Source organism: Ranitomeya imitator, chromosome 2 (genome assembly GCF_032444005.1).
Source record: "Ranitomeya imitator isolate aRanImi1 chromosome 2, aRanImi1.pri, whole genome shotgun sequence".
NCBI classification, from domain to species: domain Eukaryota; kingdom Metazoa; phylum Chordata; class Amphibia; order Anura; family Dendrobatidae; genus Ranitomeya; species Ranitomeya imitator.
The window spans coordinates 24,845,221-24,917,309 of NC_091283.1; the positions used below are offsets into that span (position 1 = coordinate 24,845,221).

Genomic DNA, 72,089 nt, shown 5'->3' on the forward strand with positions numbered 1-72,089 from the left:
CCATCCGTCACCCTCATCCCGGGGTCCCGTCCTCCGCCCACTTACCCTCATCCCGGGGTCCCGTCCTCCGCCCACTCACCCTCATCCCGGGGTCCCGTCCTCCATCCGTCACCCTCATCCCGGGGTCCCATCCTCCATCCGTCACCCTCATCCCAGGGTCCGTCCTCCATCCGTCACCCTCATCCCGGGGTCCGTCCTCCGCCCACTCACCCTCATCCCGGGGTCCCGTCCTCCATCCGTCACCCTCATCCCGGGGTCCCGTCCTCCATCCGTCACCCTCATCCCGGGGTCCGTTCTCCGCCCACTCACCCTCATCCCGGGGTCCCGTCCTCCATCCGTCACCCTCATCCCGGGGTCCGTCCTCCGCCCACTCACCCTCATCCCGGGGTCCCGTCCTCCATCCGACACCCTCATCCCGGGGTCCGTCCTCCGCCCACTCACCCTCATCCCGGGGTCCCGTCCTCCGCCCACTCACCCTCATCCCGGGGTCCCGTCCTCCATCCGTCACCCTCATCCCGGGGTCCCGTCCTCCATCCGTCACCCTCATCCCAGGGTCCGTCCTCCATCCGTCACCCTCATCCCGGGGTCCGTCCTCCGCCCACTCACCCTCATCCCGGGGTCCCGTCCTCCATCCGTCACCCTCATCCCGGGGTCCCGTCCTCCATCCGTCACCCTCATCCCGGGGTCCGTCCTCCGCCCACTCACCCTCATCCCGGGGTCCCGTCCTCCATCCGTCACCCTCATCCCGGGGTCCGTCCTCCGCCCACTCACCCTCATCCCGGGGTCCCGTCCTCCATCCGTCACCCTCATCCCAGGGTCCGTCCTCCGCCCACTCACCCTCATCCCGGGGTCCGTCCTCCGCCCACTCACCCTCATCCCGGGGTCCCGTCCTCCATCCGTCACCCTCATCCCAGGGTCCCGTCCTCCGCCCACTCACCCTCATCCCGGGGTCCCATCCTCCATCCCGGGGTCCCGTCCTCCATCCCGGGCTCCCGTCCTCCATCCCGGGGTCCCGTCCTCCATCCGTCACCCTCATCCCGTCCTCCATCCGTCACCCTCATCCCGGGGTCCCGTCCTCCGCCCACTCACCCTCATCCCGGGGTCCCGTCCTCCATCCGTCACCCTCATCCCGGGGTCCCGTCCTCCGCCCACTCACCCTCATCCCGGGGTCCCGTCCTCCGCCCACTCACCCTCATCCCAGGGTGCCGTCCTCCGCCCACTCACCCTCATCCCGGGGTCCGTCCTCCGCCCACTCACCCTCATCCCAGGGTCCCGTCCTCCGCCCACTCACCCTCATCCCGGGGTCCCGTCCTCCATCCGTCACCCTCATCCTGGGGTCCCGTCCTCCATCCGTCACCCTCATCCCGGGGTCCCGTCCTCCGCCCACTCACCCTCATCCCGGGGTCCCGTCCTCCGCCCACTCACCCTCATCCCGGGGTCCTGTCCTCCATCCGTCACCCTCATCCCGGGGTCCCGTCCTCCGCCCACTCACCCTCATCCCAGGGACCCGTCCTCCGCCCACTCACCCTCATCCCAGGGTCCCGTACTCCATCCGTCACCCTCATCCCGGGGTCCCGTCCTCCATCCGTCACCCTCATCCCAAGGTCCGTCCTCCATCCGTCACCCTCATCCCGGGGTCCGTCCTCCGCCCACTCACCCTCATCCCGGGGTCCCGTCCTCCATCCGTCACCCTCATCCCGGGGTCCGTCCTCCGCCCACTCACCCTCATCCCGGGGTCCCGTCCTCCGCCCACTCACCCTCATCCCGGGGTCCCGTCCTCCATCCGTCACCCTCATCCCGGGGTCCGTCCTCCGCCCACTCACCCTCATCCCGGGGTCCCGTCCTCCATCCGTCACCCTCATCCCGGGGTCCGTCCTCCCCCCCACTCACCCTCATCCCGGGGTCCCGTCCTCCATCCGTCACCCTCATCCCAGGGTCCGTCCTCCGCCCACTCACCCTCATCCCAGGGTCCGTCCTCCGCCCACTCACCCTCATCCCAGGGTCCCATCCTCCACCCGTCACCCTCATCCCGGGGTCCCGTCCTCCATCCGTCACCCTCATCCCGGGGTCCGTCCTCCGCCCACTCACCCTCATCCCGGGGTCCCATCCTCCGCCCACTCACCCTCATCCCGGGGTCCCGTCCTCCATCCGTCATCCTCATCCCGGGGTCCTGTCCTCCATCCGTCACCCTCATCCCGGGGTCCTGTCCTCCATCCGTCACCCTCATCCCGGGGTCCCGTCCTCCATCCCGGGGTCCCGTCCTCCATCCGTCACCCTCATCCTCCGCCCCGTCCTATAATAATGCCATGCAGTGTCACAGCTGAGATCCGGCGCAGTGTGTCCGGCGCCCCAGCTCTCTATCCCGTACACTGTGCAGCAGCGTGCTGTGAGCCGAGTACAAACCGCATCTGGCAGGAGCCGCACACGTGGATATGACCGTGTACACACCGCCCCGTGAACATCGCTGGGGAATACATCGGCGATACAGAACGCACATCTGCTTGCAGAACTACAAGTCCCAGAAGTAACTCTGAGTCTATCCAGAAATACAGGGGGAAGAGAACCGACTGGAATTTGTAGTTCCCCACCAGGAGCGACGCTAAACCGCCTCCTCCTCACCTGCACCAACCCCGGGAGCAGCGACACAGGACCTGCGGTGACGTCATGGTCATGTGACAAGTCACAAGTGAGGGTGGAGTCAGAGCTGTGCGCGTCCCAGTGTAGCCGGGCCCAACACTTTTCTCCATAGAGCGATCGTTGTAACTTCCTGCAGTCACCACTAGGGGGAGATTTATTATTCCTGAGCTGTTATCGCCAAGCTTCTATCCAGCTCCCCCTGGTGGCCGCTCCGTAGCTGCGCACCTTACTGTAGCTGCTTCTATAAATGTGTAAGTATATAGCAATTGTCTGTCCTTATGCAGAAGAAAAAGTGGCTGCAGTGTAAAGCATGGAGGGCAGAACAGTGGTCTGAGCCTGTAGTGAAATTATTCATCTAAACTACCCCAGAAAAGCATCCATTTGCTCTTCATATGCACGACCAGCCTTATTTTCACCTTATGTTGTCCCTGGTGCTCACACAATCTGGTCTCCCTGTCCAATTCTGATGTATGGCCATTATAGGGGGAGAAAAAATGTCCGACATTCAGGACCCCATATATGAGCCAAGTGCACTGCAGTAAAGATGTCCAAACAGATTAGATCACTACTGGCGCACGCACGCACGCACGCACGCACACACTTCTCACTGGGGAGCTCCGGCTACTTCAGGTAAACGTTTTCTCACCTCAGTGCTGGTTTCACAGCTACCAAGCTCAGTACTGATGTATATTGTCCTCTATGCTGCTGCATTCTAGTGTTTTATCCCACACTAGTGCTGGATACAGAGCTACCCTGCTCAGGACTCCTGTATAATGTCCTCCATGCTGCTGGTTTTCTAATCAGTCTTTTATCTGATGCCGGAGCTGGATTCACTGCTACATTGGTCAGTATTGCTTTATAATGTCTTTCAGGCCTCTGCCTTCTAGCTAGTGTTTTCTCTCTTTCCACTAATGGATTCACAGCTACACTGCTCATTCCTGATGTATAACGTTCCTCATGCCGCTGTATCCTAGTATGTTTTATCTCACCCCAGTTATGGATGCACAGCTACCCTGCCCAGTACTACGGTATAATGTCCTACGTGCTGCTGCATTGTAGTCTTTTCTCTCACCACAATACTAGATTCCCAGCTACCCTGCTGAGTACTAGTGTATAATGTTCTCCATGCTGCTGCATTCTAGTGTTTTATTTCACATCAGTTCTGGGTTCACAGCTACACCGCTTAGTAATGTAGTGTAATGTTCTATATGTGCCAGTCACTACACTGGCTGCCCATCCGCTACAGAGTGCAATATAAACTCATCACTCTCACCCACAAACCGCTCCATGGTTCAGCACCACCGTATATCTCCATCATCTCAGTCTATCACCCCACCCGTGCCCTCCATTCTGCTAACAGCCCAAGACTAACATCCTCCATAATCCAAACCTTCCACTCCCATCTCCAAGGCTTCTCTCATGCTGCGACAATTCTCCGGAATGCACTACCCAGGACAATTCGATGAATTCCTAATATCCAATTTAAGTGTGGCCTAAAAACGCATTTCTTCAGACTGACTCACCACCTCACTCATATAACTATCCCCGTTTTGCCCATACAAAAAATCAGAACCCTCGTATCATCTGTTCTCACCCTCCCCTCACTTATTACCCTCAGTGTCTGTGCTGTGCACACACTGGCCGCTGACCGGTTCATGCAGTGTTCTGTGAACTCCCTATTTATTATATTATGGCCGGACCCTACAATACAAGCAGTTGTGACCATTTACCATTCACGCCCCCCTATTTCCTCATAGATTGTAGCTTGTGAGCAGCCGGACCCCCCACTGCTCCTGGTATCTGAGTTTTGTGGTACACTGTAATATCTTTATCGTCTGTACAAGTCTCCTCTAAAATGTAAAGTGCTGCGGAATATAGAAATACAATTATTATTACGTTCTGCACCTTTCTTGTGTTCTTTTTCTAAATCCAGTTGTGGGATTCACAGCTACACTGCTCAGTACTGCTCTAAAATGTCCTCCATGCTGCTACCACGACTAAACATAAGCTGCCTGGTATCCTTTCATGTCTGTGTGCGGTGTATAGGAGACGCCACCGCGGCTCGTCTCCACCCAGTAGCTCAGAGACACCTGAACGTTAGAGGAAAGGTGACATATTGCCCCGACGCGGCATTAGGGTCAGTCTATATTACCAGTAACGAGACTGAACAGGAAAGCTTTATGGAGGCTTTTACTTCACCCCCGTCTGCTGTCATACAGGGGGTCCCGGGAACACCGGGCGGGGGAGGGCGTAGAAGTGAAGTTTAGCTATAACGGGCGAGCAGAACAATCTGGAAGAAACGCTGGTGATATAAATAATGTAAAAAAAATAATATATATAAAAATATACACAGCTCAGCGGCTACAAGTCAAAGTAGTCCGGAGAGTGTCTGTGACTCCGGGGCGACGGGTCGATGGAGGAGGGGGATGACGATGGAGAAGAATTTGGCTGCAGACCATGGGTGAACTCCGGCTCCCGAGATCTCTGGGGGGCCGGGGGTTTGTGTGATGGGTCGCGTGCTGGCATCGAGTGTTGGGGGGACGTTGGCCGCTGGTGTCGTTGTCTCCGGGCGGGTTGTGGTGGGATCCGGATGGAGTTGTTGCCGTGCCGATGTGTGACCGGCGGCGCCCCCATGAACCGCTTCACCACGTGCATCATGCTCAACTGCATGTCGATTTTTCTCTCCTCGGGAACTTTTTTGACAAAAGGCAGGAGGCTCCTCAGGAAGGTCTCGTCCGGGTCGCTTCTCTCCTCGCTCTTCTCTCTCAGGGTGTTCATGACGTCCAGCAGGTGCGTTTCCCAGTCGCTCTCTGACGCTTTTGCAGCTTTTTTCCGGTTTCTTTTTGGTGCCGGGGGTGTAGGTGCTGGCGGCAGCGCTGGCGGAGGAGGAGGAGGAGTGCAGCTCGCTGACCCTTCTACGTCTATCGGCTGCAGAATTTCCACAGGTTCCCGGTTATTGCTGCTGGATGTGGGCGCAGCGCTGCCAGCGAAGGGGCTAAAGACAGAAACAGCAGTCACACACCAGAATACACAATGCGCCGTCCATTAAAGCTCCTCTTACTCTACAGTTTAGAAATCTTTCTCATACTTGGACGCATTATACTGTATCCCTCAGTGCATCTAGTCATAACGGTACAAACTGGTGATCCTCCTCAGGCAAGCAATTCCAGATTCTCACTGCCCTAACAGTAAAGAATCCTCTTCTATGTTGGTGGAAAAACCTTCTCTCCTCCAGACGCAAAGAATGCCCCCTTGTGCCCGTCACCTTCCTTGGTATAAACAGATGCTCAGAGAGATATTTGTATTGTCCCCTTATATACTTATACATGGTTATTAGATCGCCCCTCAGTCGTCTTTTTTCTAGACTAAATAATCCTAATTTCGCTAATCTATCTGGGTATTGTAGTTCTCCCATCCCCTTTATTAATTTTGTTGCCCTCCTTTGTACTCTCTCTAGTTCCATTATATCCTTCCTGAGCACCGGTGCCCAAAACTGGACACAGTACTCCATGTGCGGTCTAACTAGGGATTTGTACAGAGGCAGTATAATGCTCTCATCATGTGTATCCAGACCTCTTTTAATGCACCCCATGATCCTGTTTGCCTTGGCAGCTGCTGCCTGGCACTGGCTGCTCCAGGTAAGTTTATCATTAACTAGGATCCCCAAGTCCTTCTCCCTGTCAGATTTACCCAGTGGTTTCCCGTTCAGTGTGTAATGGTGATATTGATTCCCTCTTCCCATGTGTATAACCTTACATTTATCATTGTTAAGTAATGCTCTAAAATGCTTTATTGGAATGAACCAGCAGCGGCACTCAGCTGTACTTGTGGCTGCGCTCGGCTGTACATCTGGCTGCATTCAGCTGTACTTGGCAGTAAACTGGGCTGCGCTCGGCTGGATGTGCTGCTGTGCTTGGCGGTACTTCCACCTGCACTCGGCTGTGACTGTGCTCGGCTGTACATGTCTGCAGTCGGCTGTACTCAGCAGAACATGAAGCTGTACTCGGCGGTACATCTGGCTGCACTCGGCTCTGTGCACGGCTGCGCTGGGCTGTACTCGGCTGTATATCTGGCTGCACTCGGCTGTATGTGTGGCTGCGCTGGGCTGTACTCGGCTGTACATCTGGCTGCACTCGGCTGTATGTGCGGCTGCGCTGGGCTGTACTCGGCTGTACATCTGACTGCACTCAGCTGTATGTGCGGCTGCGCTGGGCTGTACATCTGGCTGCGCTGGGCTGTACTCGGCTGTACATCTGGCTGCACTCGGCTGTATGTGCGGCTGCGCTGGGCTGTACTCAGCAGTACATCTGGCTGCGCTTGTCTGGACGTGCAGCAGTACTCAGCAGAACGTGAGGCTGCGCTCGGCTGTATGTGCGGCTGCGCTGGGCTGTACTTGGCTGTACATCTGGCTGCGCTGGGCTGTACTCGGCTGTACATCTGGCTGCACTCGGCTGTATGTGCAGCTGCGCTGGGCTGTACTCAGCAGTACATCTTGCTGCGCTTGTCTGGACGTGCAGCTGTACTCAGCAGAACGTGCGGCTGCGCTCGGCTGTCTCCAGAAGTCTCAACAACAATAATAAATGGAAATCTGCATGATTCTAACAAGGAATGTAAGAGCAGTTCTCAGGACGGTCGGGGGTCCCAGTGATCAGACCACTACCGATCAGGTGGGGCATATGTGATACCTTTAAATGTTAGGAATATCCCTTTAGGCTGTGTGCACACGCTGCGGATTTTGTTGCGGATCCCCTGCAGTTTTGACGCTGAGGATTCACAGCAGTTTTCCCTGAGTTTACAGAACCATGTAAACCTATGGAAAACAAAATCCGCAGTGCACATGCTGCAGAAAAAAACATGTGGAAACGCTGCGTTGTTTATTCCGCAGCATGTCAATTCTTTGTGCGGATTCCGCTGCGGTTTACACCTGCTCCATAATAGGAATCCGCAGGTGTAAAACCGCAGGTGGAATACGCAAAAAAAAAAAAGCGGTAAAACGCAGTGCGGTTTGCCTGTGGATTTACCAAAATCCGCAGGACTTTCCGCAACGTTTGCACGTAGCCTCAAAGAGGTGACACTAAACAGCTTCTGATCTTGAGGCAGCCAGAGCAGAATTCACAGTTCTGCTGCATTTCCCTAAATTCAGGGTCTCCTTTGACTGCCTGTGTCACGCGCCGCCCCCAAGGCCGCGACCAGACACGTGATGGGGCCGCATTACTCGCTGCTCCTTTATAAGGCGCCATACTTCATCTCCTCCCTGGTGATAGTGTTGGTGTCCCAGAAGTAAAGCGTTCCTTCTGATTCACTGCTCCTCCAGCGTGGCATCTGTCCTAACAGGACAATCCCTTTAAGTGGGGCGGTCACATTACCAGCTTGTTCCTCCGGAGAGTCGCCCTTCAGGAGGAGAGCAGATTTTTTTCCCCGGGGGCATTGCCTGGCTTCTGAGACCCCTACAGTAGATGGGTGGTCTCCATGAGACGCAGCGGCACTCACTCTCTCAGCCTCATGGTGGGCTCCAGGAACAGCAGACCCTCGTAGTGAACGTATTTCCTCCTCCGAAGTGTCGGGAGCCCGCAGTTCTCCAGCTTCTTCTGCAGGGTCAGCTCCCGCCTGAAGCAATCCTTCAGCGACCTCCACCGCGTCTGGATTTCTTTGGCTGCGGACGGTATGTAATAAAGATGAGCAGCTGAATAACGGAGGACAGAGATAGGGTTAAACTTAGAAATTACACAAGTTATTACACTCTGGAGGGATATATTGGTACCGATCTGCCTGATCATCAACGTCTCTGGGGCCTCAAATAAAACCTATTAAAATTGTCTATCGAGCATATAAAGTAACGAAAAGTAGAGAGCGACCAATCACATCCATCCATCCAATGCTGGAATCTGCAGATTATGGGGACACGGACTAGCACGGTGTATGAGTGTTCTCTCTGTATCACACAGTGTATGCTGATACTTCGGCCGGCAATGTTTTATGGGTGTACTTTATTTCTAGCGCTGTGTTTGGAGATACCTAGGACGGCGCTGTGCACTGGTTATGGGCGGACGCTGTCCGGCACTGTGCATAGTGATACATGGGCTGGCACTGGGTGGGGGTGTACTCTCTTTTTAAAAAGCTTTTATTGAAAGATTCCACAAAATAAGATAACAAACATAATAAACAAATAATCCGTATATCAAAGTAAAGTAAACAAATAAATGAAACATAACCTTCAGTATAATATATTCTACCATTGCACTTCTTAACCAGCAGAGTCTTTATAAAAAAGCTCGTACCAGGTGAGGTTATAATAGACACATGATATTAATCCTACACAAATCATCACTCATGGTCCAGAATGGAGAGATATCAGGGAAGAGACCATGGCGCCAGGAGCCAAATGTGTCAATGGAGAGTTACACCACCTTTCCCAAATCTGAAATTTCTGGGGACATCCTCTGTTTGGGTGCACGCTGACTGGCACTGAGTATGGGGACACTAAGGTCTGTGGGTGCACGCTGACTGGCACGGAGTATGGGGACACTAAGGTCTGTGCTGCACGCTGACTGGCACCGAGTATGGGGACACTAAGGTCTGTGGGCGCACGCTGACTGGCACCGAGTATGGGGACACTAAGGTCTGTGGGTGCACGCTGACTGGCACGGAGTATGGGGACACTAAGGTCTGTGCTGCACGCTGACTGGCACCGAGTATGGGGACACTAAGGTCTGTGGGCGCACGCTGACTGGCACCGAGTATGGGGACACTAAGGTCTGTGGGCGCACGCTGACTGGCACTGTGTATGGGGACACTAAGGTCTGTGGGCGCACGCTGACTGGCACTGAGTATGGGGACACTAAGGTCTGTGGGCGCACGCTGACTGGCACTGAGTATGGGGACACTAAGGTCTGTGGGCGCACGCTGACTGGCACTGAGTATGGGGACACTAAGGTCTGTGGCGCACGCTGACTGGCACTGAGTATGGGGACACTAAGGTCTGTGGGCGCACGCTGACTGGCACCGAGTATGGGGACACTAAGGTCTGTGGGCGCACGCTGACTGGCACTGTGTATGGGGACACTAAGGTCTGTGGGCGCACGCTGACTGGCACTGTGTATGGGGACACTAAGGTCTGTGGGCGCACGCTGACTGGCACTGAGTATGGGGACACTAAGGTCTGTGGTGCACGCTGACTGGCACCGAGTATGGGGACACTAAGGTCTGTGGGCGCACGCTGACTGGCACTGAGTATGGGGACACTAAGGTCTGTGGGCGCACGCTGACTGGCACTGAGTATGGGGACACTAAGGTCTGTGGGCGCACGCTGACTGGCACTGAGTATGGGGACACTAAGGTCTGTGGGCGCACGCTGACTGGCACTGAGTATGGGGACACTAAGGTCTGTGGGCGCACGCTGACTGGCACTGAGTATGGGGACACTAAAGTCTGTGGGCGCACGCTGACTGGCACCGAGTATGGGGACACTAAGGTCTGTGGGTGCACGCTGACTGGCACCGAGTATGGGGACACTAAGGTCTGTGGGCGCACGCTGACTGGCACTGAGTATGGGGACACTAAGGTCTGTGGGCGCACGCTGACTGGCACTGAGTATGGGGACACTAAGGTCTGTGGGCGCACGCTGACTGGCACTGAGTATGGGGACACTAAGGTCTGTGGCGCACGCTGACTGGCACTGAGTATGGGGACACTAAGGTCTGTGGGCGCACGCTGACTGGCACTGAGTATGGGGACACTAAGGTCTGTGGGCGCACGCTGACTGGCACTGAGTATGGGGACACTAAGGTCTGTGGGCGCACGCTGACTGGCACTGAGTATGGGGACACTAAGGTCTGTGGTGCACGCTGACTGGCACTGAGTATGGGGACACTAAGGTCTGTGGGCACACGCTGACTGGCACGGAGTATGGATATTCTCATTATCCGGATTCTTATTCTCAAGCTTTTTTGTTTATCATTTTGTTTCCAATCTGTATATATAATTGCCTAAGGGTCATTTTATTATTATTATTATTTATTATTATAGCGCCATTTATTCCATGGCGCTTTACATGTGAGGAGGGGTATACATAATAAAACAAGTACAATAATCATTTCCATCTTTCCGTCTGTCCTTCTGTCACGGATATTCATTGGTCGCGGCCTCTGTCTGTCATGGAAATCCAAGTCGCTGATTGGTCGTGGCAAAACGCCCATGACCATAGCGACGGGCACAGTCCGCCGGCAAAATGGCCGCTCCTTCCTCCCCGCAGTCAGTGCCCGCACCATTATCCCCTCCAGTCAGCCCTCACACAGGGTTAATGCCAGCGTTAATGGACCGCGGTGTAACGCACTCCATTAACGCAGCTATCTGCGTATGCAGCATCAATAGTAAAAATATCTAATGTTACAAATAATAATAAAAAAAAACAAAACGTTATTCTCACCCTCCGACGTGCACGGTGTCCTCGGCAGTGCAAGCGGCAGGTTCCGGTGCCAAGGATGCTATGTGAAAAGGACCTTCCATGACGTCACGTTCATGTGACCGCGACGTCATCACAGGTCCAGGTAAAGAAGCTGCGGAGACACCATCACGTGTTTCTCGACGCAAGCAGTGAATAGCCAGGCCTTTCCCCGGGAAAGACGTCGAGAAACACGTGATGGTGTCTCCGCAGCTTCTTTACCTGCATCTGCATATTTCCCATAAGGGATGGGGGCAGTGTTCTGGAATCACTGCGTTGAGAAACACGTGATGGTGTCTCCGCGGTGTTGGATGTTTTGGTCTCCCCGAGGCCAATCATCTGTGCCTTTATAGTCATCACAGGTCCTGCACTCATACCAACCCTGGGACCGGAAGCTGCCGTGGACTACAAGCGACCCTCGGAAAGGTGAGTATATGTTTATTTTTTATTTTAAGTCTTTTTCAACTTGTTACATACGTGGCTGGGCAATATACTACGTGGCTGGGCAATATACTACGTCGCTGGGCAACATACTACGTGGCTGGGCAATATACTACGTGGCTGGGCAATATACTACGTGGCTGGGCAATATACTACGTGGCTGGGCAACTGGGCAATATACTACGTGACTGGGCAACTGGGCAATATACTACGTGGCTGGGCAATATACTACGTGGCTGGGCAATATACTACGTGGCTGGGCAACATACTACGTGGCGGGGCAATATACTACGTGGCGGGGCAATATACTACGTGGCGGGGCAATATACTACGTGGCGGGGCAATATACTACGTGGCGGGGCAATATACTACGTGGCGGGGCAATATACTACGTGGCGGGGCAATATACTACGTGGCGGGGCAATATACTACGTGGCGGGGCAATATACTACGTGGCTGGGCAATATACAACGTGGCGGGGCAATATACTACGTGGCGGGGCAATATACTACGTGGCGGGGCAATATACTACGTGGCGGGGCAATATACTACGTGGCGGGGCAATATACTACGTGGCGGGGCAATATACTACGTGGCGGGGCAATATACTACGTGGCGGGGCAATATACTACGTGGCGGGGCAATATACTACGTGGCTGGGCAATATACTACGTGGCTGGGCAATATACTACGTGGCTGGGCAATATACTACGTGGCGGGGCAATATACTACGTGGCGGGGCAATATACTACGTGGCAGGGCAATATACTACGTGGCTGGGCAACATACTACGTGGCGGGGCAATATACTACGTGACTGGGCAATATACTACGTGGACATGCATATTCTAGAATACCCGATGCGTTAGAATCAGGCCACCATCTAGTATTTACATAGCCACCATAAAGCCCAGTCTCACCTTTGAGATTTTTCTCTCTTTCGCTGCATAGATCCCAATCTGGAACAACGACAGCGCAGATCTCATCCCACGCTTTCTTCTTCTTGTAGCGGTCCGCGTAGGAAGGCACTTTGGGGTCATAGAGCTCAGGACGATCGTGCACCATCTGAATCAGCAGATCGATGTCGATGACCATTTTGGAAGACATCCGGTGGACCCTGCTGTATTTCTCTCTTCCTGGCTCGTCATACAAAGAGGGAGGAGAAACCTTGCTACATAAATGTCACCATATCAAATTTCTAAACTGCAAATAAAATAAATGACATTGGTACAGATAGTACTGCATCCCTGCCTCTTCCTGTATATTGCGTAGGCACAGATAGTACGGCTTCCTGCAATAAATAGTAAAGGCACAGACAGTACTGCTTCCTGCGATAGTATAGGCACAGATAGTACTGCTTCCTGTAATAAATATTAAAAGGCACAGATAGTACTGCTTTCTGTAATAAAAAGTATAGGCACAGATAGTACTGCTTTCTGCAATAAGTTAGTATAGGCACAGATAGTACTGCTTTCTGTAATAAATATTAAAGGCACAGATAGTACGGCTTCCTGCAATAAATGGTATAGGCACAGATAGTACTGCTTTCTGTAATAAATGGTATAGGCACAGATAGTACTTCTAGCTGCAATAAATGGTATAGGCACAGATAGTACTGCTTCCTGCAATAAATGGTATAGGCACAGATAGTACTGCTTCCTGCAATAAATGGTATAGGCACAGATAGTACGGCTTCCTGCAATAAATGGTATAGGCACAGATCGCACTGTAGCCTAGTCCCTTCCTGCTTTATCCCTCACTCTAAGACCCCTTCACACGTACGTGACCGCAAATACGAACACACGCACACCCATTGTGTTCAATGGTATTGCGCACAGGTCAGGTTTTTACACAGACCATGTGAAAAACCCGCAGACATGTCAATTTTTTTTATCAGCAACACAGACAAAATGGGTGATGCGTGTGTCATCAGTGTGACGCGCGTGTCATCAGTGTGACACGTACCAGGGCCTGGGAAGAAGCGATACAGTTCACGCTGTTCCCAAGAAATTACTGCTGAAGACAATTCATCATTGTCTCTTGGTTTCCCTGTGATCAGCGCCACCCGGTGACTATGATGGAAGTTGAATTCGGCACCCGCTGTGTACATCCTGTGTAAAATAAAGAATTAAAGTAAACGGCGTTGGCTTCATAACCAGAAGAGGGAAAGTTAACGGATGGGGGTTGATGTTGATAATCTTGGACAATATCCTATAAGGTTCCCATGCTATTAATAACAGCTCACAGCTGTGTGCTTAGCCTTTGCTTGTGAATTTATGGGGGACCCCAGAAAAAAAATGACATAGGGTCCCTCTATAAATTCAAACCAGCAAAGGCTGTGGGTTGATATTAATAGCCTGGGAAGGAGCCAGAGATATTTTTCCCTCTCCCAGGCTATCAACATCAGCTCTCAGCCGCCCCAGAAACGGTACACCCATAAGATGACCAAATCTGGCACTTAGCCTCGCTCTTCCTACTTGCCATGCGTGCGCTGACAAGAGGGGTAAAAGGGTTGGGGTTGATGTCAGCTTTGTATTGGCAGCTGACAACAAGCCCATGGGTTAGTAATGAAGAGGCGTCTTTAAGACCCTCCGCAACAAGAATAAAATCCTTTATTTGAAATAAAACTCAACACCGTACTTTACACATTCATTTAAAAATAACAAACAACCATTACACTTACCTTACGCCTTAAGACTTTAAAGGTCCAGTAGAAAAGCGTGGTGTCTTAAGAAAACTAGAAGGAAACCGTAAAGTAAAACAGAAAACGAATGCTTAACTCCAAATCAAATCGCAGCACACATTGTTAACACCTCAAGAACCCCTAAAGACCGAGCTCATACCACAGAAGTTATAAATAAATTTAAGCTTCTAAAATCATCTGTGGCATCAACTGAAGAATATTCCCGTCCTTTCACAACTTGTGACATTGAAATTGCCCTTGTTGATACAAAAAGTAACAAAGCTCCTGGATTTGATGGGATTCATCCCGAATTTCTCAAAAATTGTGGGCCTTTTGCGAAAAAATGGCTGGCAAAGTTCTTCTCAGATATCATGGAGAATGCTCAAGTCCCCAGTTAATTAAAATAGGCAAAGATCATTGATTTGTTAAAACCTGGGAAGCCTGAAGATAATCCATGCTTTATTGAGTTGCCTATATTCGCTTTTAGAACGCTTAATCTATAACAAGATCAATTTAAAGATTTTCGACTCAATACCTGTAGAGCAAGCCGGCTTTAGACGTGATCGAAACTGCGGTGAACAAGTTTTAGCCTTGATGACTTTAATCGAAGCTGAATTTCAAAAGAACAAGAAGGTCTCAGCGGCGTTCATCGATCTTTCTGCCGCATATAACACTGTGTGGAGGGAAGGACTTCTATACAAGTTTCCGAAGGTGATTCAATGTAAGAAAATGATGTACCTCTTGAATAATATGATTGCAAATCGAACCTTTCAACTTATCATGGGTGATTCAACCAGTTGTAAGAAAACCTTAAACAATGGTTTGGCCCCAGGATCAGTGCTGGCACCTCTCCTGTTTGCCTTGTACCTAGCTGACATTCCTGACTCAATATCACAGAAATTTGGATACGCCGATGACTGGGCACTTGCTACAGAGAGCAAAACAATGGAGGAAGCAGAGGAGGTTCTAACAGAAGATCTCAGTGTAATGGGAAAGTATTTTCGACAATGGAGGCTAAAGCCCAATCCATCAAAAACGGAAGTATGTTGCTTTCATTTCCACAACGCAAGTGCAAGACTGAACTCAAAGTACATTTTGGAAGTCAACTTGTCAAAACACAACTACAATCCCAAGTATTTAGGCGTAATCCTTGATAGAAGCCTAACCATCAAATCTCACTTGGAAAAGACAGCACAGAAACTGAAAACACGCAATAATATTATTTAGAAACTCTGCGGATCCTCCTGGGGTTCTTCAACACCTGTCTTGAGAACATCTACCCTTGCCTTGGTGTACTCTGCTGCAGAATATTGTGCTCCAGTATGGCTGAATAGTTGTCACGTGAATGCAATCGACAATCAGCCGAACAACTCTATGTGCATAATATCTGGTGCTATCAGACCTACGCCCGTCCACTGGTTACCTGTCTTGAGCCACATCGCACCTGCAAATCTGAGAAGACAAAAGCTCCTACTTAAAGAATACACCAAAGTAGTGAATAAGGAAAATCTCCAAATATCCAAGATGTTCTAATACAGCGACTGAAATCAAGACATCCACCCCTCCGAACCGCAATTACCCTGTATGAACAGGATTTCAATTTAGAAGAGAAATGGCGTGAACTTTGGTTCAGTGCAGTAGACGGTGAGCCTCAAACGTTTCCTCACTTTCAATATCCACCACCAGGCTTCAATCTGATAAGGAAAACCTGGGTCACTCTGAATCGTATCAGAACAAACTTTGGTGTCGGTGCAGATCTTTTTTTTGTTCAAATAGATTTTTATTAAGAATAACGAGGCAATTAACATGTTACATTCACATTTTCAATACAAAGTTTCCCCCCCCCACCCCTTCAAACAACCCCCTTCAAACCCAAGACCCCCCGCCCCCACCCAACAAAGCAGCTCACCTTGCTAGTTACTTCCATCATTAAAACAATAGAATATCCAATCCCTCAACCGATCATATAAGCCACACTTTACATTACTATCCCATAGCAATCCATGAAGACCACATTTTATTGAACATTTCAGTTTTCCCTCTCTTCTTATAAATCCCTTTTCCAGTGTCAGGCCGTTTCACATACTGGAGGAACTCTCCTCTTGACGGCGGCTCTTCCCTAATCCAGTTTCGAGCTATTACCTTCCTAGCCATGTATAACAATCTGGCTATAGCTATCTTTAGGTGTTTATCCACCCCAATCTCATCCACGCATCCCAACAAACAGACAACTGGGTCCCTTGGCACCGTGCAACCATACGCACCTTCCATACGACTCAAAACTACCACCCAGAAGGCAGCCAACCTCGGACATGTCCACATCATATGGAGTATATCAGCATCTGCAGTTTTACACCTCGGACATTCAGAGTCATTACGCAATCCTGCCTTGTGTAACACCATCGGAGACTTATAAACCCTGTGTATCACATAGAGCTGTGACAGTCTATACGGTTCACTCAGCGACAGTCTTGGGACCCATTCCAACACCGACTCCCAAGTCTCATTCTCCATTGGACCCAGATCCCTCTCCCACTTAGCTCTTGCCATTATTGGAAACCCCAATAGGAAAGTGTGCAACAAATCTTTATACAGAGTGGATATGACCCCTCCAGTAGTCCCATCATTACACACATACTCCAGTACTATATCCCTTTGAATCCTAATACCTCCGTCCCTACTCTGAGCTCCAAAGGCATGCCTCATCCGCAAATACTGATACTCCCCTGCAGTCCCAAGACCAAATTCCGCCTGCAATTGGGAAAATTATTTCAATTCACCTCGCTCAATTATTTGATACACATACTGAATACCAGCCACTCTATCAGTACCCCCAGTGCCTCAAATTCCTTCAGGTTGTTGTTATGCCATAGCGGCGAGTATCTAGTCAAGTCCGTGATCCCACGTATATGCCTCAATCTACTCCACAGCTTGCGTATCAACAGCACAGTCGGATGTAACTTCCCCAGACTCTCCAAGGATCCATCCTCCAAACATTGTACTACTGGCCTTCTTTTTGTCACCACTTCCATCAACCGCTGTACCGCTCCAGATGACCCTTCATGAGCCCAGCCCTTTAAATGTTGACTCTGGGCTGCAAGAAAATACAATTCAGGGTTAGGCAATGCCAGGCCCCCATCATCCTTGGGTCGCTGAAGTGTCTCCAGTCTGATACGCGGATGCTGTCTCCCCCATACAGAGAGTTGATCTGTCTAAATTTCCCGCGTGGTATCCAAACCGGCGCATTGTGGAGAATATACAATATTTTCGGCATCAGAATCATTTTGATAAGATTCACCCTACCTACCACAGACAAATGCAGTTTAAGCCAAGCATCCGCTTTTGCCCTAAGGACACCTAAGATTGGAGTCAGATTTCTATGTATATAATCAGTGACCGGCATAGATACCCATATTCCAAGGTACTTAAATTTACTCGTCACCACCAGTCGCCCATGTCTGTGCAGATCTTATACACAAGTGGGAACAATCTGACTCCTGCCTGTGACTGTGGAGCCGACCGTCAAAGAATTCAGATCATTATCGAGGAGTGTCCCCTCAGATCTTACACTGGTGACAAGTATGATTTCTACACTGGAAATGACAATGTTATTGCATACATAGAAAACCGCGATATCCAACTCGGATTTCCGTTCCTTTGTTCTTTTCAAACACTGTTTACGGTTTGTTATTTATTCTTATATGATGTTAAAATATACGTTCATACGATTAAAAACCTTACGCCTAATCCACTGAAGCCCATGTCCCCTGTAAAAATAAAAACACCAAAGTAATAAACAACCATTTCCCTGCATGTCCTATGTGAAGATAATCCAATTGTCCCTTGACGAGTCTAGCACTATAACATCTACAGGCTGAACAGTGGCATGGTGCGAGCGTTCAGTCTGCCATCCAGCAGAGACACCGAGATGTGCGTGATGGCACATTCACCTCACTGACGTCACCGCTAGCGTGAGAAAGTTCTCACATGGATACATTATCTTCACGTCAGTCAGGCAAGGCATTTGGTTATTATTTTTGCTTTTTCACTGGGGACATGGGCATCGGAGGATTATCTTCACGTCGGACAGGTGAGAGATATGGTTATTTATTATTTGTTTGTTTGTTTGTTTTTTTTACAGAGGACATGGGCTTCAATGGATTATAGGCGTGAGTATAACTTTGTTTTTTATTTTTAATTAAATGTGTTAACCCCTTTCTGCCAGCTGACGGAATAGTACGTCAGCTGGCAGATCCCCTGCTTTGAGGTGGGCTCCGGCGGTGAGCCCACCTCAAAGCCGCGACATGTCAGCTGTTTTGTACAGCTGACATGTGCGCGCAATGAGCGCGAGCGGAATCGCGATCCGCCCGCGCCCATTAACTAGTTAAATGCCGCCGTCAAGCGCTGACAGCGGCATTTAACTAGCGCTCCCACTGCTGACCCCCGGTTTTTTTTGTGGTGTCAAATAAAATTGGTATACTTTTGGTAATTATTTTTTGCGTTGTGTGGTGATCCTACAATTATGTGCATGTACCTGTTTTCTTCTCTATGGTGCCCACTGCTGACCCCCGTCACATGATCGGGGGTCAGCAGTGCATCGCCATAACAACCAGAGGTCTCCTTGAGACCTCTATGGTTGTTGATGGCCGATTGCTTTGAGCGCCACCCTGTGGTCGGCGTTCAAAGCAACCCTGCATTTCTGCTACATAGAGGTGATCTGTACTTCACCTCTATGTACCAGAGCCGATCGAGTTATGCATGCTTCTAGCCTCCCATGGAGGCTATTGAAGCATGCTAAAATTTAAAAAAAAAAGTGATTAAAAATATAAAAAAAATAAAAAATATATAAAAGTTCAAATCACCCCCCTTTCGCCCCAATCAAAATAAAACAATTAAAAAAAAAATCAAACATACACATATTTGGTATCGCCGCGTTCAGAATCGCCCGATCTATCAATAAAAACAAAGGATTAACCTGACCGCTAAATGACGTAGCGAGAAAAAAAATCAAAACGCAAAAATTACGTTTTTTTGGTCGCCGCGACATTGCATTAAAATGCAATAACGGGCGATCAAAAGAACGTATCTACACCAAAATGGTATCATTAAAAATGCCAGCTCAGGATGCAAAAAATAAGCCCTCACCTGACCCCAGATCACGAAAATTGGAGACGCTACGGGTATCGGAAAATCGCGCAATTTATTTCTTTTTTTTTTTATAGCAAAATTTGGAATTTTTTTTCACCACTTAGATAAAAAATAACCTAGACATGTTTGGTGTCTATGAACTCGTAATGACCTGGAGAATCATAATGGCAGGTCAGTTTTAGCATTTAGTGAACCTAGCAAAAAAGCCAAACAAAAAACAAGTGTGAGATTGCACTTTTTTTGCAATTTCATCACACTTGGAATTTTTTTCCCGTTTTCTGTTACATGGCATGGTAAAATCAATGGTATCGTTCAAAAGTACATCTCGTCCCGCAAAAAATAAGCCCTCACATGGCCATATTGACGGAAAAATAAAAAAGTTATGGCTCTGGGAAGGAGGGGAGCAAAAAACGAAAATGAAAAAGCGGAAAAAGCTCCGGGGGTGAAGGGGTTAAACAGGGTGTTGAGTTTTATTTCAAATAAAGGATTTTATTCTTGCAGTGTTTATTTCCAAACTTATTATGGGGTTAGTAATGGGGGGTTTTAAAGATGCCTCTCTATTATTAACCCCTGGGCTTGATGTCAGCTGCTAATGCAAAGTTACATCAACCCCAACCCTATTACCCCATTCGTCACCGCAACAGGGTAAGTGGGAAGAGCAAGGCTAAGTGCCAGATTTGGCACATCTTATGGATATCTCTGACCCCTTCCCAGGCTATTAATATCAACCCACAGCTGTCTGTTTAGCCTTTGCTGGCTTGAATTTATAGTGGGGTCCTACGTCTTTTCTGGGGTACCCCGTAAATTCATCAAGAAAGGCTAAGCAACCAGCTGTGAGTGGGAACCTTACTGAGTATTGTTCCTTCTACCAGATTATTAACATCATCTCCCAGCCGTGGGCTTTCCCCTACTGGTTCTAAAAATTCCACAGAAGCCCACCACATTTTTTTTTTTATATTCCTTTATTTTACACAGGAGGTACACAGCTGCTGTTGAGTACAACTCCCATCACTGGCGACAATGATGAGAGCTGCCTTCAGCCACCGCAGCCTGGGATCAGCGCAAACTGTACTGCTTTATCCAGGCGCTGGTACGTGTCACACGGACAGCAAACAGACTCGCGGATGTCACATGGACACGGACCACGGATCTCACCAGTAATGGTTTTTCCTGTACAGGAATCACCAGGGTATGTGATGGAGGCCTAAATGATGTTAGTACTGAGTCTGGCCTCTCTCTATATCCCTGAGGGTACAGATAATAGCCCTGTGCCATATATAGGGAAGGGGTGGCTCAGTGGTTAGCCCTGTGCCGTATATAGGGAAGGGGTGGCTCAGTGGTTAGCCCTGTGCCGTGTATAGGGAAGGGGTGGCTCAGTGGTTAGCCCTGTGCCGTATATAGGGAAGGAGTTGCTCAGTGGTTAGCCCTGTGCCGTATATAGGGAAGGAGTTGCTCAGTGGTTAGCCCTGTGCCGTATATAGGGAAGGAGTTGCTCAGTGGTTAGCCCTGTGCCGTATATAGGGAAGGAGTTGCTCAGTGGTTAGCCCTGTGCCGTATATAGGGAAGGAGTTGCTCAGTGGTTAGCCCTGTGCCGTATATAGGGAAGGAGTTGCTCAGTGGTTAGCCCTGTGCCGTATATAGGGAAGGAGTTGCTCAGTGGTTAGCCCTGTGCCGTATATAGGGAAGGAGTTGCTCAGTGGTTAGCCCTGTGCCGTATATAGGGAAGGAGTTGCTCAGTGGTTAGCCCTGTGCCGTATATAGGGAAGGGGTGGCTCAGTGGTTAGCCCTGTGCCGTGTATAGGGAAGGGGTGGCTCAGTGGTTAGCCCTGTGCCGTATATAGGGAAGGAGTTGCTCAGTGGTTAGCACTGTGCTATATATAGGGAAGGGGTGCTCAGTGGTTAGCCCTGTGCCGTATATAGGGAAGGAGTTGCTCAGTGGTTAGCACTGTGGCCTTGCGGCGCTGGGGTCCTGGGTAGAACGCCCATCAAGGACAACATCTGCATGGAGTTTCTGTTCTCTCCATACTTTTGTGGGTTTCCTCTGGGGTCTCCAGTTTCCGCCCACACTCCACAGACATCCCGATAGGGAATCTACACTGTCACTGTGAGCCCCAATGGGGACAGTGATGACCATGTCTGTAAAGCTGTGGAAATAATGTCGCTATATAAGTAAAATAAGATGCGGCACCCACCTGTATTAGTGAGGGGGCGACTGCCTCTGCCTATGGCCGGCCGATAATCCATCCCATAAGGTTCCTCTTCTTCCTCTTTAATCTTTACTACAATATAATCTAGTAAAAAAGAAAGAATGATGGAATTAACCAGAGGAGCAACGTCAGGTGTCATCAGCTTGTTACCCAGCACAATGTACCCCAATACTGAGCCTGAGGTTCAATACGCTCCAGTAACACCGCAAGCTGGATCATAAAGATGCTCACATCTCAATCAGCCTGTGACATCTCTATATACGGTACACAAGCTATGAGATGTAGAGTCTCCGTATGATCGACCCCCGGCCATGTGCTCGATGCCGCAGGATCAGGCAGAACTGTGCCACATCTCGAACCAATTCTGATTATTTCATAGATCTTATTATGCTCCTTCCAGACACCATAAAATGGGCCTTTAGCTCCTGGAGTAAAACGTGGTATTGACGTGGGGTTATATTCACGCTGTTGGGTCAGGCTCCAGAGTCGCTCCACTCTCGTCAGGCGTTTTGTCCTTTAGGTGTCGGAGGATGCAGTTCAGGTACAAAGAAACCGAGAAATAGGATTCCGGTCCAATCATCATATAAAGGAAATGATTCTAACATTTCTCTGAATTCATGGGATTGGAGACCGTCCTCATTTGTGGATCTGTTGTGCTCGGTCTTTTCTTTTTAATGATATTGTAATTCATCAATATATTATACTAGCTGAAGAGCCCGGCATTGCCGGAGATAGTAACACACTGTGGTTCGTTATAACAAATTACAATGATGAGAATGCTCATAAAAACATTTCACATCATATATTCAACACTACAGATTTGCAACACAAATTAACTAAATGATTACCCAAGTACTGATCGGATTTCATTTTCAACTCATTCAAGAGCCTTTTGGTGAACAACTTTGGTTTTTCCTTCCGATGCAAAGATGAACAGATTTCCCACATCATCCAAAGCCACCGGACTACTACCCCTAATATCCAACATCATCCAGAGTCATTGGACTACTACCCCTAATATCCAACATCATCCAGAGCCACTGGACTACTACCCCTAATATCCCATATCACCCCGTCAGCCAGAGCCACCAGATTACTACCCCTAATATCCCAGATCATCCCATCAACCAGAGCTGACTATCCCTAATATTCCACACATCATCCCGTCAGCCAGAGCCACCCGACTACTACCCCTAATATCCAACATCATCCCGTCAGAGCCACCGGATTACTACCCTTAATATCCCACAACCTCCCATCAGCCAGTCACCGGACTACTACCCCTAATATCCTACATCATCCCATTAGCCAGAGCCACCGGATTACTACCCCTAATATCCCACAACATCCCGTCAGAGCAACTGGACTACTACCCCTAATATCCCAATCATCCCATCAGCCTTAGCCACCAGACTACTACCCCTAATATCCTACATCATCCCATTAGCCAGAGCCACCGGATTACTATCCCTAATATCCCACAACATCCCATTAGCCAGAGCCACCGGACTACTACCCCTAATATCCCACAACATCCCGTCAGAGCCACCAGACTACTACCCCTAATATCCCGTCAGCCAGAGCCACTGGACTACTACCCCTAATATCCCACATCATCCCATCAGCCAGAGCCAACGGACTACTACCCCTAATATCCCACAACCTCCCATCAGCCAGAGCCAACGGACTACTACCCCTAATATCCCACAACATCCCATTAGCCAGAGCCACCGGATTACTATCCCTAATATCCCACAACATCCCGTCAGAGCCACCAGACTACTACCCCTAATATCCCGTCAGCCAGAGCCACTGGATTACTACCCCTCATATCCCACATCATCCCGTCAGCCAGAGCCACCGGACTACTACCCCTAATATCCCACAACATCCCATTAGCCAGAGCCACCGGATTACTATCCCTAATATCCCACAACATCCCGTCAGAGCCACCAGACTACTACCCCTAATATCCCGTCAGCCAGAGCCACTGGACTACTACCCCTAATATCCCACATCATCCCATCAGCCAGAGCCAACGGACTACTACCCCTAATATCCCACAACCTCCCATCAGCCAGAGCCAACGGACTACTACCCCTAATATCCTATATCATCCCATCAACCAGAGCCACCAAACTACTACCCCTAATATCCCACATCATCTCGTCAGAGCCACCGGATTACTACCCCTAATATCCCGTCAGCCAGAGCCACTGGACTACTACCCCTAATATCCCACATCATCCCATCAACCAGAGCCACCAAACTACTACCCCTAATATCCCACATCATCCCGTCAGAGCCACCGGACTACTACCCCTAATATCCCACATCATCCCATCAACCAGAGCCACCAAACTACTACCCTTAATATCCCACAACCTCCCATCAGCCAGTCACCAGACTACTACCCCTAATATCCTACATCATCCCATTAGCCAGAGCCACCGGACTACTACCCCTAATATCCAACATCATCCCGTCAGAGCCACCAGACTACTACCCCTAATATCCCACATCATCCCGTCAGAGCCACCGGACAACTACCCCTAATATCCCACATCATCCGGTCAGAGCCACCGGACAACTACCCCTAATATCCCACATCATCCCGTCAGAGCCACCAGACTACTACCCCTAATATCCCACATCATCCCGTCAGAGCCACCAGACTACTACACCTAATATCCCACATCATCCCGTCAGAGCCACCAGACTACTACCCCTAATATCCCACATCATCCCGTCAGAGCCACCAGACTACTACACCTAATATCCCACATCATCCCGTCAGAGCCACCAGACTACTACCCCTAATATCCCACATCATCCCGTCAGAGCCACCAGACTACTACACCTAATATCCCACATCATCCCGTCAGAGCCACCAGACTACTACCCCTAATATCCCACATCATCCGGTCAGAGCCACCGGACAACTACCCCTAATATCCCACATCATCCCGTCAGACAACATTGTCAGGTTGGCGCTGTGTTGCACCTATTAAAATGATTCCTGGGTTGGAGAAATCCATCTTGTGTTTTTTTTAATCTGTTCTTGAAGTTAATGAGATGCTTCATGCCGGACAAAGAGAAGTTCCTGATTCTGGGCCCCTGCAGTCTGTAGCAGAGGTGGTCGGTGTCGGCACGGTAATAAATTGTGTTATTTCCAGCTTTACAGAAGGACGATAACACCATAGAAACGATAAGAATAATAGGCCTCGGTTACCACAACTGTCTACACGGAAAACTGTTGCTCATAGCAACCAATCACAGCTCAGCTTATTTTAAACAGCTCTGGTGAAAAGAAAGATTCTTAGTGATTGGTTGGGGCTAAGTGGAGTGGGCGTGGCTGATACATCTAATATATAATTGCCTAGAATACTACTTCCTGCAATTTGTGCCAACTTCCGTGGCTTTGTCCGGAGCTAATGTCCGGAGCTAATGTCCGGAGCTAATGTCCGGAGCTAATGTCCGGAGCTAATGTGCGGAGCTAATGTCCGGAGCTAAGTGACGTCAACAGTGTCCAGTGTCTGATTGGTCGCTCACAGCAGGCGGCAACCAATCAGAAACGTGCCGTACTGTGACACACTCCGCCCACCATTTTGGTGTGATTTTTGAATTTTTACCTCACAGCAAGTTTCTACTGCGTGGAGGCGGCCCAGTGACGTTGCTCTTCAAGCTCCTGCCGAATTTCGTCAAAAAAATGATAATACCATTTACCAAAACTATATATATTTAGTTGTGAAGTGGTTCAGTGACATTTTCACACCAATTTTGAACTTTTGTTTGGTGTTTTCTCCATATACTGCCTATTATTTTTGTTCTTTCTTACTATTATTTATTAATTGTATTATTCTTACATTTGAATAAATAAAGTATATATGGATTCTAGACTCCCGATTCTTTAGAATCGGGCTGCCATCTAGTTTTTATATAAACAGATGGATATTCGGTTTATTGTTGAATAGATTTGTGAATTCTGTGATTTTCTAGAATATTTTTGCAAATCGATCGGATTCACAGTTGATGTTGCCAACGTTGTGGCTGTGCAAAAAATGAAAGATTAAAACTGTATAATTTTAATTAAAGATAAGTGGGTAAAACAAAAGCTAAAATGAATTTGGTTTAAATGCACATTTTCCATCAGTTCACACTACGACTTTGAATACTGTGGTCACATACCGAGATATCCTTCTATATTCATTCAAAACAGTCTTTTTCGGCAATTACTTTGTATCTCCGTTCATACTGCACCCACACACACGATACCCCATTTGAAAGGTAAACTTGCCCCTTCAGCAAGAAAATAGCCAAACAAACCACACATCCACGATGTGATCACAAAATACACTTTAAACATTAATTTTCATAAACCTGCAGTAAGGAAACATGACCTGCAGGTGGCACCACACTACCCTAAAGCACAATACCACAAAGCTGAAACAAATCCTAACATTTGCCTTGGGGGCTTTCCAGCTTGCCGCACTTCATGCCCAGCCAATTTCAGGCAGGTATATATAAAATATTTGCTACATATGTGGAAGTAGAATAAAAGTAAAACTTTACCTGTTTAAGACTTCAGCTTTATAACTGAAGATATAAATGAAAGCAGCCTAAAAGGGATCGGACAGGTTATGAACCATCAGATTTTCCATATTATTGGACAGTCATTGAAAAGTCTATCTTCCTTTTAAGGTTGCAGCCTATTGGTGACCTGGAATCCCCTCTGGTTCCAAGTAAAAAAAACTGCAGCGCTGACATAACTCAGACTGTACATTGTTTCCCGATGGGAGAGATTGGTGGAAAGAACCTTGCAAAAATTGAAGTAAAAAAAAATCCAACCGTAGGGGGAAAAAAGGGTAAAATAATCTGCAGATATTATTATTATTTTTTTTAAGGGATATTCCTAATTATTATACAATGGTGTAAATATGCTCAGTTCTGAGGTCAATTCTACTTCATCATTTTTACTATCAAAGTGGCACTGCTGTACAGGGAGCTGCTCCGTTCACATACATAGGGCTATGTTGCACTTCCCTACACTGCAGATAGGTGGCAGTGCTGCTGTGGAGGGGGAAAAAATGCTGCTGACACTGTTCTTTTGCAAGGTCCTGACAATCAGACCCCTTCTGATCAGTAAGTAAAATACCATTATGTTTAACGTTGGGGGATCTCCTTTAGCCTGAAGTCACACACAACATATATATATATATATATATATATATATATATATATATATATATATATATATATATATATATATATATATATATATATATATATATATATATATATATATATATATTAGCTGAAGAGCCCGGCGTTGCCTGGGCATAGTAAATATCTGTGGTTAGTTATAGCACCTCACTTCTCTTATTTTCCCATCACGCCTCTCATTTTCCCAATCACACCTCTCATTTTCTCCCTCACTCCTCTCATTCCCCCTAACACTTGTCATTTCGACCTCACATCTGTCATTTTCCGATCACTCCACTATTTTCCTTCACTCCTCTCATTTTGCACTCACACCTCTCATTTTCACCTCAGTATATACGTTTGTCATCTCCCTTATATATAGTATACACCTGTATGTCATCTCCTGTATATACCTGTATGTCATCTCCCCAGTATATAGTATATATCTGCTGTGTGTCATCTCCCCTGTATATAGTATATACCTGTATGTCATCTCCTCCTATATATAGTATATACCTGTATGTCATCTCCTTCTATATATAGTATTTACCTGTATGTCATCTCCTCCTGTATATACCTGTGTGTCATCTCCCCTGTATATAGTATATATGTGTCATCTCCTCCTGTATATAGTATATACCTGTATGTCATCTTCTATATATAGCATATACCTGTATGTCATCTCCTCCTGTATATAGTATATACCTGTATGTCATCTCCTCCTGTATATAGTATGTACCTGTAGGTCATCTTCTCCTCTATATAGTATATACCTGTATGTCATCTTCTATATATAGCAAATACCTGTATGTCATCTCCTCCTGTATATAGTATGTACCTGTATGTCATCTCCTCCTCTATATAGTATATACCTGTGTGTCATCTCCTCCTGTATATAGTATATACCTGTAGGTCATCTCCTCCTCTATATAGTATATACCTGTATGTCATCTATATATAGCAAATACCTGTATGTCATCTCCTCCTGTATATAGTATGTACCTGTATGTCATCTCCTCCTCTATATAGTATATACCTGTGTGTCATCTCCTCCTGTATATACCTGTGTGTCATCTCCCCTGTATATAGTATATATCTGTGTGTGATCTCCTCCTGTATGTCATCTCCCCTGTATATAGTATACACACGTTATTTGCTCAGTATTTTTACCTCAGTATTTGTAAGCTAAATTGGCAGCCTGATAAATCCCCAGCCAACAGGAAGCCCTTTCCCCAGCAGTATATATTAGCTCACACATACACATAATAGACAGGTCATGTGACTGACAGCTGCCGTATTTCCTATATGGTACATTTGTTGCTCTTGTAGTTTGTCTGCTTATTAATCAGATTTTTATTTTTGAAGGATAATACCTGACTTGTGTGTGTTTTAGGGCGAGTTTCGTTTGTCAAGTTGTGCGTGTTGAGTTGCGTGTGGCGACATGCATGTAGCGACTTTTGTGAGATGAGTTTTGTGTGCCAACATGCGTGTAGCAACTTTTTGTGTGTCGAGTTGCATTGTGACAGGTTAGTGTGGCAAGTTGTGTGCAGCAAGTTTTGCGCGTGGCGAGTTTTACGTGTGGTGCCTTTTGAGTATGTGCAAGTTTTGTGTGAGGCAACTTTTGCATGTGTTGCAACTTTTGTGCATGTGGCAATTTTTTCGCGTGTGCAAGTTTTGCGCGTGGCGAGTTTTCCATGAGGTGAGTTTTGCACTCGTGGCGAGTTTTGTGTGAGCCTAGTTTTTGCATGTGGCGAGTTTTGCGCGTGGCGAGTTTTGAGCGGCGACTTTTGCGTTTCGTCTTTTATGTGGCGAGGTTGGTGTATGCGTGGTGTGGCGCATTTTGTGTGTGTGTTCATATCCCCGTGTGTGGTGAGTATCCCATGTCGGGGCCCCACCTTAGCAACTGTACGGTATATACTCTTTGGCGCCATCGCTCTCATTCTTTAAGTCCCCCTTGTTCACATCTGGCAGCTGTCAATTTGCCTCCAACACTTTTCCTTTCACTTTTCCCCACTATGTAGATAGGGGCAAAATTGTTTGGTGAATTGGAAAGCGCGGAGTTAAAATTTCACCTCACAACATAGCCTATGACGCTCTCGGGGTCCAGACATGTGACTGTGCAAAATTTTGTGGCTGTAGCTGCAACGGTGCAGATGCCAATCCTGGACATACATACATACACACACACACATACACATTCAGCTTTATATATTGGATATATAACTAATAAATATATATATATAAATAATATATATATATATATAGCATCGTGATTACTCACTAATCCCGCCCCCTGCACAGTAGCTCCGCCTCCCACCACATCACCACACAATCCCACCCACCACATCAAACCCCCCCACCCCCCATAATCGCACCCCCCAGCCCTTCACCACCCATAATCCCGCCCCCCACCACATCACCACCCATAATCCCGCCCCCATTACCACACACAATCCCGCCCCCCACATCACCACCCATAATCCCACCCCCACCACACACAATCCTGCCCCCCCACATCACCACCCATAATCCCGCCCCCCGACCACATTACCACCCATAATCCCGCCCCCCACCACATTACCACACATAATCCCGCCCCCACCACATTACCACAGATAACCCCACCATATTACCACACAATCCCACCCTTCACATAATCCCGCCCCCCACATTACCATACGAGGCTCCGTCTCCCACATTACCATACGAGGCTCCGTCTCCCACATTACCACACGAGGCTCCGTCCTCACACATTACCACACGAGGCTCCGTCCCCACACATTACCACACGAGGCTCCGTCCCCACGCATTACCACACGAGGCTCCGTCCCCACGCATTACCACACGAGGCTCCGTCCCCACACGAGGCTCCGTCCCCACACATTACCACACGAGGCTCCGTCCCCACACATTACCACACGAGGCTCCGTCCCCCACATTACCACACGAGGCTCCGTCCCCACACATTACCACATGAGGCTCTGTCCCCCACACTACCACACGAGGATCCGTCCCCACACATTACCACATGAGGCTCCGTCCCCACACATTACCACACGAGGCTCCGTCCACACACATTACCACACGAGGCTCCGTCCCCACACATTACCACACGATGCTCCGTCCCCACACATTACCACAAGCAGCACTTCCTTTCTATGTAATTCAACCACTTCAGCCAAGGTAAACGTACATTTAATTGCATCCGCATTCTCCCAAACAAAATGAGCCAAGAAAAGTCGCCAGATCCATCTCACAGGCCGCAGGAAAATCCGGACAACGATGCAGTAGCAGATCGACAACAACAATGTCGACAAAATCGTAGGATTGGTTATCAACAACGAACACCTGAGCAGATTGATAAGGACAGAGAGAGATATCACAAGGTTTATATTAGATAGCAATGAGCGTGCCGAGCGTTTATTATACGGTATATATATATATATATATATATATATATATATATATATATATTATACGGTATATATATATATATATATATATATATATATATATATATATATATATATATATATATATATATATATATATATATATACATACACATACACACATATACACACACAGTACAGACCAAAGGTTTGGACACACCTTCTCATTTAAAGATTTTTCTGTATTTTCATGACTATGAAAATTGTACATTCACACTGAAGGCATCAAAACTATGAATTAACACATGTGGAATTATATACTTAACAAAAAAGTGTGGAACTTTGCCATAATACAAATTCTAACAGTCTATTCAGTAGGACTATCAGCTGTGTATCCACCAGACTTCTGCACAACACAACTGATAGTCCCAACCCCATTTATAAGGCAAGAAATCCCAGTTATTAAACCTGACAGGGCACACCTGTGAAGTGAAAGCCATTCCCGGTGACTACCTCTTGAAGCTCATCAAGAGAATGCCAAGAGTGTGCAAAGCAGTCATCAAAGCAAAAGGTGGCTACTTTAAAGCACCTAGAATATAAGACATAATTTCAGTGGTTTCACACTTTTTTGTTAAGTATATAATTCCACATGTGTTAATTCATAGTTTTGATGCTTTCAGTCTGAATTTACAATTTTCATAGTCATGAAAATACAGAAAAATCTTTAAATGAGAAGGTGTGTCCAAACTTTTGGTCTGTACTGTAAATATATATATTTATTTAAGAAAAAAATTAAAAAATTCGGTCCGTTTTGCAGGGACGAGAATCGCAGAAATGTTCCCTGAACTGTGATCCCTATGTCATCCGTGTGCAGTGCGAGGATGCGATTTTCTCTCGTGTAAGCATCCGTATGGCGAGATTTTCTCACCGACTTGCAAAATGGACATGTAATGGATCCTTGGGCTCAAACATTCGTGAAAATATATATTATATATATTTTATGTGAGTGACACATATACCTCTGTGTTCATCATCTCATTACATTTACATTTGACAAAAAATGTGCGAAAATTTCGCACGGGCCAACTAGTATATTTATATCAGCTTTTATTCTCTATTTCTGGGCTTCGCTGCATTTCAAGTTTCTGCTGGAAGATTTGGATAAGTGGATTTGGGATATCACCAAAATGGCGATCCTGTCACTACAAGCAAAGCTGCCTCAGAACCGCGGGGACGGGGAACTATAGCTGCAGTCACGGAGGCGCGAGCAGGGGTCCTCAGTAGGGATGAGCGGACATGTGGAAGTTCAGGCTCTGATATCAGAATTGTACCTGACCTTGAACCACAACTCCACTGAAAACAATGGGGACCAAACTTCTGAGCTGGAAAATGGTCTCTCTGCAGAGGACTTCCCCTGACCTCCGAACATCACAATGGCTATCTGTGAGAAATCAGGGTTCGGCGTTTAACACCAGACTTTTCAGTTTAGGTTCTCTCATCTCTAGTCCTCAGTGAATCGAGCGAGGCCAACTGTCCTTGCTCAATGCTAAACCACAACCTGAAACCAGAGGAGACCCCCTAGCAGACCTCTATGAGGTGCCATTTGTACCCCGAAGACAAGTATGAACGACCGTCCCTAAGACTAATCCCCGCGTGTAATATCTACATGTACAGACCCTTTATTACGGTTGAATCAGATCCTTGTATAAGCCCCGACACCCCGCCGCCTCCATTATAAAGCAGCTTCGAGTCTTTTGACAGAAGTCACATACACAGAGTAGTAACATAATACTTTTACTGAATAAAATATGTACAAATATCATTAAATAACAAAAAAATCACATATTAGTGACTAAGTAACAAGATGTAACGTAACCCACCTGCTCACTTTTTTTGTCCCCAAGTTGGGGAAAACTTTTCTTTAATTGATGCTGCAGAGTGCAGATCATTTGCCAAATGTGATGCAGAGGAAATTGGGAGTTGTAGTACCCACAGCAGCCAATCAGATTTCAGTTTTCTTTTTCCAAAAAATTGGACTTTGGTTGCTTTGGACAACTGCCCCCATTCTCCCTGTACTACTTTTGATAAACTTTCCGCATGTAAGTTGTTCGGTACCTGGAAGCTTCCAAGTCACCGGTGTCCGGGCAGAGTATCCGGCAGTCGCTTTTTCTGATCTGTGGGTCTATTGACCCCGACATGAGAGCATCATGGTTCCCTATGGAGCGGCCAGTCCGGGTCATTAGCTATGCACTTGTGTGCTGTGATCATCTCGTGCCTCTTAGATGAAGGTGCACGTGGTTTGGACTTATCCTTTCTCTGCAGCGGAGGAGACATTTTTCTTCACCCGCCTCGGTGCCGTACATTCACCACCCACTGCATTAGTAATAACCGTCCATCTCGCCCTACACGACCCAAATGTCTATATAAATATCTCTATACATAAAAATACAAAAGCCCCAAATGTGACCCTGTAAAATAAAAATTGTTAATTTAAGTCTAAAAACCTGGGAGGGGACGATGGGGAGGATGAAACATTCATAGGGGAGGACTGATGGGACTCGGGAGAGCACGAGTCGGAGTAGGGGGCTTGGGTGCGGGTGGTGGGCCCATAGTATGAGGTAGGGCAGGATGAAATAGGCAGATGGTGGGAATGATTGGGGGACAGAGAGGAGGGTGGGATGTGAGAGGGGGGAGAAACAGAATTGGAGGAGACCCCGGAGTTAAGAGGGACGGGAGGACTGGATTCATGATGGACTGGATAGCCGGGCTGGGAATGGTGGCCGTAGCCTGAGGAGAGTCTGGACTGCGGCAGGTGATGACGGGGAGAAGACTGTGGATAAGACGCATATGTCCTGTTGGAAGCAGAGCGGCCATTGATGAGCTGAGTGGGTGACTGGTAGGCAGACATTGGAGCAGACGTGGCAGAAGTCTCAACGTGCATTGGTTGAGCCGCACAAGCGGGACGGGCCAGCTTAACCTGGCTGAGTAAGCCGAGAACCTGTTCTGGGTTATTGGGGGGCATGAATCCCTCGATGAGGGTCTGTATCGCAGTGCGCAGACGCAACCTCCATCCCTGAGGGACCTGTCTTATGTAATGTCCGAGGCTGCGGCAGAACGCATCCTCCGAATCCTCCTCAATGTTTTTCTGAACGAAGTCGAGTACTTGGCCGTCAAAGGTTTCAACAGTAGTAAAGCTCGGGGGGGCGGCCGACTTCTTGTTTTTCCTCCCTGGAAGTCGATATGGTGGAGCGTGCTGGAAGGTGGCAGAGGTGTTGGCGGGAAGCTCGATGCAGCTCTCGGGGGCCACAACTGCAGGTCTAGCTGCACTCAGCTCAGGCTCCGTCTCCCCCGGCAGGTGCTCACGGGCCACCTTGGCATCTCCCTCTGTCCCAGACTTGGAGTTTGCACTACAGTAAAACATAAGAAAAATGATTAGACACATTCGCAAAACAAAACGGGAACAAAGCCAAAAGAAAAAAAAAAAAAAGAATGGAAAGTAGACTTACGGCCGCAGGTCCAGGACGGGCTTCAGGAACATCAGCTGCTGGAGGTACATGTACGGCTTCTTGGTGAGTGGAGCCGACCCGCTCAGACCCTCATAGTTAACTATTTCCCTTCTAAACTGATCACGAGCGCTCCTCCATCGTTTCTGGATAAGATTCTCTGCAAAGACAAGAAAACACAAATATTAATGAACTAATTAGAAAAATATGTAAAATCCTGAGTAAAAATGCAACTGCGCAAATCGATAAAGTCATCATGCGTCACTAATATATATAATGGGGTGGTGGGGGCCACGTATATACACGGAGGTAAATATGGCGCCTGCAGCGGACGTCAGAGGATGAGAAATAACAGATGGATTATCTATCAATCAGGACCTCCCTTCTGTTCAATTTCCAGTCAAAACACCCAAAGTAACTCAGAAAAAGAAGAAATGGAAAACGTAGCAGAATATTTTGTGTGGAGACTTCTATTATTACACCTTTCTTTCGGGACACGCGATTAGTTTTCAGTTTAAAAAAAAAAAAAAAAAAAAGGAGTTAGAAAGAATTTCGCCGTCATCTTGATTCTCCAAATATTTAGCCCAATTCATAATCTGCACCTTTTCACAATGTCGCTCCAGACCTGGAGGGTGCAGAATCAGTAACATGTTATGCGTTAATTCTAAACGGCGCAGGAAAGTCTTCAAAACAAAGGATTGTACGACTTCACTCTAAAAAGGTGCAAATCCACAAAAGACAAATATATGATTAAATTTGCTAAATAGTTGTCACCTTGTCTGCGCCATTTGTGAAGAACTTGGAGCAGATTCCACCAGCAAAAAAAAAAAAAAAAAAAAACGCAAGACAAAACCATAAATGGTAAGTCTGACCCATGATGCGCAGTCGCTTTTCAAGTTACTTTTGCTAAAGGGACAATCCAGTCTACAAACGTCACCCCCAATCCGGTGGACAGATTATAAGGATGCAGGTGCCACCAATCGCCAGAATCACGTTGGGTCGGCGCTGAGTGGAGACGCCGTACATGCGTCCCGGAGCTCCATTCAGTGGTCTATGGCCCGGACGAGGGATGTCCGGTCATGGGAGAACCATGGGAATAAAGCGCTGCAAGTCCCCTGTGGATCACAAAGCCCCTTAGCCCCTTTAGTCTGTCAGTCCACGGTTTCATTTTTCCCGGAAAAGTTGAATTAAAAAGTGACAGAACGGTGCAGAAACTTAAAAATAAAATACTGTGATTTAATAATATAATAAAGGTTTCTGTGTAATCCTGGAACAGATCTACGTTTCCCGATTTCTCTTTTTGGTCAAATACCCGGTAATAAAAATGTTGACAGGAAATTAATCAGAGGAGAAGGTTGCGGTGGCGCAGCATCGTCGGCTCGTCTCACACACTGTGCAGACTGGTAATACACGGCACATTGGTACGATGGGCTTACCTAGGATCCCTTTATCCCCTTCATCCAGCTCATCCCAATCCGGGTACAGGCTCTGGCACACGGCGAGCCACGCCGTAGATTTTCTATAGCGGTCGCTGTATCCAGGGTCCGACGGCCTCCAGAGCGCAGGGTGATGCTGGACTTGGCGGATCAGTTCTTCCACCCTGATTGCCATCCTCCTGTTGCGCACCTTGTAGGCCGTCTGGCTCTCTACGGAAAAAACAGGTCGGCCGCGGGACATTTCCTGCTCCTCTGGGGCCGCCCAGATGGAAATTTGGATGTTAAAGACTGATCAGATTTGGGTGTAAAGACAGAGAGAAAGATAAGCAGCGGATTCAGGGAGTGGAGCAAGGGCCCAATGGTATCGAAAACAGCAAAAGCCGCGTTATTGGAATAGAGAAGTAGAAAAGAAGAAAAAGAGGAAAGTAATCTGCATTACAGGAGACCTCGGCCGTATCTGCGTGCCGACAAGAGCCGCTTCCCCTTCTACAACACCAGCCGTCATCTTCTCACACGACGGTACACAAGTGGACGCTGCTCACCTGTCAGACCTGACTATTTACTTACAGGGTATGAAGATTTACGGAGTCACACACATTCTTCCAATACATAAAAAAACCCTGCAAGTTTGCAAAGTCTAGATTAAAAATCTCCGTTTTGCGTATGCAGCTTAGAATGCAGTTCTGTGTCTCAGAGATGATTTTTGGGAGGAGAACAATGACACATTTACACGATTAGGCGACATGGAGGGTTTGTTCTGATGACAACACATAGGCCTGCATGGGAGCTGCATACACACACAACAAAAGCCGGTTTTCAATCTAGACCATTTACAAAGCACCGGAACAGCAGATTGTGCAGTGTGTCCTCCCTATGACCCTGCGTCACCATTATGAAGTAGTCGATCCCATCTACCAGCAGACAGGATAATCCCCCCATTCCCAGAGCCTGCGGTGGAGAGTTACCTGGACTGGGCTCGGGGGAGCTGATCCTCTCTTCATACTGATGCTCAGCTATTCCATAGGTGCCTTCATCTTGTTCATGCTTCACCACGATGTGTTTTACATAATGACCTGGGGGAAGAGAAGAATTTGCATTAGCGGCCAGCTGTTACTTTGCAAATCAAGTGCAGAGGAGAAATAAAATGGAAAATGGAGGGGAAAAAACATCCAAAGAGAAAGTCTGTCCTTTAAAAATAGAGCAACCGAGACCCGACGATGAGTCTGCACTGTATATGGAGCTAGGAGTTCCTCCGGGCTGACAGCTGTATAACACAGCCGACGCCCTCATTGGATGTCACCAGCTCAGCTCCATAGGGTGGGATGCACCTCTGCTCTACATGTACAGCCAAAGGGTCCAAAGCCCCTAAATAATAAAAAGATGTTCTTAGCCATTCCTGCTCATCTTCTGTGTGTGAATGCACAGGCCACTGATAAGTCTGCCGCCATGATGATAAGGGGCTGGCTCTGCTTGGTGGTCCGTAGTGATGAGGGAGCGTGCTCGGATAAGGTGTTAGAGCATGCTCGTGTGCTGAGTGTCTTTGGCGCGCTCGAAGACTATGCTCGAGTCGCCGTAGCTGCATGTCTCGAGGCTGTTTGACAGCAGCAACACATGCATCTATGGCGAATCGAGCATATTTTTCAAGCACGCCGAAATGCTCAATTAGCACTCGAGCATGCTCTGATAACATCGTAACGGAGCGCGCTCCCCCATCACTAGTGGTCCAGACTCCTTCACAGCATTGGTCTCTCAATACTGTGTCTTGCAAATGACAGGAAGAAGAGAGCGGGACCAATGGTGAAACCAGGACAAGGGACGAGCTGTGCCGATACGTGTACAGTAGTACGTTACCTGCAGTTCTATCAGTGTTTCTCAACTCCAGTCCTCAAGACCCCACAACAGGTCAGGTTTTCAGGATTTCCTTAGTATTGCATAGGCGATGGAATTAATGCTTCGGCAGGTGATGAAGTTATCACCCGTGCAATACTAAGGAAATCCTGAAAACATGACCTGTTGTGGGGTCTTGAGGACTGGAGTTGAGAAACACTGCTTTAGATGGACATCACCTTTAAAAGTACTTCTCTTCGTCCTTTTCCCCTTCGCCCCATAATCCCAGACACAATGAATGAGGGGCAACAACCCCGGACTGCAGTCCTCGCTCGCACCACTCACCTCCGCTGCTCTCCGGACTTTCCTCCTCCTCGTACATTTCTTCGTTCCTGGTAGAGGAGTCGTCCTCGTTTCTTTCTTCCTTTATCGCGATTTCTGGATTAATCACTGAATACCCTGCAACACATAAAATAACATGTCGTCAGCAGCCAGCGCGGCCGGGGCCGTCAGGAAGGTTCGGGTTTGGGCCCTTGTACCTCATGTTGGAGCCGATCTGCCTCATTCAGCTTCACAGGTAATAAATAATGATAGAGATGGAAGGACCTGAGTACGGTCCTCTTGGGGGACAAAAAAAAAAAAAAATCTGAATTACAGGGGTATTCCAGTAACGTTACCAGTGGAGAGGTGAGAACTTACAGTTTGGTTTGATCCAACCACTGAGGATTCATTATTACATTTTTGCCTATTTTTTTTGTCTCAGTTTTTATTCAGTTTCAAATCAGTTTTATTCTTCTGCAAATTTATCTGGAGTCCAGAAAACCCCTCAAACAGTCACTTTATGAAGCCCCTTATAGAGAAAACATGGGTGCGATATATTGCTGGTTAAGGAGTCAGGGACATTTATTCTAACTCACTTTTCCTGCCGGCAATATCTTTGGCTCAGTCAGGAAATGATTGTGAGAGCGGCTGGAAGGAAGCAGCTTGTACACAATTCTACATCCGAGCAGAAGTCTCCACGCCCTGAGCTCACGTGTCATGTACAACGCAGGACGCAGTGTGCGAGTGTCAGGAGGAGCATAAATATCACCGTGTGAGCACAAGCAGGCAGAGGCGGCACTGGTGGTGGGGGGCAGGCAGAGGCGGCCCTAGTGGTGGGGGGCAGGCAGAGGCGGCCCTGGTGGTCGGGGGCAGGCAGAGGCGGCCCTGGTGGTCGGGGGCAGGCAGAGGCGGCCCTGGTGGTGGGGGGCAGGCAGAGGCGGCCCTGGTGGTCGGGGGCAGGCAGAGGCGGCCCTGGTGGTCGGGGGCAGGCAGAGGCGGCCCTGGTGGTCGGGGGCAGGCAGAGGCGGCCCTGGTGGTCGGGGGTAGGCAGAGGCGGCCCTGGTGGTCGGGGGCAGGCAGAGGCGGCCCTGGTGGTCGGGGGCAGGCAGAGGCGGCCCTGGTGGTGGGGGGCAGGCAGAGGCGGCCCTGGTGGTGGGGGGCAGGCAGAGGCGGCCCTAGTGGTCGGGGGCAGGCAGAGGCGGCCCTGGTGGTCGGGGGCAGGCAGAGGCGGCCCTGGTGGTCGGGGGCAGGCAGAGGCGGCCCTGGTGGTCGGGGGCAGGCAGAGGCGGCCCTGGTGGTCGGGGGCAGGCAGAGGCGGCCCTGGTGGTCGGGGGCAGGCAGAGGCGGCCCTGGTGGTGGGGGGCAGGCAGAGACGGCCCTGGTGGTGGGGGGCAGGCAGAGGCGGCCCTGGTGGTGGAGGGCAGGCAGAGGCGGCCCTGGTGGTGGGGGGCAGGCAGAGGCGGCCCTGGTGGTCGGGGGCAGGCAGAGGCGGCCCTGGTGGTGGGGGGCAGGCAGAGGCGGCCCTGGTGGTGGGGGGCAGGAAGAGGCGGCCCTGGTGGTCGGGGGCAGGAAGAGGCGGCCCTGGTGGTCGGGGGCAGGAAGAGGCGGCCCTGGTGGTCGGGGGCAGGCAGAGGCAGGTGTGTGTATAGACAGAGGTGGCCCTGAGGGGGGGAGGGGGCAGATGAAGGCAGATTTATAGATCCAATAAAGGGCTTGTACAGAGCCGTAATAATGCACGGTGCATACACTTGAATAGGAGCCAAGCTGCAGTACCAGTAACAGCCACTACACGCTGTATGGAGCAGTGTTCCACTCCACAGAAAATTGGGAACTTGACCCCCTCTCATCTGATAACCGATCCTATTCACTAAATGAATGGTCACCTGCGCTGGTCTCTGAGCATCCGTCACACTGCGGGTCATACAGGTCTTCCTCCTCGATCTTCACCATGACCGTCGGCTTCACCATGCTACATTCTTCAAGAAAAAACAAAACAAAATGCAAATCAATGAGAAACTGACAACTGCAATTAAAAGCAGGAGGTCTCCACAGATTCAGGACCTCAGCATTTATTTATGGAGATTGATGGTGACAACTGATGCCGATCTGCATCTATCACAGCAGCAGCAAAGGGGATGAATGTATCCACAGAAAAAGCGCAGCGAGAAGTGACCTTAGAGCAGATTATAAATCCGCAGATCAATTTATTATGTTATTAGTGTTCAGCTTTTAATGATACAGGAGTGAAGTCTGCGAAATGTCTGCAGCCGTGGCTCCACCACTCCGGCATCGTGCACTCACACAGCGCCGTGGCTCCACCACTCCGGCATCGTGCACTCACACAGCGCCGTGGCTCCACCACTCCGGCGTCGTGCACTCACACAGCGCCGTGGCTCCACCACTCCGGCATCGTGCACTCACACAGCGCCGTGGCTCCACCACTCCGGCGTCATGCACTCACACAGCGCCGAGGCTCCACCACTCCGGCATCGTGCACTCACACAGCGCCGTGGCTCCACCACTCCGGCGTCGTGCACTCACACAGCGCCGTGGCTCCACCACTCCGGCGTCGTGCACTCACACAGCGCCGTGGCTCCACCACTCCGGCGTCGTGCACTCACACAGCGCCGTGGCTCCACCACTCCGGCGTCGTGCACTCACACAGCGCCGTGGCTCCACCACTCCGGCATCGTGCACTCACACAGCGCCGTGGCTCCACCACTCCGGCGTCGTGCACTCACACAGCGCCGTGGCTCCATCACTCCGGCATCGTGCACTCACACAGCGCCGTGACTCCACCACTCCGGCATCGTGCACTCACACAGCGCCGTGACTCCACCACTCCGGCATCGTGCACTCACACAGCGCCGTGGCTCCACCACTCCGGCGTCGTGCACTCACACAGCGCCGTGGCTCCACCACTCCGGCATCGTGCACTCACACAGCGCCGTGGCTCCACCACTCCGGCGTCGTGCACTCACACAGGGCCGTGGCTCCACCACTCCGGCATCGTGCACTCACACAGCGCCGTGGCTCCACCACTCCGGCATCGTGCACTCACACAGCGCCGTGGCTCCACCACTCCGGCGTCGTGCACTCACACAGGGCCGTGGCTCCACCACTCCGGCATCGTGCACTCACACAGCGCCGTGGCTCCACCACTCCGGCGTCGTGCACTCACACAGGGCCGTGGCTCCACCACTCCGGCATCGTGCATTCACACAGCGCCGTGACTCTACCACTCCGGCATCGTGCACTCACACAGCGCCGTGGCTCCACCACTCCGGCATCGTGCACTCACACAGCGCCGTGGCTCCACCAATCCGGCATCGTGCACTCACACAGGGCCGTGGCTCCACCACTCCGGCGTCGTGCACTCACACAGCGCCGTGGCCCCACCACTCCGGCATCGTGCACTCACACAGGGCCGTGGCTCCACCACTCCGGCGTCGTGCACTCACACAGGGCCGTGGCTCCACCACTCCGGCGTCGTGCACTCACACAGGGCCGTGGCTCCACCACTCCGGCATCGTGCACTCACACAGGGCCGTGGCTCCACCACTCCGGCGTCGTGCACTCACACAGGGCCGTGGCTCCACCAATCCGGCGTCGTGCACTCACACAGCGCTAGGACACATTCCTACGACTGACAACACATACGACCCTGGGAACCTACCAAGGGTCTTGAATGAACGGCAGCGCTCCATCATCAGAGTCCTTCTTTCTTAAAGCAGAATGCTACTCAGGGGAGGAAAAAAAAAACCTCCAATCTGTCATTAGAGGCGGTGTAATCCTAAAAAACAAAACAAAAATCAGACAATTATTGTTTTTTTTTTCTCATCATTACGGCGACACTCAGTATTGACTCATGCAACAAAAACGTTGGCATCTGCTTGTTTTATCCTCTACAAGTTGCAGTCAACCCAGTAGTGTGAGCCTTTTGTCTGCTAAAAGTAACCTGCCCGGGCATCCTGCTGGAACGGACACATGATGGGAAGAGAACTGAGTGTCAGCAAAACTTTACCGCCAGGAACGTTTCCCGCTGTGCGGATTGACAGATAGCGGATACTTTCATACCACATGTCCTTTTAAGCTGAATACTAAACCTTGAATATGACTTTGCATATTTGGCAGGCATCTTGTATACTTGCACACTGGTGGGCGTCAGGTCCTGAGACACCCGCCAATTCCTCACTAAACCTCGGGCGGTGCACAGATCTGCGGACAGGAGGGCACAGCTCTTGCGCGCACGGCTTCGTAGCCTAAGGTTTCTTTTTAATCTATATGCAGGTCTGTGTACTCCGGTCTGAGGCCCTGTGCACTGCTTGGGGGTCTACTGAGCAATCGGTGAGGGTTTAGAACCCCTCCCCCAACAATGTGCAGGTAAAGTGCCTGGAAAGTCATATTGAAAGCTTAGTAACGCTATACGCTTTTATACTGATGTTCCAGATGGTCTCCTATAGAAGAAATAGGAGCAGATTGGGTGATGTGGCAACGTCCTGAGCCGTCACTTCCACAACAGTCTTTTTCTCACCAGCAGTTTAACAGTTTCTGTAGTTTTAGAGCGTAACTGTCACTTTATAAAACTTTTCACACAGTAACGTCAGGAGTTTTAAACATTGCGGTTCCCCGAGGATGAGACAAGGGCCAATTGTTGAAGTGAAAAAGCAGAAGCGACAAACAAGCACTTCTGCTCCTTCACTGTAATAAAAGTCACATATGTACACAGTGACTGCACCAGCAGAATAGTGAGCGCAGCTCTGGGGTATAATACAGGATGTAACTCAGGATCAGTAATGTAATGTATGTACACAGTGACTGCACCAGCAGAATAGTGAGTGCAGCTCTGGGGTATAATACAGGATGTAACTCAGGAACAGTAATGTAATGTATGTACACCGTGACTGCACCAGCAGAATAGTGAGTGCAGCTCTGGGGTATAATACAGGATGTAACTCAGGATCAGTAATGTATGTACACAGTGACTGCACCAGCAGAATAGTGAGTGCAGCTCTGGAGTATAATACCGGATGTAACTCAGGAACAGTAATGTAATGTATGTACACAGTGACTGCACCAGCAGAATAGTGAGTGCAGCTCTGGAGTATAATACCGGATGTAACTCAGGAACAGTAATGTAATGTATGTACACAGTGACTGCACAAGAAGAATAGTGAGCGCAGCTCTGGGGTATAATACAGGATGTAACTCAGGATCAGTAATGTGATGTATGTATACAGTGACTGCACCAGCAGAATAGTGAGTGCAGCTCTGGGGTATAATACCGGATGTAACTCAGGAACAGTAATGTAATGTACGTACACAGTGACTGCACCAGCAGAATAGTGAGTGCAGCTCTGGAGTATAATACAGGATGTAACTCAGGATCAGTAATGTAATGTACGTACACAGTGACTGCAGCAGCAGAATAGTGAGTGCAGCTCTGGAGTATAATACCGGATGTAACTCAGGAACAGTAATGTAATGTATGTACACAGTGACTGCACCAGCAGAATAGTGAGTGCAGCTCTGGAGTATAATACAGGATGTAACTCAGGATCAGTATTGTAATGTATGTACACAGTGACTGCACCAGCAGAATAGTGAGTGCAGCTCTGGGGTATAATACCGGATGTAACTCAGGAACAGTAATGTAATGTATGTACACAGTGACTGCACCAGCAGAATAGTGAGTGCAGCTCTGGAGTATAATACAGGATGTAACTCAGGAACAGTAATGTAATGTATGTACACAGTGACTGCACCAGCAGAATAGTGAGTGCAGCTCTGGAGTATAATACAGGATGTAACTCAGGATCAGTATTGTAATGTATGTACACAGTGACTGCACCAGCAGAATAGTGAGTGCAGCTCTGGGGTATAATACAGGATGTAACAGGATCAGTAATGTAATGTATGTACACAGTGACTGCACCAGCAGAATAGTGAGTGCAGCTCTGGGGTATAATACAGGATGTAACTCAGGATCAGTATTGTAATGTATGTACACAGTGACTGCACCAGCAGAATAGTGAGTGCAGCTCTGGGGTATAATACAGGATGTAACAGGATCAGTAATGTAATGTATGTACACAGTGACTGCACCAGCAGAATAGTGAGTGCAGCTCTGGAGTATAATACAGGATGTAACTCAGGAACAGTAATGTAATGTATGTACACAGTGACTGCACCAGCAGAATAGTGAGTGCAGCTCTGGAGTATAATACAGGATGTAACTCAGGATCAGTATTGTAATGTATGTACACAGTGACTGCACCAGCAGAATAGTGAGTGCAGCTCTGGGGTATAATACAGGATGTAACAGGATCAGTAATGTAATGTATGTACACAGTGACTGCACCAGCAGAATAGTGAGTGCAGCTCTGGAGTATAATACAGGATGTAACTCAGGATCAGTAATGTAATGTATGCACACAGTGACTGCACCAGCAGAATAGTGAGTGCAGCTCTGGGGTATAATACAGGAGGTAACTCAGGATCAGTAATGTAATGTATGTACACAGTGACTGCACAAGAAGAATAGTGAGCGCAGCTCTGGGGTATAATACAGGATGTAACTCAGGATCAGTAATGTGATGTATGTATACAGTGACTGCACCAGCAGAATAGTGAGTGCAGCTCTGGGGTATAATACAGGATGTAACTCAGGATCAGTAATGTAATGTATGCACACAGTGACTGCACCAGCAGAATAGTGAGTGCAGCTCTGGGGTATAATACAGGATGTAACTCAGGATCAGTAATGTGATGTATGTATACAGTGACTGCACCAGCAGAATAGTGAGTGCAGCTCTGGGGTATAATACAGGATGTAACTCAGGATCAGTAATGTAATGTATGCACACAGTGACTGCACCAGCAGAATAGCGAGTGCAGCTCTGGGGTATAATACAGGAGGTAACTCAGGATTAGTAATATAATGTATGTACACAGTGACTGCACCAGCAGAATAGTGAGTGCAGCTCTGGGGTATAATACAGGAAGTAACTCAGGATCAGTAATGTAATGTATGTACACAGTGACTACACCAGCAGAATAGTGAGTGCAGCTCTGGAGTATAATATAGGAGGTAACTCCAGATCAGTAATGTATGTACACAGTGACTGCACCAGCAGAATAGTGAGTGCAGCTCTGGAGTATAATATAGGAGGTAACTCCAGATCAGTATTTATTATGCTTTGCTTATATAGCGCTATCATATCACGCAGCGCTTTACACACATGATCATCGCTGTCCCCACTGGGGCTCACAATCTAGATTCCCCATCAGGCTTTGGAATGTAGGAGGAAAATGGAGAACCCAGAGGAAACCCACGCAAAAACAGGGAGAACCTACAAACGCCTTTCAGATCAGTAATGTGTGCACAAACTTGCTTTGCTTTTCATATACGTAAGCTGTAATATTACATTCAGAGGGTAGACATGTCCAGCCATGAGCTTGTATATTATCTACCTTTCAGCAGACAGTAATATATGAGAAATATTTATTTATATTTATTGCTCAAAAAAAAATAAATAAAGGGAACACTAAAATTCCGCATCCTAGATATCACTGAATGAAATATTCCAGTTGTAAATCTTTATTCATTACATAGTGGAATGTGTTCAGAGCAATAAAACATAAAAAATGATCAACTTAAATCACAACTAATATCCCACGGAGGTCTGGAGTTGGACTGATGCTCAAAAACAAAGTGGAAAATCAAATTACAGGCTTATCCAACTTCAGTGGAAATGCCTCAAGAAAATGGAATGATGCTCAGCAGTGTGTGTGGCCACCCAGTGCCTGTATGACCTCCCCTACAACGCCTGGGCATAGTCCTGATGAGGTGGCAGATGGTCTCCTGAGGGATCTCCTTCCAAACCTGGACTAAAGCATCTGCCAATTCCTGGACAGTCTGTGGTGCAACGCGACGTTGGTGGATGGTGCGAGACATGATGTCCCAGATGTGTTCAATCGGATTCAGGTCTGGGGAACGGGCGGGCCAGTCCATAGCTTCAATGCCTTCATCTTGCAGGAACTGCTGACACACTCCAGCCACATGAGGTCTGGCATTGTCCTGCATTAGGAGGAACCCAAGACCAACCACACCAGCATATGGTCCCACAAGGGGTCTGAGGATCTCATGTCGATACCTAATGGCAGTCAGGATACCTCTGGCGAGCACATGGAGGGCTGTGCGGCCTCCAAAGAAATGCCACCCCACACCATTACTGACCCGCTGCCAAACCGGTCTTGCTGAATCATGTTGCAGGCAGCAGATCGCTCTCCACGGCGCCTCCAGACTCTGTCACATCTGTCACATGAGCTCAGTGTGAACCTGCTTTCATCTGTGAAGAGCACAGGGCGCCAGTGGCGAATTTGCCAGTCCTGGTGTTCTGTGGCAACTGTGTGGTGTTCTGTGTGTGAGCACAACCCCCATCTGTGGAAGTCGGGCACTCAGACCATCCTCCTGGAGTCAGTTTCTAACCATTTGTGCAGACTCATGCACATTTTTAGCCTGCTGGAGGTCATTTTGCAGGGCTCTGGCAGTGCTCCTCCTGTTCCTCCTTGCACAAAGGCTGAGGAAGCGGTCCCGCTGCTGGGTTGTTGCCCTCCTATGGCACCCTCCACGTCTCCTGGTGTACTGCCTGTCTCCTGGTAGCGCCTCCAGCCTCTAGACACTACGCTGACAGACACAGCAAACCTTCTTGCCACAGCTCGCATTGATGTGCCATCCTGGATGAGCTGCACTACCTGAGCCACTTGTGTGGGTTGTAGAGTCCGTCTCATGCTACCACGAGTGTGAAACGACAACCAACATCCAAAGTGACCAAAACATCAGGCAGAAAGCATTGGTACTGAGAGGTGGTCTGTGGTCCCCACCTGCAGAACCACTCCTTTATTGAGGGTGTCTTGATAATTGCCAATTTCCATCTGTTGTCTATTCCATTTGCACAACAGCATGTGAGATTGATTGACAATCAGTGTTTCTTCCTAAGTGGACAGTTTGATTTCACAGAAGTTTGATTCACTTGGAGTTATATTCTGTTGTTTAAGTGTTCCCTTTATTTTTTGAGCAGTGTATATCTGTATTCAGGGAAGCCGGTGAAGAGGACAGATTGTCATTTTGCCTACAGAATTGCAGCTCCTGGCCTGACTGCAGACTAGACATCCAGTGCAGGGTCCGATCCTCCCTCCTCCGGCCGCAGACATCACATGCTGCTGTGAACTGAGCCATTTCCACCCCCTTCCTCACCACCATGATGTGATTTCCCTTAGTGACCTAGAACCCGCAGCCATCACAAGACAGAAAAAAGGCTGCAGGGTTTTTGCAACAAGTGAGAAATAAAATACGAGAGCGAGCTGTGTGGGCACAAAATATCTATGGATAGTTGTGTGGAGTCACAAAGAGAAAACATTCTCAAATATCCTCCAAAGGGAACGCTGAATTAACGGGTGGTCTGTGACTTGGGTACAGATGGATTAACATTAAGGGCGTTATTATCCGGTTATCAGAGTGTGTGGCGATCCGCTCTGTCCATCCAGCTTGTGCAGGAGCTGATCAGTGGGGGTGCCGTGTATCAGACCACCAGGATCTGATGCTAATCACCGGCTATCAATATCTAAATATTGGACAACCCCTTTAAAATATGGCGCTGTGGATCTTCACTAATTAGCCACAAAGTGAGTCTCTTTGGAGGACCCGGCACTTCTATGTATGATCCAGGTTATTAAGATCAATAGGAATAGTACAATAGGAATAGTACAATGCCTCATTTCACCCGTGGGGGCGCTGCAGGGAATCCACAAAATACAGCTGATCACTGGGGACAGACTGATCAGATGACTGCCAGGAGACCCCTGCCTGGCACTGTCCACGTTTCTGGCCCTCTGTATTCACCAGATTTGCTCGCTGCCTCCTTACTTTACTATTTCGGCTTCTGTGGCCATCTGTCATTATTATATTGCCTTCAGGAGCAAGCGCTAGCCCTGAGCATAAAAGTCTGCGTGCACACAGAGCCAGATGTCATCGCAGCAGCCATATTCCATCCAGACCCCGAATACAACACACGTTTCACATTCAATTCTGCCAAACAACCAAGTTATCCGGCTGACTGCAGAGCGGGTGACGTGCTGACCGCCCTCCCCCATAGCCACAGGCACCCACGGAGGGGCAGCGCGGCGCTCTGCAGACCATTGCTCCACAGCTCCGCTCACATCTGCGTCCTGTCTTCTGTATATCGCGGAGCCACGATGCTCTACAAATCCGACATACACCGCAGTGACAATTAGTGATGGGGGCTCAAAAAACCCCAAATTAAGTCAAAACCACTCATTTTGTCGCAAGCCAGGCACCTGATAAAATGTGAACATGGACCCTAAAAAGAAGAGCTAGGTGCGATACTGGTAAGAAGGTTCCCCTGCTGATCCATAACGGGCAGAGCGTGAAGGAGCACATGGAAAGGCTGCGCCAGCACTGATGGAAGAGTCCACGGTGTAAACTGCAAATACATCAGCTCGCATATATATCCACCCGGGCGCAGTCACGGGAAGCTACCCACGCAGCCGTCCGGCGATACGTCCGCCACTCCACCGACAATGCTTTATATGAATCCACGTCCACAGATCAGAGTGGGAAGAACTTGAAAAAGCACCGAATCCTCGTCTCCACCTTCAGGCCGCTGTCACACCTGCGTATCTCGACCAGCAATTTGCATCAGTATTTGTAAGTCAAAACCAGGAGCGGCTCCAACGGGCGACACGGGCAAAGCCCTCCATTATATTTCATCTCCTTATTTATTCGCTGCTTCTGGTTTTGGCTTACAAATACTGAGGCAAAATACCAAATACGCCCCCGTCACAGAGACCACAGGCACCAGAAGTACCAGGCTTTGTCTCTGCGCCGAGTCTCAATGACTAGTAAATGATAATAATCACTTATCTCTATAGCGCCAACATATTCCGCAGTGCTGCACACATCGGAGGGGAAACGTACAGACAATAATGGGAGTAACACAATGTACAGACAACAAGGAGCGAGGTCCGAGCGCCAAGATACAACCTAGGAGGACACCGGGGGGGAACAGCCTGGCACCAGCACCCATCCAGGGCCCAGTATAACACCATCATGTACTGGGAGGGCGGCTGGTGTGCGGTCAATGCTCCCTACAGGAGTTATAATAACCAGACACATAATACAACAAGCTCATAATTACCGATATCAGTGATCACCATAATATAGGGGACGAGGTACTGACACTGGGGAACACGACTACTGCACCGTAATACTGCACCAGGCTCCATAATAATGGCCAACACTCTACTGAACACAGCCGAATGCTCATGTGTTCACTGAACCGTGCGGAACCACCACATCCAATACATTATTGAACGGGGACAAGTATCTGGCGGAGGCCCACGTCTCCGCAACATAAATAGACATGCTGCAGTCTGGAAACATGCGCCGCATGTCCGTCTCTGTGGGTGATCCGCGGGCGTCTGTGCACACATAGTAGGCATGAGATTTCTTCAAATCCCATCCACTATTCCGTACGATGCGGACGCTGCACAAGTTCACAGCATCCAACCCGCAGCGTTTACTGACGGTGCGCACAGACCCCAAGAGAATGCAGAGCACCAGGAACAGCGCGTGTCAGTCATAACAGTGCAAACAGCTCTACACACACTATACCGGGGGGCCGCGCTACACTACACACACTATACCGGGGGGACGCTCTACACCACACACACTATACCGGGGGAACGCTCTACACCACACACACTATACCGGGGGAACGCTCTACACCACACACACTATACCGGGGGGCCGCTCTACACCACACACACTATACCGGGGGGCCGCTCTACACCACACACACACTATACCGGGGGAACGCTCTACACCACACACACTATACCGGGGGGCCGCTCTACACCACACACACTATACCGGGGGCCGCTCTACACCACACACACTATACCGGGGGGCCGCTCTACACCACACACACTATACCGGGGGGCCGCTCTACACCACACACACTATACCGGGGGGCCGCTCTACACCACACACACTATACCGGGGGGCCGCTCTACACCACACACACTATACCGGGGGAACGCTCTACACCACACACACTATACCGGGGGAACGCTCTACACCACACACACTATACCGGGGGAACGCTCTACACCACACACACTATACCGGGGGAACGCTCTACACCACACACACTATGCCGGGGGGCCGCTCTACACCACACACACTATGCCGGGGGGCCGCTCTACACCACACACACTATACCGGGGGGCCGCGCTACACCACACACACTCTATACCGGGGGGCCGCGCTACACCACACACACACTATACCGGGGGGCCGCTCTACACCACACACACTATACCGGGGGAACGCTCTACACCACACACACTATACCGGGGGAACGCTCTACACCACACACACTATGCCGGGGGGCCGCTCTACACCACACACACTATGCCGGGGGGCCGCTCTACACCACACACACTATACCGGGGGGCCGCGCTACACCACACACACTCTATACCGGGGGGCCGCGCTACACCACACACACACTATACCGGGGGGCCGCTCTACACCACACACACACTATACCGGGGGAACGCTCTACACCACACACACTATACCGGGGGAACGCTCTACACCACACACACTATACCGGGGGAACGCTCTACACCACACACACTATACCGGGGGAACGCTCTACACCACACACACACTATACCGGGGGGCCGCTCTACACCACACACACTCTATACCGGGGGAACGTTCTACACCACACACACTATACCGGGGGAACGTTCTACACCACACACACTCTATACCGGGGGAACGTTCTACACCACACACACTCTATACCGGGGGAACGCTCTACACCACACACACACTATACCGGGGGAACGCTCTACACCACACACACTATATACCGGGGGAACGTTCTACACCACACACACTATACCGGGGGGTCCGCTCTACACCACACACACTCTATACCGGGGGAACGCTCTACACCACACACACTATACCGGGGGAACGCTCTACACCACACACACTATACCGGGGGGCCGCTCTACACCACACACACACACTATACCGGGGGAACGCTCTACACCACACACACTATACCGGGGGAACGCTCTACACCACACACACACACTATACCGGGGGAACGCTCTACACCACACACACTATACCGGGGGAACGCTCTACACCACACACACTATACCGGGGGGCCGCTCTACACCACACACACACACTATACCGGGGGAACGCTCTACACCACACACACTATACCGGGGGAACGCTCTACACCACACACACTATACCGGGGGGCCGCTCTACACCACACACACTCTATACCGGGGGAACGTTCTACACCACACACACTATACCGGGGGAACGCTCTACACCACACACACTCTACCGGGGGGCCGCTCTACACCACACACACTCTATACCGGGGGAACGTTCTACACCACACACACACTATACCGGGGGAACGCTCTACACCACACACACACTATACCGGGGGGCCGCTCTACACCATACACACTATACCGGGGGAACGCTCTACACCACACACACTATACCGGGGGAACGCTCTACACCACACACACTCTATACCGGGGGAACGTTCTACACCACACACACACTATACCGGGGGGCCGCTCTACACCACACACACTCTATACCGGGGGAACGTTCTACACCACACACACACTATACCGGGGGAGCGTTCTACACCACACACACACTCTACCAGGGGGCCGCTCTACACCACACACACTATACCGGGGGAACGTTCTACACCACACACACACTATACCGGGGGAACGCTCTACACCACACACACTATACCGGGGGGGCCGCTCTACACCACACACACTATACCGGGGGAACGCTCTACACCACACACACTAAACCGGGGGAACGCTCTACACCACACACACTATACCGGGGGAACGCTCTACACCACACACACTATATACCGGGGGAACGTTCTACACCACACACACTATATACAGATACCACTGATGCATATCAATACAATTTATTCAAAGGGATACACCCTATAATGGACATAAGGAATAACAGGGTAAAACTCCTATCCAAGATTAATCCTACATAGAAACTATGGAGTCTCTAGAAACCCAAACAGAGTACCAAGCTAAAAAAGCGTAACAAATTTTATTAGAAATCATATAAAATGACAGACATAACATACAAGGGACACGTATAGTACATGTACGGCGGACCACAATCACTGCAAATAACACCTAGGGCATAGAGAGGGTAATAGCAACAATGGCTTATGGGAGCATATCAATCCAACAAGTATCCATAAATAAAGTGCATAATGCTATTAATGAATATGCAAATCCCCAATACCGCCATATATGTTAATACTAGTTCATCCTAATAATAGATAATAGTAATAGAGCCTTGCCAGTCTTACCCAGAAACAGATGTGATGGTGCCAGTGTGTGTCCGGCGGCCCCGACGCGCGTTTCGCGTGAGCTTCCTCGGGGGGTCGTCTACACCACACACACACTATACCGGGGGAACGCTCTACACCACACACACTATACCGGGGGGCCGCTCTACACCACACACACTATACCGGGGGGCCGCTCTACACCACACACACTATACCGGGGGGCCGCTCTACACCACACACACTATACCGGGGGGCCGCTCTACACCACACACACTATACCGGGGGGCCGCTCTACACCACACACACTCTATACCGGGGGAACGCTCTACACCACACACACTATACCGGGGGAACGCTCTACACCACACACACTATACCGGGGGAACGCTCTACACCACACACACTATACCGGGGGAACGCTCTACACCACACACACTATACCGGGGGAACGCTCTACACCACACACACTCTATACCGGGGGAACGCTCTACACCACACACACTATACCGGGGGGCCGCTCTACACCACACACACTATACCGGGGGGCCGCTCTACACCACACACACTATACCGGGGGAACGCTCTACACCACACACACTATACCGGGGGAACGCTCTACACCACACACACTCTATACCGGGGGAACGCTCTACACCACACACACTCTATACCGGGGGAACGCTCTACACCACACACACTATACCGGGGGAACGCTCTACACCACACACACTCTATACCGGGGGAACGCTCTACACCACACACACTATACCGGGGGGCCGCTCTACACCACACACACTATACCGGGGGAACGCTCTACACCACACACACTATACCGGGGGCCGCTCTACACCACACACACTATACCCGGGGAACGCTCTACACCACACACACTATACCGGGGGAACGCTCTACACCACACACACTCTATACCGGGGGAACGTTCTACACCACACACACTATACCGGGGGGGCCGCTCTACACCACACACACTCTACCGGGGGGCCGCTCTACACCACACACACTATACCGGGGGAACGCTCTACACCACACACACTATACCGGGGGCCGCTCTACACCACACACACTATACCCGGGGAACGCTCTACACCACACACACTATACCGGGGGAACGCTCTACACCACACACACTCTATACCGGGGGAACGCTCTACACCACACACACTATACCGGGGGGCCGCTCTACACCACACACACTATACCGGGGGGCCGCTCTACACCACACACACTATACCGGGGGAACGCTCTACACCACACACACTATACCGGGGGAACGCTCTACACCACACACACTCTATACCGGGGGAACGCTCTACACCACACACACTCTATACCGGGGGAACGTTCTACACCACACACACTATACCGGGGGGGCCGCTCTACACCACACACACTCTACCGGGGGGCCGCTCTACACCACACACACTATACCGGGGGAACGCTCTACACCACACACACTATACCGGGGGCCGCTCTACACCACACACACTATACCCGGGGAACGCTCTACACCACACACACTATACCGGGGGAACGCTCTACACCACACACACTCTATACCGGGGGAACGCTCTACACCACACACACTATACCGGGGGAACGCTCTACACCACACACACTCTATACCGGGGGAACGCTCTACACCACACACACTATACCGGGGGGCCGCTCTACACCACACACACTATACCGGGGGAACGCTCTACACCACACACACTATACCGGGGGCCGCTCTACACCACACACACTATACCCGGGGAACGCTCTACACCACACACACTATACCGGGGGAACGCTCTACACCACACACACTCTATACCGGGGGAACGTTCTACACCACACACACTATACCGGGGGGGCCGCTCTACACCACACACACTCTACCGGGGGGCCGCTCTACACCACACACACTATACCGGGGGAACGCTCTACACCACACACACTATACCGGGGGCCGCTCTACACCACACACACTATACCCGGGGAACGCTCTACACCACACACACTATACCGGGGGAACGCTCTACACCACACACACTCTATACCGGGGGAACGTTCTACACCACACACACTATACCGGGGGGGCCGCTCTACACCACACACACTATACCGGGGGCCGCTCTACACCACACACACTATACCGGGGGAACGCTCTACACCACACACACTATACCGGGGGAACGCTCTACACCACACACACTCTATACCGGGGGCCGCTCTACACCACACACACACTATACCGGGGGCCGCTCTACACCACACACACTATACCGGGGGGCCGCTCTACACCACACACACTATACCGGGGGGCCGCTCTACACCACACACACTATACCGGGGGAACGCTCTACACCACACACACTCTATACCGGGGGCCGCTCTACACCACACACACTATACCGGGGGAACGTTCTACACCACACACACTATACCGGGGGGGCCGCTCTACACCACACACACTCTACCGGGGGGCCGCTCTACACCACACACACTCTACCGGGGGGCCGCTCTACACCACACACACTATACCGGGGGAACGCTCTACACCACACACACTATACCGGGGGCCGCTCTACACCACACACACTATACCGGGGGCCGCTCTACACCACACACACTATACCGGGGGCCGCTCTACACCACACACACTCTACCGGGGGGCCGCTCTACACCACACACACTATACCGGGGGAACGCTCTACACCACACACACTATACCGGGGGAACGCTCTACACCACACACACTATACCGGGGGGCCGCTCTACACCACACACACTATACCGGGGGAACGCTCTACACCACACACACTATACCGGGGGCCGCTCTACACCACACACACTATACCCGGGGAACGCTCTACACCACACACACTATACCGGGGGCCGCTCTACACCACACACACACACACACACACACACACAGTACTGTACGGTGGCGATAGCGGGTCACTACATCGCCGGGTGTTGTAGGGTATGACCACGCCCACTCTATAAGTGATGAACACATCTGACCTGTGCTCGTCCAGGTCCGCACCCGCCACCTCCTGTCGGCAGCGGCGCCGCACTCTCAGGTAAAAGCCGCAGCGCGGAGCGGCCGGCAGTCACCCGCGGCAGCCATTTCTTCTCAGCGTTACGTGGGGTTGTGGCAAACACATCTGGTAAGCGACAGGCTGTACGTGTGACACTGCGGCCAGGAGGATTATGGGAAGGCGAGTTCTCGTATGCTTCTTTCTAAACAAGAAACTTCCAGTGATGAACTGCATTTCCCACAAGGCATCGCGGGAAGGTCAGCTGATGGAAATCAGCAAATGAGAACGCCAGAGCGATGATTTTCGTCAGCGCCTCAGAGTTTAGAGCCGGAGTGCGGGGAGGTCAGGGGCAGTGTGAGCGGGGAGCGCTCAGAGGAACAGCGGAAATCAGGGGCGTGAAAGATGTTAATGTGTGAAAAACTAAACATTGTTCTAAAATCTAAATTTGATGAGGTAACCGGCTGCCGAATGGGGTTTTATTTTTAGTTTTAACCCTTTCATGCCGCAGCCCTTTTTCGTTTTTGCGTTTCTGTTTTTCGCTCCCCTTCTTCCCAGCGCTATAACTTTTTTATTTTTCGGTCCGTACGGCCACGTGAGGCTTTTTTTTTTGCGGGAAAAGTTGTACTTTTGAAAGACGCCATTGGTTTTAACAAATTGTGTACTTGAAAATGGGGAAAAAAATTCCAAGTGCAGTGAAATTACAAAAAAAAAGTACAACCTCAGTTTTTACAATGTTCGCTAAATGCTATAACGGAGCGGCAGTCCTGGTTCTCCAGGTCTTTATGAGTTCACGGACACCAAACATGTCTATGGTTCTTTTTTATTTAAGTCGTGAAAAAATATCAAACTTCTGACATCAGTGCACGTCCGATTTTTTTCCTCGGACTGAGTTGGATCTGATTATTGGATCGCACCATTTATGTCTGTGGAAAGGATCAGACTGCACTCTGATGACATCTGAGTGTGATCCAATTTTCAGGGACTAACAGAATGGAGAAGGTGGAGAACTTTTTTTAAATTTTTTTTATTCTCCACATCGAAGAAAATCAGATCCCACTGACCAGTGCAGGTGATTGTGCTTTGCCGGGTGGGAGGACAGAATACAATGTAAAGATTGGGAACAGTCACATAAGGTAACAAAACGTTTAATGCAATACTCTACAGAAGAAGCAGCAAATTCAGATGTACAATGGGGAAACAGGACGTACAGGGGAGAAGCAATCACTGGCCATAGGGGGCAGCGCAGAGCAACAGAGGCGCAGAATCCAGAGGAGGAGCCAATTTTTACAAATCTGACCACTGTCCCTTTATGAGGTTATAACTCTGGAACGTTTTAACAGATCCTGCTGATTCTGAGATTGTTTTTTCATGACATATTGTACTTCATGTTAGTGGTAACATTTCTTCGATAGTGCTTGCGATTATTTATGAAAAACCGGAAATATGGCAAAAAATGTTAAAATTTAGCAATTTTCAAACTTTGAATTTTTATGCCCTTATATCAGAGAGATATTGTTAGGACTGGCGGAACGCACTAAGTTTAAGATGGAATAGTATCAGGTGCGTCCGGGGTCCACCGTGCAGGTAAAAACCTGCTGCTAGTGATGACGGACGATATGGCGGTACAATGTGAATACACACACGGGTTTACTTCACCCTGTTTGAAGGAAGCGAACCCTGTTGCGTCACAGGGCCGCGGTACCACACCAAGAGCGCAAGCAAGGAGTCTCAGAACTCAATCCCAAGACAGAGGAATAGAGTTCATAAAAACCTCATGCGCTCGACACCGCTACTGGGGTGTCAGAGTGACAGAAATAAATGTATTAAAGATGCACGTGAGTGCGTGCGGTGCCGCACTGGCAGACGCCACTAACCACCCAGGCTTGGGTAAGGAAAGCGCTGAGAAAGCGCACGGCGCCGCACTGGCGGTCACAGCAACTAGATGCTGTAATGTGTGTTTCGTGCTGATGGCTTAGTCGGGCGCTAGATAGCTACCATCATTCGCGAACAGTCAACAACACTAGGAATGGGAATGATTTAGGAGCTTTCATCCATCGACATACATCCATCTACACACACACATTATATCAAGTCAATACTAGCGCATGGCCGTGCGGTCATGCACAGCTTATATAGTTGCAGCATGTTCAGGACCTTCCAATAAAGGACCAATGGGAAGCTGCTACCGAAGTTTTGCACTTTCAGGACCTTCCTGGAGGACCAATGGGATGTGCTGCAGTACCTGAGCATGTGACCCTCGATCTCCAATGGGAGATCTTGCCCTGGGCATGCTCAGAAAGAGAAAAGCAGGACTTAGTCCCAAAAGCATCTGCTCGCCGCTGCCCAACACTGACTTCAGTGGCAGAAGCAGGAAAAGCAGCAGTATCTCTTTGTACAGAGTGGGACTGAGCAAGACGCTGGGACCGACGTCTCTGCTGAGCAGACTCCACTGCGGCAGGAGAAGAATGGGAGACCGCAGCGGAGACGGCCTGAGATTCCCCCTGTGCAGAGGCGGGAACTCGACCCCTAACATTACGCCCCCTCCTTACGCTCGAAGGCGGCAATGAGCTGCGGAGCCTGAATGTGCTCAACAGGCTCCCAGGACCTATCCTCAGGACCGTAACCCTTCCAGTCCACCAAATAAAATTTTTTGCCACGTACCACCTTGCTCCCCAAAATAGCCTTCACCTCGAAATTGTCCGTAGACGAACCCGATGTCCCGGCAGATGACTCAGAAAACCGGGACATGTATACGGGCTTAAGGAGGGACACATGAAAGGTGTCGGTGATACCTTGGCGTAGACCACAGGATTAACCTGTTCGAGGACCTTGAAGGGACCCAAGTAGCGAGGTGCAAACTTAGTGGACTCTACACGCAGCCTGATGTTACGGGCGGAGAGCCACACCAAATCGCCAGGAGCAAAGGTCGGGGCAGGGCGCCGATGTGCATCGGCGGAGGACCTCATTCTCTCCTTGGAGGCCCGAATGGCATCCTGAGTGCGGTCCCAAATGTCCCGTGCCTCCGCAGCCCAGTCTGCCACCCTGGAGTCAGCAGAGGACACGGGCATAGGCACAGGAACCCGCGGATGCTGGTCGTAATTAAGGAGGAAAGGAGTCTGACCGGTGGAGTCGGCTACAGCGTTGTTAAGGGCAAACTCTGCCCACGGTAACAAGGATGCCCAGTCATCCTGCCTGGCAGAAACAAAATGTCGTAAATATGTGACCAGAGTCTGATTGGCCCTCTCTACCAACCCATTCGTCTCGGGATGATATGCGGAAGAGAGATTTAACGCAATGCTGAGAAGACGACACAGCTCTCTCCAGAACCGAGACGCAAACTGGGGACCCCGGTCACTGACAATTTTGTCCGGCATGCCGTGTAGGCGGAAGATGTGTTTAATGAACAACACTGCCAAGGCCCGTGCAGAAGGTAACCGTGGAAGCGGCACCAAATGCACCATTTTCGAGAAATGATCGGTAATAACCCAAATGATGGTACAGGCACGAGACTTGGGCAAACCCACCACAAAGTCCATCCCGACCATCTCCCAGGGCCTATCTGCCACAGGCAAGGGATGGAGCAAGCCAGCTGGCCGTTGTCGAGGAGACTTATTTTTGGCGCAGGAGACACACGCCAGAACATAATCTCTGACATCTCGGAGCATATGCGGCCACCAGTACGTCCTCGCTAGCAGCTCAGATGTCCTCTTTGTCCCAAAGTGTCCACCCACCCTGGACGAATGAGCCCAAGAGAGAACGGTCGCAAATTTATGGGCACGAAAGTCTTGCCCGAAGGCACAGACTCTAGCGACACCGGAGCTACGGTTCTCAGGCTCTCAGAGGGGACAATAAGCCGAGGCTCTCCTTCCTCCTCCTCAGATGATACAACAGAGCGAGAAAGGGCGTCAGCACGAATGTTCTTCTCCCCAGCGAGAAAATGGAGGGTGAAGTGGAACCGAGAGAAGAACAAGGACCATCTGGCCTGGCGAGAATTTAGCCGCTGGGCTGTTTGCAAATATAGCAAATTTTTTTGGTCAGTGAAAACTTGAAAGGGAAAATGAGCCCCCTCCAAGAGATGTCTCCACTCCGAAAAGGCCAACTTCATTGCTAGCAACTCTCTGTCCCCGATGGAATAATTCCTCTCCGCTGGTGTGAAGGTCTTGGAGAAGAAGAAGCAAGGATGCTTCCGACCTTGAGCATCCTTTTGGAAGAGAACTGCTCCTGCACCAACGGAAGAGGCATCCATCTCCATTATAAACGGCTTATCCACATCGGGACGATGTAGAATGGGAGCGCTAGCAAAATGAGACTTAATAGAAGAAAAGGCCCTGGAGACCTCTTCAGACCACAACTTGGCATTTGCTCCCTTCTTGGTGAGGGACACCAAGGGAGCTACCAAAGTTGAGAAGTGGGGAATGAACTGGCGGTAATAATTAATGAACCCCATAAAGCGCTGCACCGCCTTAAGAGAATGGGGCTCTTGCCAGTCTTTCACAACCTGTAGTTTGGCAGGATCCATAGCCAATCCCTGGGCGGAGATGATATAGCCCAGGAAAGGTAAAGACTCCTGCTCAAACATACACTTCTCCAACTTTGCATAAAGAGAGTTTGCCCGTAGGAGGTCGAAGACTCTGCCAACATCTCTCCGGTGGGAGTCAATACCTGGAGAAAAGATGACAATATCATCCAGATAGACTACTACCAAGGTGGAAAGCATATCCCGGAAGATGTCGTTGACAAAGTCTTGGAAAACGGCTGGGGCATTACAGAGCTCGAAGGGCATCACCAGATACTCATAGTGCACATCTCTGGTGTTAAACGCCGTTTTCCATTCGGCCCCCTCACGGATGCGAATCAGGTTGTAAGCACCCCGCAGATCTAGTTTAGTAAACACCCTTGCTCCCCAAAGCTTATCGAAGAGCTCAGATATCAAGGGCAAAGGATACTTATTTTTAATGTTGATGGCGTTAAGACCCCTGTAGTCTATGCATGGACGTAGTTCCCCATTCTTCTTCTGCACGAAAAAGAACCCTGCCCCAGCAGGGGACACTGACTTCCTGATGAACCCTCTTGCCAGATTCTCTTGAATGTACTGAGTCATTGCCTCCGTCTCCGGGAGAGATAACGGATAGACTCGGCCCCGGGGAGGCTCAGCACCAGGCAAGAGATCAATAGGACAGTCATAGGGGCGATGGGGCGGAAGGGTCTCCGCCGCCTTTTTGGAGAACACGTCTGCATAAGACCAATATTGCTTGGGGAGAGAGGATAGATCTGCGGGTACCTCTGTAGTAGCAACCTGAACGCACTCCCTCTTACACCTACCCCCACAAGATTCACCCCATCCCAGAATCCTGCCTGAGGACCACTCGATGTGAGGAGAGTGGTACCGTAGCCAAGGTATCCCTAACAGGACCTCATCAATTCCCTCAAGAATGACGAGCAGAGATATAATCTCCTGATGGGATGGCGACATGGACAGAGTAAAAGGGATGGTCTGGTGTGTTATCTGTGAGGGCAGTGTCGACCCATTTACTACTCGTACCGTTACTGGTTGAGCTAGCATAACCAGTGGTATTGCGTGACGCTGGGCGAAGGCAGAAGACATAAAATTGCCCTCCGCCCCAGAATCCACGCAGAGCTCTACCGAGTGGGAGGATGAGCCTATAATAATTGTCCCCTTAAAGGACAATTTGGAGGCAAACGTCGCCATGTCTAGTGTACCTCCACCTACTACCACTAGATGCTGACATTTCCTCGACCGCTGGGGACATCTGGTGGCAAGATGTCCTGACTGCTGGCAAGCATGGCAGACCTTGAGTGCACAAGCGGTCCGGGACTTAGATCCCGCTCGTAACACTTCCATGGCCTCATGTGACTCAGGAACCTGGACCGGAGATTCCAGAGGTTTGGCGAAGGTGGGAGCCAGCCGAAACCTCTGCCTACACTAGGCTCGCTCTAACCTCCGCTCGTTAAAACGGAGGTCAAGGTAGAGACAGTTATTCCTCCAGTGTGGCAGGAATCTCCCTAGTGGCCAGAGCGTCCTTAATGTGATCAGCCAGGCCCCTCCAAAATATGGGGATAAGGGCTTTATCTGACCACTCCAGCTCTGAAGCTAAAGTGCGAAAGCGGACGGAAAAATGGCTGACCAAGGACTCACCCTGAGTTAAGGCCAGCAGTTGGAGCGCCGTGTCATGGGTGACTTGAGGTCCTAAAAAGACCTGCTTCAGAGTGCTCAGGAACAGCGGAGCACTCCGCACCACATGATCGCCACGCTCCCACAGCAGCCCACTCCAACGCCCTGTCCGACAAGAGAGACACAATAAATCCCACCTTAGCCCGCTCTGTGGGAAAATGTGCAGCCAGGAGCTCGAGGTGAATAGAGCACTGACTCACGAATCCCCTACAAGATTTGCTATCTCCAGAAAATTTTTGTGGCAGCGGGAGGCGAGATAATGTCGGAATAGGGGTGGCAATGGATAAGGTTGCTGCAGCCACGCTAGCAGCCTGTACAGCAACTGCGGTAACATCCACAGCTGAGGTTGAGCTCTCAAGAGCCGCCAAACTACCCTCCAGCTGCTGGATATACCGCAAAGATTGCTGAATGTCCGCCATTTACTAGCCAGACCCTGGCGCTAATATTCTGTTAGGACTGGCGGAATGCACCAAGTTTAAGATGGAATAGTATCAGGTGCGTCCGCAGTCCGGGGTCCTCCGTGCAGGTGAAAACCTGCTGCTAGTGATGACAGACGATATGGCGGTACAATGTGAATACACACACGGGTTTACTTCACCCTGTGTGAAGGAAGCGAACCCTGTTGCGTCACAGGGCCGCGGTACCACACCAAGAGCGCAAGCAAGGAGTCTCAGAACTCAATCCCAAGACACAGGAATAGAGTTCATAAAAACCTCATGCGCTCGACACCGCTACTGGGGTGTCAGAGTGACAGAAATAAATGTATTAAAGATGCATGTGAGTGAGTGCGTGCGGTGCCGCACTGGCAGACGCCACTAACCACCCAGGCTTGGGTTAGTCGGGCGCTAGATAGCTACCATCATTTGTGAACAGTCAACAACACTAGGAATGGGAATGATTTAGGAGCTTTCATCCATCGACATACATCCATCTACACACACACATATCAAGTCAATACTAGCGCATGGCCGTGCGGTCATGCGCAGCTTATATAGTTGCAGCACGTTCAGGACCTTCCAATAAAGGACCAATGGGAAGCTGCTACCGAAGTTTTGCACTTTCAGGACCTTCCTGGAGGACCAATGGGATGTGCTGCAGTACCTGAGCATGTGACCCTCGATCTCCAATGGGAGATCTTGCCCTGGGCATGCTCAGAAAGAGAAAAGCAGGACTTAGTCCCAAAAGCATCTGCTCGCCGCTGCCCAACACTGACTTCAATGGCAGAAGCAGGAAAAGCAGCAGTATCTCTTTGTACAGAGTGGGACTGAGCAAGACGCGGGGACCGATGTCTCTGCTGAGCAGACTCCACTGCGGTAGGAGAAGAATGGGAGACCACAGTGGAGATGGCCCGAGATTCCCCCTGTGCAGAGGCGGGAACTCGACACCTAACAGATATGTCACACAAAATAGTTAATAAATAACATTTCCCACATGTCTACTTTACATCAGCACAATTTTGGAAACAAAATTTTTTTTTGTTAGGGAGTTATAAGGGTTAAAGTTGAACAGCAATTTCTCATTTTTACAACAAAATTTACCATTTTTTAGGGACCACCTCACATTTAGGCTGCCGTCACACTAGCAGTATTTGGTCAGTATTTTACATCAGTATTTGTAAGCCAAAACCAGGAGTGGAACAATTAGAGGAAAAGTATAATAGAAACATATGCACCACTTCTGCATTTATCACCCACTCCAGGTTTTGGCTTACAAATACTGATGTAATATACTGACCAAATACTGCTAGTGTGACGGCAGCCTTAAAGTCACTTTGAGGGGTGTACATGACAGAAAATACCCAAACTTGACACCATTCTAAAAACTGCACCCTCAAGGTGCTCAAAACCACATTCAATAAGTTTATTAACCCTTGACGTGCTTCACAACAACTGAAACAATGTCGAAGGAAAAAATGAACATTTAACTTTTTTTTGCAAACATTTTACTTCAGAACCAATTTTTTTTTTATTTTCACAAGTGTAAAAAGAGAAAAGAACAACAAAATGTGTTGCGCAATTTCTCCTGAATACGCCGATACCCCATATGTGGGGGTAAACCACTATTTGGGCGCACGGCAGGGCTTGGAAGAGAAGGAGTGCCGTTTGACTTTTTCAATGCAGAATTGGCTGGAATTGAGATCGGACGCCATGTCGCGTTTGGAGAGCCCCTAATGTGCCTAAACAATGGAAACCCCCTACGAGTGACACCATTTTGGAAACTAGACTCCTTAAGGACCTTATCTAGATGTGTGGTGAGCACTTTGAACCCCAAGTGCTTCACAGAAGTTTATAACGTAGAGCCGTGAAAATAAAAAAATCGCATTTTTTCACACAAAAATGATCTTTTCACTCACAAATTTTTATTTTCTCAAGGGTAACAGGAGAAATTAGACCACGAAAGTTGTTGTGCAATTTCTCCTGAGTACGTAGATACCCCATATGTGGGGGTAAACTGCTGTTTGGGCCCACGGCAGAGCTTGGAAAAGAAGGAGCACGGTTTGACTTTTTCAATGCAGAATTGTCTGGAATTGAGAACGCACGCAATGTCGCATTTGGAGAGCCCCTGGTGTGCCTAAACAGTGGAAACCCCCCACAAGTGACACCATTTTGGAAACTAGACCCTTTATGGAACTTGTCTAGATGTGTGGTGAGCACTTTAAACCCCCAGGTGCTTCACAGGAGTTTATAACGTAGAGATGTGAAAATAAATAATCACATTTTTTCTACAAAAATGATCTTTTCGCCCCCAAATTTTTATTTTCACAAGGGTAACAGGAGAAATTAGACTGCAAAAGTTGTTGTACAATTTGTCCTGAGTACGCCAATACCCCATATGCGGGGGTAAACCACAGTTTGGGCGCACCGCAGAGCTTGGAAGAGAAGGAGTTCCGTTTGACTTTTTCAATGCAGAATTGGCTGGAATTGAGATCGGACACCATGTCGCGTTTGGAGAGCCCCTGATGTGCCCAAACAGTGAAAACCCCCGACAAGTGACCCCATTTTTTAAACTAAACCCATAAAGGAACTTATCTAGATGTGTGCTGAGCACTTTTAACGCCCAAATGCTTCACAGAACTTTATAATGCAGAGCCGTGAAAATAAAAAATCATTTTTTTCCCTTAAAAATTATTAAAAGTACGAATTAATGGCGGCGTTAACGGACTGCGTTACACTGCATTATGCCGCGGTGTAACGTAGTCCATCTAACGGACGCCATTAACGCAATGTGAACCCGGCCTTAGGGTTTGGGGTGCTTTGGTGTTAGGGTTGTGATTAGGGTTATGGTTAGGGTTGGGATTAGGGTTAGGGGTGTTTTGGGGTTATGGTTGGAGTTAGAATTGGGGGGTTTCCACTGTTTAGGTACATCAGGGGGTCGGTAAAAACCGACCCCGATCATGTTCTTTGGGGCTACCCCCGGCAGCCGAGACCCCAAAGATCTTCCGGGTGCCGGCCGGCGGGCGCACTGCGCATGCGCCCGCCATTTTTTTCCCGGGAAAAGATGGCGGTGCCCATCGGGAGCTACAAGGAGCATCGGGGGAGATGAGTGAGAATCGGGGGGCTATCGGGGACCCCATTTCTCTGTCCTCTGATGTGCAATCACATCGGAGGACAGAGAAATTAAATGGGAAATCGCGTTTTTGGGGTTTTTTGCAGCCGCCGGTAAACGGTTATTTACCGGTGATCGCAACCCAGGGGTCGGTAAAAACCGACCCAAATCATGTTCTCTGGGGTCTCGGCTACCCCCGGCAACCGAGACCCCAGAGAAATTCCGACTCTGGGGGGCGCTATACACTTTTTCCACAGCACCGTTAATTAACGGCGCTGTGGTTTACGTACCCTTAACTGCCGCCGTTAAAAGGTGTATCGGCGGTCGTTAAGGGATTAAAAGTATTTGATTGATATCTGTAAACTTTTTCTCATCAAATCATAGTTAAAATGGTCAAACTGATCCTATTTGCTCCAAGGCTTTCCTTTCTTTCTTTCTTTCTTTCTTTCACTATACTATTGTTACATTGTTATCATTATTAGCATATGTTGGATAACAAACAACATGAAAAAACATCTATTGTATCCAATACTTCATATATTGAAGACCATCACATGTTTTATATGTTGTTTCATTCTTTATTAAGTGCCGTTTATGGTGAGTGTGATGAGGGAGCAGCCGCCATCTTGGATACAGGCACACTAACAGAGATTTGCGTGACTCCATTTTGTCTCCTGGTCACAGGTCTGCAGAGATGAGCACTCCTGGCCCCCACCTTTTCTCATGAATAAAGTTCCTTTTAGCATGGTAATGGAATTAAGCTCAGTGTAGCAGGCAGAAGGTACTTCAAAGCTCAATGACGAAGCCACACCAGCAGGGGACAAGGAAGTGCCTGGGGGCTCAATTAACGCATGCATGTCAAGTGGCCACAGGATATACTGTTATGTTTGCTAATGACAGGTGTTATGAAGGCAATCCAGAAACACAGTGTGCTTAGCGATCAGAGCGCACACAGTGATCTGACAAATACCCAAAAATACAAGAACGAGCTCTGAGACGTGGAAACTCTGTAGACTGCACACCTGATCCTATCCTAAACACAACTAAAAGCGGCTGTGGATTGCGCCTAACAACTACCTAGGCAACTCGGCACAGCCTAAAAAACTAGCTAGCCTGAAGATAGAAAAATAGGCCTGACTTGCCCCAGAGAAATTCCCCAAAGGAAAAGGCAGCCCCCCACATATAATGACTGTGAGTAAGATGAAAAGACAAAACGTAGGGATGAAATAGATTCAGCAAAGTGGGGCCCGATATTCTAGGACAGAGCGAGGACAGTAAAGCGAACTTTGCAGTCTACAAAAAACCCTAAAGCAAAACCACGCAAAGGGGGCAAAAAAAACCCACCGTGCCGAACTAACGGCACGGCGGTACACCCTTTGCATCTCAGAGCTTCCAGCAAAACAAAAGAGAAGCTGGACAGAAAAAAAGCAACAAAAAAGCAAAAAGCACTTAGCTATACAGAGCAGCAGGTCACAGGAACAATCAGGAGAAGCTCAGATCCAACACTGAAACATTGACAAGGAGCAAGGATAGCAGCATCAGGCGGAGTTAAGTAATGAAGCAGTTAACGAGCTCACCAGAACACCTGAGGGAGGAAGCTCAGAAGCTGCAGTACCACTTGTGACCACAGGAGTGAATTCAGCCACAGAATTCACAACAGTACCCCCCCCTTGAGGAGGGGTCACCGAACCCTCACCAGAGCCCCCAGGCCGACCAGGATGAGCCGCATGAAAGGCACGAACAAGATCGGAAGCATGAACATCAGAGGCAAAAACCCAGGAATTATCTTCCTGAGCATAACCCTTCCATTTAACCAGATACTGGAGTTTCCGTCTAGAAACACGAGAATCCAAAATCTTCTCCACAATATACTCCAATTCCCCCTCCACCAAAACCGGGGCAGGAGGCTCAACAGATGGAACCATAGGTGCCACGTATCTCCGCAACAACGACCTATGGAATAAATTATGTATGGAAAAGGAGTCTGGGAGGGTCAAACGAAAAGACACAGGATTGAGAACCTCAGAAATCCTATACGGACCAATAAAACGAGGTTTAAATTTAGGAGAGGAAACCTTCATAGGAATATGACGAGAAGATAACCAAACCAGATCCCCAACACGAAGTCGGGGACCCACACGGCGTCTGCGATTAGCGAAAAGTTGAGCTTTCTCCTGGGACAAGATCAAATTGTCCACTACCTGAGTCCAGATCTGCTGCAACCTATCCACCACAGAATCCACACCAGGACAGTCCGAAGACTCAACCTGTCCTGAAGAGAAACGAGGATGGAACCCAGAATTGCAAAAAAATGGAGAAACCAAGGTAGCCGAGCTGGCCCGATTATTAAGGGCGAACTCAGCCAACGGCAAAAAGGACACCCAATCATCCTGGTCTGCAGAAACAAAACATCTCAGATATGTTTCCAAGGTCTGATTGGTTCGTTCGGTCTGGCCATTAGTCTGAGGATGGAAAGCCGAGGAAAAGGATAGGTCAATGCCCATCCTACCACAAAAGGCTCGCCAAAACCTTGAAACAAACTGGGAACCTCTGTCAGAAACAATATTCTCAGGAATGCCATGCAACCGAACCACATGCTGAAAGAACAAAGGTACCAAATCAGAGGAGGAAGGCAATTTAGCCAAGGGCACCAGATGGACCATTTTAGAAAAGCGATCACAGACCACCCAAATGACTGACATCTTTTGAGAAACGGGAAGGTCAGAAATGAAATCCATCGAAATATGTGTCCAAGGCCTCTTTGGGACCGGCAAGGGCAAAAGCAACCCACTGGCACGAGAACAGCAGGGCTTAGCCCTAGCACAAATCCCACAGGACTGCACAAAAGTACGTACATCCCGTGACAGAGATGGCCACCAGAAGGATCTAGCCACTAACTCTCTGGTACCAAAGATTCCAGGATGACCAGCCAACACCGAACAATGAAGTTCAGAGATAAGTTTATTAGTCCACCTATCAGGGACGAACAGTTTCTCTGCTGGACAACGATCAGGTTTATTCGCCTGAAATTTTTGCAGCACCCGCCGCAAATCAGGGGAGATGGCAGACACAATGACTCCTTCCTTGAGGATACCCGCTGGCTCAGATAAACCCGGAGAGTCGGGCACAAAACTCCTAGACAGAGCATCCGCCTTCACATTTTTAGAGCCCGGAAGGTACGAAATCACAAAGTCGAAGCGGGCAAAAAATAACGACCAACGGGCCTGTCTAGGATTCAAGCGCTTGGCAGACTCGAGATAAGTCAAGTTCTTATGATCAGTCAATACCACCACGCGATGCTTAGCTCCTTCAAGCCAATGACGCCACTCCTCGAATGCCCACTTCATGGCCAGCAACTCTCGATTGCCCACATCATAATTACGCTCAGCGGGCGAAAAGTTCCTGGAAAAGAAAGCACCTGGTTTCATCACTGAGCAATCAGAACCTCTCTGTGACAAAACCGCCCCTGCTCCAATCTCAGAAGCATCAACCTCGACCTGGAACGGAAGAGAAACATCTGGCTGACACAACACAGGGGCAGAACAAAAACGACGCTTCAACTCCTGAAAAGCTTCCACAGCAGCAGAAGACCAATTAACCAAATCAGCACCCTTCTTGGTCAAATCGGTCAATGGTTTGGCAATGCTAGAAAAATTACAGATGAAGCGACGATAAAAATTAGCAAAGCCCAGGAACTTTTGCAGACTTTTCAGAGATGTCGGCTGAATCCAATCCTGGATGGCTTGGACCTTAACTGGATCCATCTCGATAGTAGAAGGGGTAAAGATGAACCCCAAAAATGAAACTTTCTGCACACCGAAGAGACACTTTGATCCCTTCACAAACAAAGAGTTAGCACGCAGGACCTGAAAAACCATTCTGACCTGCTTCACATGAGACTCCCAATCATCTGAGAAGATCAAAATGTCATCCAAGTAAACAATCAGGAATTTATCCAGATACTCACGGAAGATGTCATGCATAAAAGACTGAAACACAGATGGAGCATTGGCAAGTCCGAACGGCATCACTAGATACTCAAAATGACCCTCGGGCGTATTGAATGCAGTTTTCCATTCATCTCCTTGCCTGATTCTCACCAGATTATACGCACCACGAAGATCTATCTTAGTGAACCAACTAGCCCCCTTAATCCGAGCAAACAAGTCAGATAACAATGGCAAGGGATACTGAAATTTAACAGTGATCTTATTAAGAAGGCGGTAATCAATACACGGTCTCAGCGAACCATCCTTCTTGGCTACAAAGAAGAACCCTGCTCCCAGTGGTGATGACGATGGGCGAATATGTCCCTTCTCCAGGGATTCCTTCACATAACTGCGCATAGCGGCGTGTTCGGGCACGGATAAATTAAATAATCGACCTTTAGGGAATTTACTACCAGGAATCAAATTGATAGCACAATCACAATCCCTATGCGGAGGTAGAGCATCGGACTTGGGCTCTTCAAATACATCCTGATAATCAGACAAGAACTCTGGGACCTCAGAAGGGGTGGATGACGAAATCGACAAAAATGGAACATCACCATGTACCCCCTGACAACCCCAGCTGGATACCGACATGGAATTCCAATCCAATACTGGATTATGGGTTTGTAGCCATGGCAACCCCAACACGACCACATCATGCAGATTATGCAACACCAGAAAGCGAATAACTTCCTGATGTGCAGGAGCCATGCACATGGTCAGCTGGGCCCAGTATTGAGGTTTATTCTTGGCCAAAGGTGTAGCATCAATTCCTCTCAATGGAATAGGACACCGCAAAGGCTCCAAGAAAAACCCACAACGTTTAGCATAATCCAAATCCATCAGATTCAGGGCAGCGCCCGAATCCACAAACGCCATGACAGAAAACGACGACAAAGAGCATATCAAGGTAATGGACAGAAGGAATTTGGACTGTACAGTACCAATGACGGCAGACCTAGCGGACCGCTTAGTGCGCTTAGGACAATCAGAAATAGCATGAGTGGAATCACCACAGTAGAAACACAGACCATTCAGACGTCTGTATTCCTGCCGTTCAACTCTAGTCATAGTCCTATCGCACTGCATAGGCTCAGGTTTAACCTCAGGCAGTACCGCCAAATGGTGCACAGATTTACGCTCGCGCAAGCGTCGACCGATCTGAATGGCCAAAGACAAAGACTCATTCAAACCAGCAGGCATAGGAAATCCCACCATGACATCCTTAAGAGCCTCAGAGAGACCCTTTCTGAACAAAGCTGCCAGCGCAGATTCATTCCACTGAGTGAGTACTGACCATTTCCTAAATTTCTGACAATATACTTCTATATCATCCTGACCCTGGCACAAAGCCAGCAAATTTTTCTCTGCCTGATCCACTGAATTAGGCTCATCGTACAGCAATCCGAGCGCCAGGAAAAACGCATCGACACTACTCAATGCAGGGTCTCCTGGCGCAAGAGAAAATGCCCAGTCTTGAGGGTCGCCGCGCAAAAAAGAAATAATAATCAAAACCTGTTGAATAGGATTACCAGAAGAATGAGGTTTCAAGGCCAGAAATAGCTTACAATTATTTTTGAAACTTAGAAACTTAGTTCTATCTCCAAAAAACAAATCAGGAATAGGAATTCTTGGTTCTAACATAGATTTTTGATCAATAGTATCTTGAATTTTTTGTACATTTATAACGAGATTATCCATTGAAGAGCACAGACCCTGAATATCCATGTCCACACCTGTGTCCAGAATCACCCAAATGTCTAGGGGAAAAAAAAAAGTGAACACAGAGCAGAAAAAAAAAAAAAATGATGTCAGAACTTTTTCTTTCCCTCTATTGAGAATCATTAGTTTGGCTCCTTGTACTGTTATGTTTGCTAATGACAGGTGTTATGAAGGCAATCCAGAAACACAGTGTGCTTAGCGATCAGAGCGCACACAGTGATCTGACAAATACCCAAAAATACAAGAACGAGCTCTGAGACGTGGAAACTCTGTAGACTGCACACCTGATCCTATCCTAAACACAACTAAAAGCGGCTGTGGATTGCGCCTAACAACTACCTAGGCAACTCGGCACAGCCTAAGAAACTAGCTAGCCTGAAGATAGAAAAATAGGCCTGACTTGCCCCAGAGAAATTCCCCAAAGGAAAAGGCAGCCCCCCACATATAATGACTGTGAGTAAGATGAAAAGACAAAACGTAGGGATGAAATAGATTCAGCAAAGTGGGGCCCGATATTCTAGGACAGAGCGAGGACAGTAAAGCGAACTTTGCAGTCTACAAAAAACCCTAAAGCAAAACCACGCAAAGGGGGCAAAAAAAACCCACCGTGCCGAACTAACGGCACGGCGGTACACCCTTTGCGTCTCAGAGCTTCCAGCAAAACAAAAGACAAGCTGGACAGAAAAAAAGCAACAAAAAAGCAAAAAGCACTTAGCTATACAGAGCAGCAGGTCACAGGAACAATCAGGAGAAGCTCAGATCCAACACTGAAACATTGACAAGGAGCAAGAATAGCAGCATCAGGCGGAGTTAAGTAATGAAGCAGTTAACGAGCTCACCAGAACACCTGAGGGAGGAAGCTCAGAAGCTGCAGTACCACTTGTGACCACAGGAGTGAATTCAGCCACAGAATTCACACAATATACGTGGCCTTCCAGTCGAACCGTCTCCAACATGGAATCATGAATTATGGACGCATCGTCCGAGGTACAGGCTCATAAAAAATATCCCCCTCGCCCTAAAGAAATTGCGCATATGACAGTGCAACTCCTGGGTCCGTGGGAGTTCTAGAACCTGAGATATGGAGATCAGCCTCCCACAGTGACCGAATGGGTCTGGGTTTGGTCTCTGGGTGACCGGCAGAACAAACCTCAAGCGCTGGTACCGCCCGTGTGATGATTCCATCATCCTGAGAGAAGTTATCCCATTTATTAGATATTGGATACAGATCTTGCAGGGAAGCTGAGGGGTGGAGATTCTTAGCCTGCCCAGGTACAGGGGGGAGGGACGCAGCAGGGTTAAGAGCTGGGACCCTTGGAGAGTGGGGCAGAACAGAGGAAGATGACTAACTAAGGAACTAAGGGAAATGGTATGCCAGCCAGAGGGGAGCAAACACAAGCTTTCTGGGGGCTGCCTGGCAACTAAGTCTTGGACCTGTGGAACACTGAGCCCCCCGGCTTCCATAAGCGACCTTCAACCTGGTAAATTGACCTCCAGCTTTATACCTCTAAGCCTTGTCTTGTGATTGTTATATTTTACTCTGACTGTAACTCTTGATATATTTTGACTGTATATTTCTTGTAATTACCTAGTGCACCCTTAAGGCAATTAAATCATAAATTAATTTTGGGCTGATCCTTTTACTCTGATTGCGAATCTTAGAATACCCAGCGTGGGTAACAGGGCAGTCTCACTGGCGGTCATTTGCTCTAGGTGCAGTTCCCTTATTGACCTGAGAGACAAAGGGGGCACCGAAGAGCTGTGCCTGTGTAGTTACGTCATGGATTGGTGACGTGAGAGGAACTGGGTTTCCTTCACAGTGAGTGTTTTTAGCACAGCAGAAAATTTTTATTTAGTCTCTATTCTTTTTGACAGA

General features: G+C 49.2%; 3 protein-coding genes across 4 annotated transcripts in view; 1 reads left to right on the forward strand and 2 right to left on the reverse strand.

Annotated features, from left to right (window-relative positions):
* The window catches only part of LOC138666175 (uncharacterized), a 6,782-nt gene extending 4,483 nt beyond the window's left edge, over window positions 1–2,299 (forward strand). The window contains exons 2-3 of the mRNA XM_069754414.1: window positions 1–62; window positions 157–2,299. The exon at window positions 1–62 is cut by the window's left edge and continues 633 nt beyond it. Of these exons, the coding sequence (XP_069610515.1) occupies window positions 1–62; window positions 157–2,299 (2,205 nt within the window). The remainder of the gene's footprint in view (window positions 63–156) is intronic.
* The window catches only part of LOC138661483 (zinc finger protein 585A-like), a 16,151-nt gene extending 13,495 nt beyond the window's left edge, over window positions 1–2,656 (reverse strand). The window contains exon 1 of the mRNA XM_069746194.1: window positions 2,620–2,656. The gene's annotated coding sequence lies outside the window, so the exon portion shown is untranslated. The remainder of the gene's footprint in view (window positions 1–2,619) is intronic.
* A 2,153-nt stretch (window positions 2,657–4,809) lies between these two features.
* LOC138661485 (uncharacterized) lies at window positions 4,810–54,882 on the reverse strand. 2 transcript variants are annotated; one of them, XM_069746197.1, is made up of 9 exons: window positions 54,744–54,882; window positions 40,913–41,029; window positions 39,120–39,212; window positions 37,261–37,374; window positions 36,054–36,161; window positions 21,541–21,639; window positions 12,438–12,653; window positions 8,128–8,290; window positions 4,810–5,632 (listed from the first exon to the last, which is right to left on the reverse strand). In XM_069746197.1, exons 2-9 carry the CDS (start codon window positions 40,944–40,946, stop codon window positions 4,999–5,001), a joined length of 1,461 nt encoding a protein of 486 aa, XP_069602298.1. In that variant the 5' UTR covers window positions 40,947–41,029; window positions 54,744–54,882; the 3' UTR covers window positions 4,810–4,998. The 2 variants fall into 2 exon arrangements, with proteins under 2 accessions (XP_069602298.1, XP_069602297.1); XM_069746196.1 differs by lacking the exons at window positions 4,810–5,632; window positions 8,128–8,290; window positions 12,438–12,653; window positions 21,541–21,639 and adding exons at window positions 31,928–33,556; window positions 33,656–33,812; window positions 35,089–35,340.
* Window positions 54,883–72,089: the final 17,207 nt, after the last annotated feature.

Bases quoted from the DNA above. Each gene is read 5' to 3' on its own strand.
- LOC138661485 (XM_069746196.1), bottom strand. From the start codon at position 40,946: ATGATGGAGCGCTGCCGTTCATTCAAGACCCTTG. The intron at 33,813-35,088 runs GTAAGCCCATCG...TTGTCTTTGCAG, and splicing joins AGGGGATAAAGGGATCCTAG to AGAATCTTATCCAGAAACGA. The intron at 33,557-33,655 runs GTAAGTCTACTT...GTTTTACTGTAG, and splicing joins CCCGTCCTGGACCTGCGGCC to TGCAAACTCCAAGTCTGGGA.